The 66,761-nt window shown below is 39.4% G+C and overlaps 1 protein-coding gene across 3 annotated transcripts; it reads right to left on the bottom strand.

Annotated features, from left to right (window-relative positions):
* Positions 1–23,769: 23,769 nt before the first annotated feature.
* On the bottom strand, positions 23,770–52,503 carry SAXO6 (stabilizer of axonemal microtubules 6). 3 transcript variants are annotated; one of them, XM_007463570.1, is made up of 14 exons: positions 52,438–52,455; positions 51,272–51,386; positions 47,356–47,720; positions 46,114–46,248; positions 41,903–42,070; positions 40,519–40,622; positions 40,338–40,437; positions 34,935–35,110; positions 33,566–33,859; positions 32,427–32,539; positions 32,222–32,331; positions 26,792–27,044; positions 25,126–25,185; positions 23,770–23,882 (listed from the first exon to the last, which is right to left on the bottom strand). In XM_007463570.1, exons 1-14 carry the CDS (start codon positions 52,453–52,455, stop codon positions 23,770–23,772), a joined length of 2,124 nt encoding a protein of 707 aa, XP_007463632.1. The 3 variants fall into 3 exon arrangements, with proteins under 3 accessions (XP_007463632.1, XP_007463633.1, XP_007463634.1); XM_007463571.1 differs by lacking the exon at positions 46,114–46,248 and adding an exon at positions 35,445–35,474; XM_007463572.1 differs by lacking the exons at positions 23,770–23,882; positions 25,126–25,185; positions 26,792–27,044; ... (7 more) ...; positions 46,114–46,248; positions 47,356–47,720 and adding an exon at positions 47,874–48,186 and having other exon boundaries at positions 52,438–52,503.
* Between the last annotated feature and the right edge of the window lie 14,258 nt (positions 52,504–66,761).

Here is a 66,761-nt window from a genome sequence, read left to right as displayed (position 1 = left end):
GGGGGGGGGGGGGGTTGTTTTTGTTTTTTCAAAAAAAAAAAAATGCAGCCCCTGATGTGGTCAGAGGAACTAAACAGTTCCTCACATGACTTGTGATTCTGTCCATTGGTCAATTAAATATACACCAACTCATCATGCCCTTCAAAATTGGAAGTTCATTTCTTTACTCAGCAAACAGCTGTACCTCACCTCCTCCATGCTGGCATCTGGGCTGTGTTCTGAGGATGGTACACAGTTCTTGTCTTCAAGGGGTTTAAAATGTACAGTGTACCAAGTCAGAGGTAGAGTTTTCTGAAAGTAGAGGAGGCACTCCAAACTAGAAATCCTCTGAGCTGAGTCATGAAGAAAAATACAATGTACCCAGCCCAAGAGGCATGCATAAAATCATCTTTGAGTAACTGTATGCAAATAGGTGAGGATGAAAGGCTTATGTGAAAGGGAGAACTAGAGAGAGATGAGGCTGGAGAGAAAAGCAAGGGATATTAAGGGATCTTAATTCTTGCAAGTTTGTACTTTATCCTGAGGGCAACTATAACCAAGCAGGACCCTATGGGGCCCTCCTGGGACAGAGACCCCCACACACATACAACCCATGTCCTCCACCTGCCTCTTGTTTGTAGAAAAACTTTAGCCTCCTAGGCTTTCCCCAAGTTCCAAAGAATAAATTTAATCAGAGAAGTGATAAAATGCAGAAACAGTCAAGCAAGACAAAATAATAATAGTTTAACCATCAAGCAAAGTCAAGGACCTTTAGTTCCTCCTCAGGGGCTACAGATAATATTCTGAGTCATATCCTTTGAGCGGTTTTGCAACTACTGAAACCCCCACCAGTGGAAAAAGTTACCTGTATGCTGCTCACAAGCATGTAAACCTCAGACAGATTGGAACCAGAAGGTTGATGAAGCTGACTCCTGATTACCTCACTACCAACCAATCAGAAGAATGTCTACAAGCTGATAACATACCCCGCAGCCCTTTCCCTCACCCTGTCTTTAAAAACCTTTTCCTGAAAGCCATTGGAGAGTTCAGGCCTTTTGAGCATTAGCCACCCACATTCCTTGTTTGGCGCCCTGCAATAAACGCTGCACTTTCCTTCACCAAACCCAATGTCATAGATTGGTTTTACTGTGCTCAGGCGAGCAGACCCAAGTTAGGTTCGGTAACACAATGGCAAGGAATAAAAGGATTGCAGTGCAAGAAGCCAATGAGCTCCCATTTGTTCTTTAGAAGTAGCATTCTGATGAGGGTGAAAAGGATAGTTTTGGCAAGATTGGAGGTAGAGAAGCAAGCTAGGAGGCTGATGCAGAAATGGGAAAATAGTGGGATGAAGTGGCTGATTTAGGTAGAGAGAAAGGTGATGGGTGCAAAACACATTAATAGGATAGACCTAGGATAAATAGAATTTATAGATGGATGGCATATGAAGATAGAGGGAGGAGAAAAAAGTTGATGAAGAGCAGATTGGAGAAAGAAAATGATTAATCAACTTGGTTTGGACCACACTAATACAGAGGTCCAAGTAAGCTATTGGATAGAAGGATAAGGAGCTGAGCAGAGATTAATGATCAGATTATTAGATTATTAATTAGAAACTCATCATCTTATTGATAGTCATTGAGGTCATGGACTTCATGGGATGAACTCACTCAGAGAAAGGATGTAGCATGTGAAGAGTTTCCATAGAGAAATAAAGACATTTAAACAGTAAATGAGGTAAAGTGATGCTGAAATAAAGATTTCTTCAGAGTATTGTGAGAACAGAAACGGTATGGTCAGTTTTACTTGGAAAATTCTGGCAGTTTTATTAGAGGAGGTGATGCTTAAACTGAGTATGGTAAGTCAAGTAATCCCTCATCACACGGACAAGGAAAGAAAGATCACAGCAAGCAGAGGGCATAGCTAAAGAATTGCATGGAAATGTGGAGCAGAGCAGCATAAAATGCTTGGGAAACCATGAGTAGTTTGGAATCACTGGAGAGTATGATGCACAGAGAGGTAAGAAAAAGTTTGTCAAGACATGAAGCTAATTGGGGTAAAACAGACTAAATCATAAAGGGTCTTGTTCTAGTGCTTAGGAGGTAGGATTTCCTCACCTATGGAACTCAGTTTCCTTTGCTGGAAAATGGGCATAACTGTGTATACTGTGAGGATTACAGATAACATGTGTCAAGTCTCTAGCACAGTGCCTGGGACACAGAGGCATGAAATAAATGCTAGCTTTACTCTGATGGAACTCTCACTCTAGCCATAGTATGGAAGATGGATTGAAGTCATGGGAGGAAGTGTATAGTACTGACAGAAGGCAGGAGAATTGAGAAACTGGTGAAACATTGTAGGTAAGCCACAAGGGTCTAGATCTAAGGGGGATCAGAGTGGAGGAGGACAAGCTGAGAGATATCAGTAGACTCAACCACCTGGGGGCTGGAGATAGTGGGTAGGGAATCAGAGAAGCCGAGAAGCACTGGCTTACTTGCCTGGGTGACACCAATTTGTTAAACTGGGGGCCATTCTGGGGAGAAATATCAATGAGGTAGTAAATGCAGTTCAGGATTCTGAACTGGGGAGCCCTATGGAATACACTTAAGCAGTTGGATATACAGGTATGGAGTTTAGGAGAAAAGTCTAGAGAATCTTCTAGCAGAGAAAGGGGTTGTTTTGGAGAATTTATAGAATGGGAAGAGCAGTGGGGCCAAAAGAAGTCCCAAAGAATGACAAAATTTAAGGAGTGATAGAGAAAGAGGAGCTGGATTTAAAAGTACAATTGATTCTCATTATTCACGGTAGCTATGCTCTCTCTCCCGCAAGTTTATTGAGATGTAATTGGCATATAACATATGTAAGTTTCAGGTGTACACATGATAATTTGATACACATATATATACTGTGAAATGATTACTACGATAAGGTTAACACCTCTATCACCTCACATAATGCCTATTTTTGTGTGTGTGGTGATAACATTTAAGATCTACTCTCTTAACAACTTCCAATATATAATACAGTATTATTAACTATAGTCACCATGCTGTACATTAGATCTTCAGAATTTATTCATCTCATAGCTGGAAGTTCGTACCCTTTGACCAAATTTCCCCACTTCCCCCACCCACACCCCAGCCCCTAGCAACCACCATTCTCCTCTCATTTTCTAGGAGTTCAGCTTTTTTAGACTCCACATACAAGTGAGATCATATGGTATTTGTTTTTCTCTGACTTTTTTCACTTAGCATAATGCCTTTAGGTCCATTCATGTTGTCACAAAAGGCAGGATTTCCTTCTTTTTATAGCTGAGCAATATTCCATTGTGTATCTATCTATCATCTATATAACACATTTTCTTTTTTATTTATCAGTTGAAGAATACTTAGGCTGTCTCCATGTCTTGGTTATTGTGAACAATGCTGCGGTGAACATGGGGGTGCGGATATCTCTTCGAGATAGTGATTCCAGTTCCTTCAGATATATACCAGAAGTGAGACTGCTGGATGATATGATAGGTCCATTTTTAATCTTTTGAGGAACCTCCATGCTGTTTTCCGTAATTACTGGTGGTTACATTCCATAAATACAGTCTCCATGAACGCTGAATTAGCAAATACTGAACCATGGCCTCTAGGGAAAATACAGGGTTAGGTTCCTGCAAGCCTCTAGTCACAACATTTTTATCAACTTATCAATTATAACCTTTCTTACATGTGTTTCTGTTTCAAAACACCTTATTTCATATATATACTGTTGATTCATTAGCACTGAACTTCTAACCAACACTACAACTCATGCTTGAATGAAGCTTATCTAACACACGTATTTTATCTGTAGGGCACATCACAGCAGAGGTTTCTTGCCCTTAGGATCCCTAGACAGAACTTCAGCACTATGCTTGGGGGTCATTTTAAACAGAAAAGTCATCAATGAAAAGCACAAATATGCCAAAAAAAAGTGGCACAAAATAAGAAAAGGAAACTAGTTTATAGCATGAGAACTTAAACAAGAAGGCAGAGTGTCACCTAGTTCAGCCTCAGCTGAGAACAAGCACGTGGGGCAACTCGAACTTTTCACTATTCCACACATGTCTGCAAATGAATGGCCACAAAAGCGCCAAGTGTATTGGCTTGGGGGTTACAAATAAATTTTAGAGTAGGCGAATTCGCAGGTATGGAATCTTCGAACAGTGAGGATTGACTGTATCTATATCTATATTCAGAAGATGAAGTAGTCATTCTCAAAAGAAATCGTGCCGTGGAAGACTGTCAGTAAGAGGAGAAAACAAATAATGGTGTTACCTTCCACATAGCACTCAGGTAAAATGAAAACTGAGTAAGAATCCATTGGATGTTGTGAACATGAGGTAATTGCTGGCATTTGTTAGAGCTCTTTCATGGGGTGGTTAAAACAAGAGCATGGTTGCTATGGGTTGGAGAATAATTGGAGGGTGGAGAAATGGAGGGAGCAGAGGGAGAATTGTTTGAGGAAGCTTGGTTGTGCTCTTCACAGGGGGAGCCATTCAAAATTGAAATGTAAGCTCTATGATGGTGGGGATTTTCTTGTGTTCATTGCTGCTTGCTCAGAACCTAGGACAGAGCCTGGGACGCAGGTGTTCAATGCAGCTCTGTTCCAAAAAAACCTGGTCTGATAGAGCTGAGATCATGTGCCCACCCCGCTAACTTTACAAAGAAGAACACTGATGCCAAAGAGGCCTAACAATTTGTCCACAGTACCCCAGGGAGCTAGTGGAAGAATTATGACTAGAAACCCAAGACTCTTCACTCTTACTTCAGCGTACTTTTTTCCCATAGCATGGAGCCAAAAATAAGAGAATGGACACAAGAGGGAGCAAAATAATCTGCATCACCATCACAACAGGGGTTTCAGCATGTGGAGAGGCTGGCAGGGCATCCTAAGTGAAGAAAGCAAACTGCAAAAGAGTGTGCATAGCATGACCCCATTGTTGTAAAATAAGAACAATCTAGCTGGCATACCTTTGAAAAAAATGAGGGATCACTTGACTCTTAAAGTGGTTTTCTCTGCAAGGTGGGGTTACAAGAGAACTTCACTTTTCACAGTACGTATTTCTGCAGTGTTTGGATTTTTCTAAGGGTACATATTACTTTTGTTAAGAGAAAACTAAAAGAAAGACTTTCAACGCCTGTAGAGAAAAGTCCACCACTGCTAACAACTGTTAAATGTTGTCTAAGTAGATGAGCAAATCTTTTGGCCAACACATAGAGCAAGTTTTGTGAGGATGCCAGCCACAGCCTGGAGCAGCCATTGAAGTTTTCCTCAAACACCAGGGGGATCTAGAAGGAAAAAGGGAGAAGATAGAACCACTACTGCAAAGTGGGAGAACGAGAAGGTGGTGGGGAGAACTAGAGAGGTATTCCCACTATGGGGGGGTGAAGGTATGCTAAAAATAAACCACAGATAATCTAGGGATTAATAACATGGGCACCTACTGAGAAAATGACTCAGAGGTTTATAGTATTGAGAACAGAGGGTTTCCTGCCCACTCCCACCTCCTCGGCCAGCTCATATTCATACATGCACGCACAGCAGCTCTGCCTTGCTCCCGCTCCAGCAAATTTTGTGAGTTACTAAACCCCTCAGAGCTAACTACATCTGGGCTACTGGAGGATCCAATGAAGTGATGCATGCAAAGAGTGAAGCACAAGAGCAGACCCATAATAAGCTATTATCACAGTGGCTGAATGAAAAGCAATCCTCATATTGCGTAAACCTTGGGGAAACTCACAGGATTTATTTTATGCTACAAGTACATTTTCTCTTAACTAAATACCGTTCTATAGAATTGTCTGGAAGTGGGAAACGTTGGGTGTACCGATGTCTCGCATGAAGATGATGCCAGAGAGTCTCCCATACGGTGGTTCTGTTTTCTGAGAACATGGTGGACAAGAGATGGTCTAGGGGGCTTGTTAACCAAAGTTCAGGGGAGCACTCCCTTTTCTTTTCCAGGCTCTAAAGTAATAGGATGTTTTTGAAAGTTGGTGAGCAAAAGATTTAGAACTCCAAGAGACAGGCCTCAAGCATAACACTTGCAACCTAGATTCCATTTGGTAGTAATTAGTTATTCCCTGTATTGGTTTCTCAGAACTCCTTCAATGAGTTTCCATTTCTGGAACAGAAGACCACCTCCCCTCTTAACACCAAACCCCTCACACTCCTCATGCCCCTCTGCAAATTAGGAGGTGTCATTAGGAGCATCATCCATCATCCAGCTCTACATATATTACGACCCACTGCTGCTTCCCTTGCCAGGAGATTAGTGATGGAAGCACCCTGGTGCTAATGTATATTGACCTGTAAAAAGGTGAGACTTTCACACTCAATATAATTGATAGGAGCGAATTTCTCATTTGAAGCACTAAGAGAAGGACTTTCTCTCTCCCCTAAAATAAATACCATAAATTAATAAAATATGGTATATATGCACAATGGAATACTACTCAGCCATAAAAAAGAATGAAATAATGTCATTTGAAGCAACATGGATGGCACTAGAGATTGTCATACTAAGTGAAGGAAGTCAGAAAGAGAAAGACAGATACCATACGATATCACTCATATGTGGAATCTAAAATATGATGCAAATGCACTTATTTATGAAATAGAAAGACTCAGAGACATAGAAAACAAACATATGGTTAGCAAAGGGGATGTGGCGGGAGATAAATTAGGAGTTTGGGATTAACATATACACACTACTATATATAAAATAGGTAAACAACAAGGACCTACTGTACAACACAGGGAACTATACTCAATATCTTGTAATAACCTATAATGGAAAAGAATATGAAAAGGAATATATATGTGTGTGTGTGTGTGTGTGTGTATATATATATATATATATATATATATATGAATCACTTTGTTGTACACCTGAAACTAACACATTGTAAATTCAGTATACTTCAATTTAAAAAATAATAATAATGGTGATAATATACAAAGAGCAAAGTCAAAAGATAAGTGACAAACTGGGAAAGATACTGGTAACTCATTTCAGGCAATGTAATCTCCCTACTATATATTTTTCACAGAAAAGGAACATAAATGCCCTTAAACATATGAAAAGATTCTCAACCTCAGTCACAAAAAGACAACGGTAAGTCAAAACTGCATTAGGAAACCATTTCTCACTTTTCAGATTGGCAAAAATCCAAGAGTGTGACAATACACTCTACTGGCAGGGCAATGGAGAAAGAGGCTCTTCTATAATGATGATGGGAGAATCCTTTGAAGGACAATTTGACAATAACCATCAAAAGTGCATTTACCCTTCAACCTAGTAATTCCACTTCTGGGAATTTATCTTACAGACATAGCTGCATAAGAAAAAAAGGTCATTTGTACAGGTTTATTCATTGCAACGTTGTTTGTAATTATAAGATTTCAAACAATCTTAATGTCCATTAAGATAATCTTAATGCCCTAAATGCCCATTAATGGGGACTAGTTAGATAAACTATGGTATAGCCACAAAATGGAACAGTATGCTGATGTAAGGAGTAAAAAGTGAATGGCTTCTACGTGTTAATATGGAAAGATCACCAGATGTGATATTGTTACATAATAAGAAATATGTATTTGGTTCCTGCTTCCTGGTACAGAGCTCCTAAAACCTTTATAATTTCCTGGGTGGTAAGGGTGATAGGAGCATCTTTTGTTATAATATTTGGGCTTTGTCCAACGTTCCTAACACAAGAGCTCTTAAAATCCTTGGGATCTCCAGAGTGATGCGTGTCTTTGTAGGCTAATGAAGTAACACTTGGGGGGCCCCTAGATAGTATCAGGAAAGGGGCTGGTTGCCAGAGAAACCAAATCAAGGCAGGATCTGAGGGTTGGGACTTTCAGCCCCACCCTCTGGAATTCCAGGAAGGGGAGAGGGGCTGGAGATTTAGTCACCAGCGGTCAATGATTTAATCAATCATGCCTATGTAATGATATCTCTATAAAAACCCTAAACAAAGGGGTTCAGAGAACTTCCAGGTTGGTGAATGCACCTACAAGCCAGGAGAGTGGCATATCCCAAACTTCATGCAGACGGAAGCTCCCGTGTTCAGGACCCTTCCAGACCTCACCCTACATAACTCTTCACCTGGATGTTCATTTGCATCTTTTATAATATCCTTTATAAACAATACTAAGTAAAGTGTTTTTCTGGTTTCTGTGAGCCATAAAAGCAAATTATTGAACCTGAGGAGAACATCACAGGAACCCTCAATTTGTAGCCAAATCGGAGAGTGGTGTGGGTAACCTGGGGACCCAGTCCTTGCAATTGGCGTCTGAAGTCAGGGGACAGCCTTGCAGGACTGAGCCCTTAATCCATGGGGGTCTATGCTAACTCTAGGTAGTTGGTATCAAAATTATTTAATATGAGGGGAAAAACCCATACATTTGGTGTCAGAAGTGTTCTGTGGGTATAAACAGAGGACAATTAGTATTGCCAGGGTATACTGTTAAGTAAAAAGAGACGAGAGTGAAGCTCTTGTATATTACGGAGAATACAAACACATTTGCATTTGCCTATATTTGCATTTAAAAAGCACAGGAAACTAATAAAAGGGCTAAACTAATTTGGAAGAGAATTCGAGTGGATGGGGACAAGTGTGGAAATAAAAAGTATATATATGTATACATATTTATAATGTTTTGATTTTGAGCCATATGAATATGACATTAAAAAATAAAATAAAATTTTAATACAACGTTGGCACAGAATAAGATATAAAGGCTGAAAAACACACCCTACTTCTGTCTCCTCGCCTTACGGTAACATGTAATTCACATGCTTGGATAAAACTCTGCACAAGGCCTGCAGAACCTCTTTTTGTCACTGAAGAAAGGGTTATCACACGACAGATGAACAGGAGTCTCTTACTTGCAAGATGGGCTTATTCACCGATCCTCAGGCAAAGGAATGTGACCAGATGAAAACTCCATATTTGAAGAGAAGGCAGGACATGGGGGTATTGCGTGTGTGATTGAGGATAAACAACCATTGTAATTCCTCACTCAAGAGAAGGAATCTAGGCTGTCTTTTACAGAAGAGCTGCACAAAGCAGGACTCTACATGCAAAGGATGCCACTTGTGGATTCAGTCTGGTTACTTATTGGTTACATATTCTTACAGAGGCAATATACTATTGCTCAAGGCTGAGGTCTCCAAAGTCACCATTTTCATGGGATGTTAACTTGGCTAAATTACTTAGTTTCTGTAAACCTCAGTTTCCCCAACTGCAAAATACAGGTGATAATAGAGAAGATTATGCACTTAGGGGCACTTACCACAATGCCTGGTAAATAGAAAGGGCTTAGTCAATAGTGACCCTTAATATTATTCAGCCTGTGCTAAAGCAGACCTGTTGTTCTGTATCTCATCAAGCAAAAGATCACGCAGGGGCTTTGGAGTTTTGAAGGAGGGATACCAAATGTCTTCACTATCTCCTTCTCATTTTATTTTTCATTTCAACTCATTGAAATTAAAGACAGTAAAGCGCTGATTTGCACAGCTCCTATCGGAGCCACGTGTGTGACGATGTGGGTGTGAGCGTGGCGAGTCTTCCAAAGAAACCTACTCTGCCTGCTGCAGCCAGAGAGAGCTACCCCTCATGGCAGGAGGCAGGTCGCTTGTAGAAATTTAATGACCATGTGTGGGAGAAAATCACAACTAAGGTTGGATACCTTTGATGGGACTTTGCAAAGCCTTTAAAAGCAGTTAAATCATTTGGCTTCAGAAAACCAGGTGCAAATACTAGTTTGGCTTCCCTCCCCGCCCCCCACTTTATTGGGATATTATTGACGTAACATGTATGTAAGTTTAAGATGTGCAAGGTAATGCTTTGATAACATGTACATATTGTGAAATGATAAACACCATAAGATCAGGAGGTTAACAACCTCCTTTCCCTCATGTAATTACCATTTCTTTGTGATGAGAAACAACTTTCTTAACAACTTTCATATCATATAGTATTGATAAAAATATAGTCACCATGTGAAACCCTGGGTAATATTCATTTCACTTGCCTTCACTAATCAAGGTCATTTGAAGACTTGCAGATCCGCCAAGCTGCACATAGCCTAAACAGTAAGATGTTTGCCAGAGTTGTTTTCCAGGAACTTGGAGTCAGCTGTGTCTAGTTGGAGCTGAGCTGGCTAAGACTGGATAGGTAGACAGGTGGGATAGGGATGGTGGGAGGGAGACGCAAGAGGAAGGGGATATGGGGATATACGTATACATATAGCTGATTCACTCTGTTATACAGCAGAAACTAACACATCATTGTAAAGCGATTATACTCCAATAAAGATGTTGAAAAAAAAAAGGACTGGGGTTTCCCTGGTGGCGCAGTGGTTGAGAGTCCGCCTGCCGATGCAGGGGACACGGGTTCGTGCCCTGGTCCGGGAAGATCCCACATGCCGCAGAGCGGCTGGGCCCGTGAGCCATGGCCGCTGAGCCTGCGCGTCCGGAGCCTGTGCTCCGCAACGGGAGAGGCCACAGCAGTGAGAGGCCCGCGGACCGCAAAAAAAAAAGAGAGCTTGTGCACAAGGGAGAAGGTGGGGAAAATGTCAACTCCCTGAGTAGAAGGGGTGAGTTGCTTTTCTAACAAAAGGGAGGGTTTGTCTCAGGATCACTGATTTCCAGAAATCATCAGACTTCTTTGATCAGCAGCAGTTGGCTCCCTGGTGGCTATCAGGAACAAGGAGAGTGCTTCTGTGAGGAGAAAGGGATGCATGAAAATTTCCTGCAGGAAAGCACCGGAATAGATAAGGTTAAAATAGTTGAGCATCCTGTCTTGTGGCCGCTAGGGACACTTGTTAGTGTAACAGATCAAGTTAATTGTTTATTCCTGTGAGCCTGGTTTCCCCCCCACCCCCCAACGCTGGGACTCAGGCCCCCAGGGCCTTTTTTAGCTTGCAAGGCCTGTTTTGCCCAAGACTGTTCAGCAGTCCTTTTCCCAGATGGCTGTACTCTTGTCTTCTTGTCTCAGTAGGGTTGCTGGATCATACAGTAATTCTATTTTTCATTTTTTGAGGAAACTCCATACTTTTCCATAACACCTGCACCAATTTGCATTGCCACCAACAGTGCAGGAGGAGTCCCTTTCTCCATAAGCTCACCAACACTTGCAGTCTGTTGTCTTTGATAAGTGCTATTCTGACAGGTGTAAGCAGTTTGACTCCCGCTGCTGTATAATCACCTTGGTTCTTCCATTCTCTCATTCCATTGCTCATGGTAACAGTAATATCTATACCCTAGAGGAGACACAGTATATACTATACGTGGTGACTAAGAACTGAGCCACTACCCAGAGAAATCACTGCACTGGCATCTCAATGCAGGGGCCTTTATCTGTTACCTTCTGAGACATCTCAAGTTGTAAGAGGCTGGTGCTTTTCTGGGAATCTCATTTAGGGAAATCCAGCCTACTTAATTCCAAGGGTGTTTTTATGACTATTTTGCAATTTTTCAAAGGGGAATCAAATTTAGTAAGACCTTTATTGGAATCAATGCCCTTGACTGGCCCACTTTTGCAAGAAGTTTGGCAATGGTGCATTTTCAAAAATCAGCGTTTGCAATCAACGTGCATGCAAGGATGTTTATCAAGTCCTTAGTGACATTGATTGAAGTATCAGAAAATGGGGGGAGCCTCCTTTGATCTGGAGAGGCAGAATGGAAAAGGCAGTGGAATGAAAGAGAGTGGCTTCATTGGTTTTGTGCTGAGGCCCAGTATTGGATCAACCTCACTTTAAAGTCCTCCTCTGCCCCCTGCTAGTTGTGAGGGCCTCAGAAATCTGTTGCAGTCAGATTAACTCTGGCATTTAACTATGAGTTGAAATGCCACTGATTTAAGAGAAGGCTGTAGGTGCCCCTTGTCCATTTCTCCACGGCATGGAGAGGAACACACAGGCTTTAGAGTTAAAAGAGCTGGGTTTGGATTCCAACTTATCTCAGCCTCAATTTTCTTACTGGCAGATGGGAGATAAACTCATAAGATCATTCTGAACATTTAATTGAATAACGTAAGCAAAGGACAAGTCACGTAAAACCCATTGATTACTGTCATTTCGCTTCTAATAATGGCTAGCGTTTACTGCATGTTTGCTGTGTACAGGGCACTGTGTAGGAATCCTCTATGGACCTACTCAGTTAATCCTTGGGGGAGGAACAAGGCTTAGAGAAATTCAGTATCTTGCCTAAGAGATGACATCAATATGTCAATGCAGAAAATCTGAACCCAGTCAGTCAAACTCCACAGCTCAGTTGCTTAACCACTGCACCACCCAAGCTTTTTCAAAAAGAAATCACAAGTTAATTAATACTGTGTTGCTTTTACTTATCAAATGTTTAGAACTTTTACAATGAGAAGACTTGGGGAAGTGGTTCTCAACTAGTGTACGCAGAAACAACCCAGATAGTATTACGACTTTCTTAAGAGTTCAAGTGGTGCGTATAAAGCTCAGGCTAGACGTACATGGTGCTTAGACGTGCAAAAAAGCCTAGACATGCAAAAAACACGGTTTTTCTCTGTAATGGAACTTCACTTTCAGGTGGGTGAAAGAGTGGAGTCAACTCCAGGTGATCAGAATCAATTAATCCCTCCCACTTATCTATTATATCTGGAGTTATCTCCATGTCCCTGCCCACCAGTGGGGGCAGGGAGGAACCTGGTCCTTTGTGGTCAGCTGTCAATCCTGTATCTACTGAGAGATAGATCTTCCTGACTGATCGTTGATCATCAAAGACCACAGGTTCAGCTGCATTTCAATTGCTTGAGTCCCTCTTGAAAATACAGGACAAATTTGAGCATCTCCCCTGCCCCTCTGTGGCCATGGGAAATTCTGGGATGCTGTCTCATAACCTTTCTGCTAAGACAATACACAGGCCACAGAGTCATTTCCATTTTTTGCTAGACATGAGGTGGACATGAGACAGATTTCCAAAGGTTTCCACCTCTCTAGAAGCTACCCAGGAAGTGAGGCAGAAGTCCCCTTTCTTCTCAGTAGATTCCAAACTAGTGGTGTGCCGGTAATTGTTTAACAATCGGTTCTCCATGGGGAAAACCTTGATTTGTCACAGTTGCCAATTCTGCAGTGTAAATACTCCTACTGTGGCCGATTCCAAGCTGTCAACATGAGAGCACTGAACATGGAGTTGGGAAGAGATGCCACCATTAGCTCTCATGAGCAGGTACAGCGGCTCCAGCACACCATTGCCCCAAGCTAACAAATGTCCACAATCCTCACTCACTCATTCAACCCAGGGCTCCATCTAGGAGAGTCTCAAGGAGGGGCTCCTCCTCAGGAAACCCCCAACCTCCGTCCCCTCTCCTTCCCTTTTCCATCCCGAGTCTGGCCACTTTGAGTCTCTCTCAGGGGCTAAAAACATTCAGTTTTATCTTTTGAAAAACCCCAAAATAAAATAACTCTACTACTCCCATTATTCAACGACAATCTTTATAGGTAATACTAGCTTATGGTCTAGTTAGTGCTGAACTGAGAGAAAAACAGTTTAACAGAAAATACCCGGTTGGGGCGGGGGAGTGGGAAGGATCTATATTTACTATATCAAAATAATAGCTCGCTACATTACAGAGAATTTCCTCACCTCCTACACTCCCACCAGCACTGTCTGCCAAGGATTATACCCCTTACCCATTCCCCAGGTGATGCAGGCATGATGTGGGTTTCAGTAGATGCTCAGGCTACAAACTCAGGTATGCAAGAAACACAATTTCATTTTTTTCTCGATTATGAAGATTAAACTTTTTTTTTCAGGATGGCAATAAGACCAATTCAATAAATATAAAATGTATACATTCTTTGACCCCCAAACTTCATGTTTTTTTGATACATATCTGTTATGGGCTGAGCTGTGTTCCTCTCCCCCACCCACCAAAATTTTATATGTTGAAGTCCTAACCCCCAGTGCCTGAGAATGTGACTGTATTTGGAAAGAGGGTGTTTTGAGAGGTAATCAAGTTAAAATGAGATAATCTGGGTGGGTCCTAATCCAACATGACTGGTGTCCTCATAAGAAGAGGAGATTGATACCAAGGGAGATACCATGTGAAGACACGGGAAGAATGTGGCCATCTACAAGCCAAGGAGAGACACCTCAGAAGAAACCAACCTTGCTGCCAACATGATGTCAGACCTCTGGCCTCCAGGAATGTGAGAAAATTAATTCCTGTTGTTTAAGCCCCCTAGTCTGGGGTAATTTGTTATGGCAGCCCAAGCCAACTGAAAAAGACTTGCACTTTTGACAAGGCAGGTATTTGTGGGACTGGACTCAGACTTGTAGAGCTTGACTTCAAGGAATCAGGACAGAGGACAGAAGAACACAGGACTGCAGCAGACACTAGGTGCTTCCCTCTACCTACCCCTCCACCTCTTAAGTGCACACCTTGGCCTGAGGGCTATCTCATCCCTTCCAAGCAGGAGCTGCCAGAGCACTGATGCTACTGATGCTTATTCACTTTCCTCTCCATCCTGCATTCTTCAGTCAGTGACTCCTTGGGAACTCCTTCCACCCTCAGCGCTCAGATGCGAGCTCCCAGAGTTTTCCCAGCTGTGCTGAGCTCCAGTCACCCAGCATGGTAGCTGGTTTAACAATATACCCCTTTACTGGATGTTTCTCTGAATCTCCAGGGTAGGTGCATTGCTGTAGTTGCAGGCTTCCGTGTGAACAACATCCTCTCTTCTCTTTTTTTAAATTTCTCTTTCTAGTCCCGTTTGGGTGGGTGGTAGAAAGGAGTCAGAGGAGACCATGTTCGAGGTCCAGACAAAGAGATGCCAATGAGCTGCTGTGCACCTCTTAAGGTTGACCCTCCTTTGCCCTTAAGGGGCCACTGCCCTGACTTCCTGTCTCACTTGCTAATTAAAAATATTTTAAATGCTAAGTGAGAATAACTTTCATTCCTCCCAGCCTCCCTCATTTCCAATAAAACTGAGCAATTTTAGGAAGTGAGGTAGAAAATAATCATTATAATTTTTGAGTTCTATGTGGCAGCATTAAGTGCTTCAGGTGCGCAGAATTACTTAATTTTCACAATAACAATTTGAAATAACTTATGCTGATTACCCTATTTAACATACTCATCAACTGGAGCTCAGAAATTAGGTAACTTGCCCAGGATCACAGAGCTAACAAGTGGCAGAACCAAGATTCAAACATCCTCTCACCTGACCCAAGAGCATACGCTCTGTTTAAAACAAATATTTGGGAGTGTTTCTTTTTTCCAGCTTCATTGCAGTCTTGTCACAATTGTTAAAGAAAATCTACTGTAGGAAGAATCGTGGGGATTGCACCATTCACCCAGAGAAGAATATGGTAATATACTCCAACACATTTGACCTTGTGTCCTTGCTGCATCTGGATTTGAGATGGCCTGCAAAGGCCAAGGAAAAGGTGAGTTCTAGAGTAACCGGCACCTTGGAGCCCAGGAAAACCAGAAGGCAGAGACAGGGCAAATGTTCTTTAAAGCAGCTTGATTTGACAGAGGAAAAAGGATGCAAGACTTGTTATTTCTATCTTATTTAGTGTGCATAAAGTAACTGAGGTAGTGTGTTGGTATCATCAGTAACATACATGCAAACACATAGGTACACACACAAACCACTCATACCATATTTTACTGTAACTGATGAATTTGTTATTAGCAACTAGGAAAGAGTTTAACAAAGGGAACATGACACAGGAAAAAGGAAGACTCGCTGGCTGGTTACGATGCCCTCCAGAGAAGGAAACGGAAATTAATTGTTACAGAAAATCTGAAATCCATGAATCATGAGTGGAAAATGATTTTTCTCCTTATATGGAATTAATGAAAAAACAATATCTAAATGTCTGGTAGATTATTTTGTAACTTGCAACTGTGACTTGTGTTTAATCTTAAAGAGACACTAAGATTAACATTGTGCATAGCAGAAAATATCTGTGGAATTTTTGCATGCAGTTTTAATGAATGAATAAATGAATATAGTCGCTAAATTTATAAAATAAGGATTGCCAGATTTTTAAGAGCTTCTCTAATCAAAAGTGTTCTGCTTCTAAGGTTTTCTAACATATTATCTAAATAATTAAAGAACTGTATGTGTTGATATTAGTCTTTACTATCTTTTTGTATTCAAATTATAAACACAAACCTAAATTAAAAATTTAAAAAAAATTTTTCTTCTTGGTTCTCACATGTTGATTCTGAATGATGAAAAAAACTGATTATGTTCTTAGAGCCTTGACCTGTGATGTTTTTAAAGTCTTGGTAGCTACAACTCAAAGTAATTAAAGTGATCAGGCTGGAGTGTTTGTTAATGCCAGGTTATACTCTCAAATTAGTATAGTACTTTGGACGTTTCATCTTTGCAAAATTACAAGTTAAACGTTATTACTGGTTTTTTATGGAACAAAAGTGTGAGTATTGTCATACAAACCTATTTTCAATTTTCGTCGGTTTTTTTCCAGAACCTTAACTGTTTTGACCTGAATAATTTTTAACGGGGACATTAACTGCTAAGGTACTCATTGTGGGCAAAATTTTCCTGGGTGACATGTTCAAAGTCTGAACGTAATTGAATTTATGAGTGTAATGTTTCGACATTTTCCCATAGTGTGTGGCATTTAGGTTAGTTTATATTTCCTCCTTGAAGTTACAAAACTCTGGGTTTTTATTTAATTCATCTCCAAAAAAATAATAACTTGTAGCAAAAGTAGGAAATCTTTGATATTGACTGTGCATTCATTCAGGGACCAACCTTGCCTATCTTTCCTTTCACCAGTAATTATCGTGGGTCCTTTATCTCTGCATGTCTGGCTCATACCTGATAACATCTCCAGTTCATGGTTCCTCTAATACAGTTTGCATATATCGAGTAATTGATTCCACCTTCTAAAATCGCTGAGTCACAACACTGTAGTCACAGACTTCTTTGCTTTACCACATAACGGAAATAGACAAATCATTTCAGCACCCCTGCCCCAAACTGCCTCTGTGTGAGCTGAATGTAGGTCATCGCACACAGGGCTGTGATGCGAGATGCCACGATTTCAGGATACACTGCCTCTGGCTTTTTTATTTAAATTCAGCCTCTCTAAAACACACCTTTCCCCTACCATTGTTTTAATGAAAATTTGCCTTCAATATAACAGAACTAACATTTCCAATTGAACTGTAACCGAATCTAGGTTTGGCTGTTCACAGCTCATAAGCCAATAATTGAGAGGCAAATGTCAGTAGAAAGGAAAGATACTTTAATCAGAAAACCCAGCAATCTGGGGAGATGGTGGACTCATGTCCAGAGACAAATTCCAAAGATTCTGCTCAGCGATGACAGTTTTTAAAGGAAAAAATGGGGGGGGGCGGGGAAGAATCTCAGTGATTCATCGAGGCAGGAGGTTAGGTTCTATATCATTCTCCATTGAGTGTAGACTGGCTGACTCTCTCTTCAGAAGTTGTCTTACCTGTGTGCTCTGCCTGCAGGATTGCTTAGGGGGCTGCTGGGGGTAGAGAGCTAATCATTTTTTAACTGCTTATTTCTGCATTCTTACTTCTTTTTATCTAGGAAAAGAATCGATAGTTTAGGCAAGGCATGGTGTACGTTCAGGAGAGCATAAGTCAGGAGTTAGTTTCAACTGCTTAGTGATCTCATTCCTATAATTAGGTTTTTTTAAGGTTAGAGGGGAGTAGAAATGGGCAAACAGGAAAGGGGCAAAGAGGTGCTTTCAATTCCCCACTGTCAAACATCATTCCATTTCCAAGGAATTAAGGGCTAAGGCCTATCTTCTGTAACATCTTCATACTGACATAGGGCACCATATTCTCAAGAGTGGAAGATGTCAACCTGGGTCTGTAGCATCTCTTTGCTGACAATTTTAGTTGCCCGCTTACATATATGGGCAGAGCAAGCTACAATTATTTTGATGCCCACGAAGGTATAGATTATTATGAGCAATAATGTTAATCCCATTCTCTTGAGGCCAGTTTCTTGGAACTGTGCTAGCCATAGATTCAGAACTACTCAAGATGAAGCAGCTTATATCATGACTACAGTCTGGTCATCAGGCAGTTTTTTTTTTTTTTTTTCTTTCCCTTGGTGGCAGTTATAGTATCTGTAAAATAGCTCAGGAATGTGCATCAGACACTGAGTCTGTGACTCTCTTGTCCTAATCATTAACTGCTCGGTTTTGTACTTGGTGGGGAGTGAGGTTCTGCTTGGTTCCAGAATGACATTTGGGTAACATACATGAAACGTCTTTACAGACCTTAATCATAAGTTTTGTAGATGAGAAACAAACTCAAAGGGATTTAACCAGCTTGCTCCAGGTTGAGTTGGGATTCAACCATAGCTTTTTATAACCCCAAAGCCAGTGGTTCCCAAACTACCTGAATATCAGAATCACCTGAGGATGACACATACAGATTCCCAGGCTCCATTTCTGGATAATTCTGTGGGTGGATCATGGGTAGTGTCCCTGTATAGTCTAGTATCTGCTATTTGTGGCTTATTTTTATTTTCTAGGTAGACTTCAGCCAAGAAAGGAAATTAAACCAAAGTACTTTATTTTTATAAGCCAAGAAAGATGTGAATGGCTTAATAAATCTCATAGCTTATCTTGAGCTGCTCTTTTCTTCTTCCTGAAATTGATCATTTTCTCTATCAGGCAAATGATATGGAAAGAAAAACAGAGACTGATGTAGTGGCTACCATGGTGAGCTTGTATACTGCCTCTGGAGGTAATGGGGAGGAAACCCTAGTCTATAGCATTTGCCAATTTCTGTGGTGTAAATACTCCCACCATTTTCAAAATTGTCAATTTCAAACTACTGATGGTTTAACAACCTGCTCACAAAAGTTCTGAATATTTAACAATTGGCCCAAAAGCCAGCTTCAGGATAGGATACTACTGGGTATAAAATACATAGGGGGGAACTGAACAATTTCCCAACATTATCGATATTGCCCACTACATGGCTCGAATTAGTTGCATGGTCTGAGTTGGTTGTGACCTCCCCAAACATCAGTCTATCTGTTGTTCTCCTGCTCTGACTTCCAAAGGGACCTCGGTGGCCCCGCTCCTCATCTCTCACTCAGTTTCCAAGGACATGCTCTGATATGGGCCTGAGGAGTAATGAAGCCACGGAAGGGACTAGTGGGTAGGGAGCATTTACTGGAAGAGAAGTGGATGCCGTCTTTAGGAAGACTACTCTTACCTGCCTCATAGCAGGGGCAGTACAGCAGGCGAGCTGCCCTCTGCTTGAGAAAGGCTGCTATCCTTAGCAGACCTTGCAGGACAAGGTGGGAATGACACATGAAACAGGGTTTAAGGGAGCTTGGCTCTGAATCTGAGAGGACCAAAAAGGGCTGGGTGTTTCTGTGCCTCCACAGGAGAAACACGCATAAAGTCAAGTCAGAGTGCAGGATCAACATTAGCGAAGATACCACTGGCTTGATTTTAATCCATGAGTTAGGCTAGAGGGGCAGGCTGCTTTCTCAGGCAGGGCACAACCCTAGCTCATCCAATGACAGAGTTCTTTTGCCTGGAGTAGCCTTTGTGCTACTGACTCGTCTTAGGAAACAGCGACGCTGGCAGTTTGACAAAGACTGGGCCCTGAGCACGCTATCATGACTAATGCCACCACATGGAAAAGGACCAAAAACATATTCCCAAACCAAATGCAAATGATTCTAAGATCACTTACCATTTTAGATTATTTGTTCCTTTGGTAAACTTCCAGAAGTTGTGATATTTTGGGGGTGTCTACAACTGCAACAAAGGTACTTAATCCATCCTTGAGCTCCCTGAGTAGCCAACTGCAACACTACTTATATGAGAACAAACTTTTTTTGAACGTTAACTGACTTTTATTCTGGTTCAGTCCATTCGTACAATAACTCATTGCCCATATACTCTTTTTCCCGACTAGACATAAAGATGTTTAATTTATCTTCTAAGATGACAAAGTTAAATTAACTCCCAAATGAATCAACCAGACAGAAATGAATCACAGTAGGACTCACAATTTTAGTATAAACACTCCAGAGCAGGCAGCGTGGGTAGATTTCAAGTAAAAGGACCTAGATTTACTCCACCAGCTATCAAGTCTTGGTCCAGTCATTTAACCTAAGAGGGTTTTCCCATCGGTAAAACCAGGATATTTATACTTAAATCTCATGGTAACATTTCCTGCCATGTACTAAGTATGTTTATCATGTTCTTTGCCCTTAATCCTCAAAATCATCCTTTAAAAGTGCTTAACTTGGAGTTCAGACTCCCACACAGAGATCGAGATGAGATCCAACATGAACATGCCTTCCCATACACGTGTATGAAATTGAATTGAACAAAGTCTCCCATATATGTGTGTTTGTGCATTTTTATCTGGGTTCTCAGCCAGGGACACATGAGAATCTCAGGAGCTGGGGTGAAGATGGGGGTAAAGGAAGAACAGAGGCAGCAGGTGTGCTACTTCCATTGTGATCCTGACATTTGCTCCCCTGTCTAGTTTGTGACAAAACGACCAAACCACCAGTTTATAATAGTGATTTGGGTGTGTACCATATACGTAAAGTAGAAGTTATATTAAAGATGAATAAAAATGGAATTACCTAGGATTTTCCAGAGAAATTAAAGCACATGTCTACAAAGATTTGCACACAGATATCAAATATTCATTATAATCCGAAACTGCAAATAACCCAAAAGTCCACTCTGAATGAGTGGATTAAAAGGAAACATATGTGCCCAACACATAGATGACTCTCAAAAACATTCTGAGTGAAAGCCATATATAAAAGATAGTTCCATTTATATAAAATTCTGTGGAAGTTCCCTGGTGGCACAGTGGTTAAGAATCCGCCTGCCAATGCAGGGGACATGGGTTCAATCCCTCGTCTGGGAAGATCCCACATGCTGCGGAGCAACTAAGCCCGTGCACCACAACTACTGAGCCAGCGCTCTAGAGCCCGGGAGCCACAACTACTGAGCCCACGTGCCACAACTACTGAAGCTCGTGAGCCTAGAGCCCACGCTCCACAACAAGAGAAGCCACCACAGTGAGAAGCCCGCACACCGCAATGAAGAGTAGCCCCTGCTCTCTGCAACTAGAGAAAGCCCACGCAGCAACGAAGAGCCAAAACGGTCAAAAATAAATAAATAATAAAATTCTTGTAAACTAATTTATACTGACAGAAAACAGATTAGTGATTGCCTTGGGGACCAGGGGTGGGTGGAGGGATGGACTGAACTGCAAAGGGAAATGAGGAAACTTTTTCCATGATGGAAATACAATGTATCTTGGTTGTGGTGTTGGTTTCACGATGTATACATTTTTTCCAAACTCATTGAGCTGCAAAATTTTTAATAACTGCAGATTATACATAAGTATGCCTTAATAAAATTGATAAAAAATTGAATTAACAACTCCAACTCCTAGATGCCAGCAAATCTCATGGAGCATTTCTCGTGTAGTTAAAACCACTCACCAACTCAAATCCATGTCCTTTGAGTTGCTCTTTTAGGGAGAATGATGAAATAGTACTGATCCCTCAACACTATTCTCTCCCTTGGGCCTCTGAATAGGGCTTTTAAGAGGCAGTCAGAAGTACACTGCAAAGCTAAAGTGTCATGCGGAGACTGGGGTAATGACCTCAGCCTCATGAGAACCATACCCTAATCCATCTTAACACCTGATAGACCAAGTTCATGTGGTCTGACTTATCCAAAGGGTATATCCAGATTCTACACTCTGTGGCTTAGATAAAACAGACTGTGTGTTATGCACAGTTCCCTGCAAGCAAGCTATAATTCCTCTCTTTACTGTAGATCACTGGTCAGCCATTGAAAACTCTACGCTAACCAACTAAACTAACAAACTTTTTAGAAAGAAGACAATGATACGTCTAAGGTTCCAGAGAAATAATGTTTCAAATTTATTTTACAACTAATATGCCTCAGTACACATTTGTATAGAAGCCAAGATGATCTGTGTTGTGTGTTCTAAAATCCAATTATACACTAATTTCTAGTTTTTATTTCCATTTTTAGTGCCTTAGTTTTTAAATCAACAAACGTTTTTAAAAGGTCTGTGAAATGTAAGCAAATACTTTGCAATGACCACAGTTCTTTATAACCTCATGGTAACATAAGATCTTTAAGACTCTTATTGTGAATCAGTGATTTGCAAAAGCACTCGACCAAATTAAGCACTTTAGAACAGACTGTTCACTTGCTTTCTAACCAACAGGCATGAATATTGTGTATCATCTTCGGTACCTTCTATTGTAAATATTTTATGAAATCCATACTTTTTAGAAAATTAAGTTCATCATGACCTGCAAGATAAAGAGTAAGACCACAGAACATGTCCTAAGAGTAAAGAAGTATAGTCAAAAAGTTTGTGTTAGGGACTTCCCTCGTGGCACAGTGGTTAAAGAATCTGCCTGCCAATGCAGGGTACGTGGGTTCCAGCCCTGCTCTGGGAAGATGCCACATGCCACGGAGCAACTAAGCCCGTGCGCCACAACTACTGAGCCTGCGCTCTAGAGCCCACGAGCCACAACTACTGAGCCCCTGAGCCACAACTACTGAAGCCTGCGCACCTAGAGCCCGTGCCCTGCAACAAGAGAAGTTACCGGAGAAGCCCGTGCACCGCATCGAAGAGTAGCCCCCGCTCACTGCAACTAGAGAAAGCCCATGTGCAGCAATGAAGACCCAATGCAGCCAAAAATAAATAAATTAAAAACAAAAAAAATTTTCTTAAAAAGAAAAAAGAAAAAATAGTTTGTGTTAAATTTTTAAAAAATGAGTTTGCCTTGGAAATTCTACATTTTTCCTACAGTTGTGCAAAAACATTGTGGACTCAGTTTTGCTGCATTTGGACTAAGCTGCAAAAGAAGTATGATGTGTTTAAGTTGTTGTGAGTAGAATGTTTTTAAAAAATAATTATTTGTTCCAGATAATAACTTTCTAGAGAAGCCAAACCCTTGAAACCCTTGAAACAAACAGAACTGAAACACTTGATCAATTTTTATTTCAAAATGTCTACAAAGTTATAATTCTCCATTATACAAATAATTTTTCAAAATTCAGACATTATTTAAATGTAAGCCAAAGTCCTTATACAAACAGAATACACACAAAGATCAAAAATATACATATTCTCTCAGCAAACTTTGTTACATAAATAAGAAAAGTATATACAAAAGCTGGTATTTTCAATCTAAAGAACAATTATTTTAACACTGTAACCATATACAGAAGGTACTAAAATAAAAACAAACACCACAGAAAAAGTTAAAGGAATAACAAATTCATTTTATGACATCTACAACTGTAAACATACATAAAGCCAATCTTGGGGGGGAAATGTATACTTCACACTTATATCTTAATTTTTACTTCACTTTATTAATTTTTAAGAATATTCTCTGGATAGGTGAAGTTCACAATTCTACCAGCTACCCCTGACACCTAATACAAGTTAGAACATGTGAAGAACTATATACTCTATGTCTTTGTACTTTGGGACAGATGCAAAATGAATTCTTCAAAAGTTAAATTTTTATGAACCTATGTTAAAAATTTTCCAAGTAAATTGAATTGGCTATTGAAAAATCAAACAATTCTTTTTAGGTAGGAAATGTTAGAAAAAAATCCAAACACTTGCAGTCTTAACATAGTAAAGCCATAAAGAAGATTATGACAGTGGTTCCCCTAGATAAAAGCAACTTAACTAGGTGTATGTCTAATTATGTTTTGCCCCAGAAATTCTCCTTCCTTCTCTGAGCTCGTGCCAGAGTTTGAAAAGCCCGGAGACTAGAAGCTGCAGAGCGAGCAGAAATCTCAGATAATCTGTCCTCATCTGCAACGAAAGAATTATATTCAGTGCAAAAAATATGTCTTATAAAAATACTATGTTTCAAAACATTAACAGCAAATTAAAAGCATCAAGCTTTGTAATGTCAATATTGACTCTGTCAGAAATCAGTAATCTATTAAAATATAAGATATCAACATTTTTAGGATAGTTCACAGTAATTTTCGGAGATTATCATATTTAGAAATCAAACATGTTAATGTTAAATGAGCATTCTGTTTCCTTCCTGAAATCCCACTATGTCATTAACTAAACACTTGAACTGTGATTTCAGTAGTACTCGGAAACAGTTCATCATCATATTGTCTTGTCCTACTTTAAAAAGCACAGCTGTTTGAGCAGAAGAACTTTAATGTTTTAAAAATGAAAGGCCATACCTTAACATGGTACTCACATCACATTTCTAAAATAATTTCACTTAATGTAGAAATAATGTCTGACTTTAATACACTACCCTTCATTATTAGTGAAATTCCACAATCTGAGCAAGCAAATCTCTTATCAAGTTATTTGTAAACACTGTTCTTCCATTAAAAAGAAAACAGAACTGGACTCAAAGTGTCCAGATATTGGCATTTCAAAACATAGCAACTGGATTTCCAGCTCACTGAATTCTGAAAATAGTCTCAAACTTGCTAAGAGAAAACCTTTAATGTGTGTGAAGCTATAATACATAAAGTATTAATTCAAATTTACTTTCAAATTCAAAATTTATAAATTTAATAATTTCATACTTCTTAGGGTGAATTTAAAATAGTAATTTCAATTGTTCAACACTGAGAATTCAAAATTCCTCCTGCCACTATTAGAAGCAAATGAATTTGTCAAAACGAAAGAAAAAAAATTCATTTTCCCTAATTATATATATTTTAAGAATATACAGACATATGAAAAAAATGATGGATATAATGCTAGGCCGAATTCCTGAGCCACCAAGCTACCTAGGGTGTAAAACAGAGTACTGACCTTAGGTGTGATGCTAGGCACAATCTCTTGCCAACTGTTTGTTTTAAAAAAGATTCTTCAAGGCTTATTTCCCAGTTTACTCGTTTATAAAATGGGGATAATTTCACCCTCTTCACAGGGTTTCAAGGTTCTAATGAAATGACATCTGTGGAAGTACTTTGTAAACTATAAAGTGCTAACCAAATGTAAAATCATACTATTATGAACTACTATATAATAAAACATTATACTTTTATCTTGTGTTCTTTGACTATTAAAATACCTTCATCATTAAAGGCTTCTTGCTGAGGTAACTGGAAATTGTTCATCCTTGATTTTCCCACTTAAAAAAAAAAAAGCCAGAAAAAATTATCCTTCAAAGCCACCCAACAGTGTATCTTATTTATAGTCAACTCTAAGTGAAGGTAGGCTGTCAGAAAATTTATTAATTTTATAACTTTAATAGAAATTAGTGCCAAAGGGCCATTCATTAATTCATAATGTACTTAGAAAATATGTAAACAAACAATGGATAATCTCCTGGGATTCTTTTCAATGATAATACTGATCTTTTCTAACTTTAAAGAAATACAGTAAGCTTCTCTTTAAAGATGGCAGTTGGACTACACACTTCTACAAAAGTGATATAAACCCACAGGACAGCGAAAATGGGAAACAAGAAAACAGCAACAAAATTTTGGAAAGTGGAAAGCAAATGCAAGGGCAGTGAGTATGTGGTCATCATAGCCAAGTGAGCTGAATCCTAAGGCAGCAGAGGAGGGAAACCAAGAAGCAACCAATTTGCTCCCCTGATGGCTGGGGTTTTGGGAGTTCTGAGTACCACTGAGAGTTAGAGCAAAGGTAAAACTGAATCAGGAATCTAGTTGAAAGTCTTTCTACAAAAGTCTGCCAGATCCTTCTTCAAATTTGTACAGCAGGGTAACTCTCCCAAAAGAGGAATGGAGGTCTCATTGCTAGAGAAGGTTTATCAGAGCTACTTTGACTGAAGGACACCAGATTCAACCGGGGGCACATATTCAAAATAGGGGTATTATATATATCATTTATCTCCTCAAACAGATAAAACATGCCATCTTGGATACTGTATAAAAGAAGTATGTAGTGTTTAAAAAATCTTAGAAATTAAAAATATAGCAAAATATCATTTAAAAACTCAAGTAGAAGATAAAAATTAGTGACCCTTTAAAATTGAAACAAAAAGACAGAGATGGAAAATAGGAGAGGTAAGATAAGAAAATATCATGTTCAACATGTCCAACATCTGAAAAATAGTAGTGCTGGAAGGAAGAAATAGAAAGTGGAGAGGAAGAAATTACTGACTAAATAACTTAAGAAAATTTCCCAGAATTGAGGAACATGACTTTTCAGATTGAAAAGGTCTAGTGAGTACTAGCAAAATGAATGAAAAGGGACCCACTATAAAATTTCAGAGCACTGGGTATAAAGAGAAGATGCCAAGAGCTGCCAGGAAAAAAAAGAAAGCCACATACAAAAGATCAAAAATAAAAAGAGCTTCAGACTTCTCAGTAATAATAGTGGACGTTAGAAAACAGCAGAGCAACACCTAATAAAACCAAAGGAAAATATTTTATGACCTTGAATTCTACATCCAGGCAACATTTGGTAATGTCTGGAGACATCTTTGGTTGTCACGCCTGGGGAAGAGGTGCTATGGCACCTAGTGGGCTGCCTGTACGTTTACGGGAAAGAACATGAGAGACACCTCACACTTAGACCAAAGTGAACTTGGGTACAGCACAACTGAGTGTTCCAGAGATGAGATTTTTTCTATTTAAAGAAATCTATTACATTAACTAAAAAACTAAATAACACAATTTATTAATATATAGTACATACTCAGAACCTTTGTATCCATCAGTATAACACTTTCATTTTAATAGACAAAAAACTAAAGTCCAAGTAATTACCATTATGCTGAAATTCTGGATCTCTCAGGGAGCCCTGAATTCGACGAGAAGGATGCCAGTAGGATGGGGCACAGGGTGGAGATGGAGACTGCCCAGGTGTGTTAGTTGGATTTTCTGGAATTTTTGAAACTGGAAGAGTTGTCTCAGCAAATTTGGGGATATTGGGCTCAGAATCTTCCCTCAAAGGCAAGGGATCAATTGTTTTTAGACCAGCAGCTGGAGAAGTCAGGAGGGGTATAGCACGACTTTCTTTCTAAATGACAAAAACAAAACAAAATACATATATGTGTGTGTACATATATAAACAAAACAAACATTCAAACACACAAAAGTATATAACCATAAAAGCAGTAGGAAAAAATATGGGGAAAATTTATGTAACCTCCATGTGGGGAAGGTTTTATAAGCCTAACAACCAATATAGATAAAGATATTTAGCTAAGTAAAAACAAAAAATATATAAATATTTAAAAAATAAAAGAAAAATGACAAACTTGGGGAAAATATACAACTTACTGGACTGACAATGAATTATTATCACTGTTACATAAATATTTCTTTACAAGTAGTAAGATAAACCTAATTTAAAGGTAGAAAAAGGATACATATCAGCAATTCATATACATACAAATTACAAATAGCAAACATATTCCACACCTCACTGATAATCAAATAATTTCAAAATAAAAGCAAGGACGTAGTAATTTTTCACTTACCAAATTACAAAGATAAATTAAAACAAACAAACAAACTATAATACCCTGAGCTGACAAGGATGTAGAAAAACTGGCACTCTTAACCAGTGTTACTGGTAGGACAACCTTCCAGGGGAGCTGGCAAAATATAGCAAAAACCTTAATACTGTGGCTCTTTGACCACACAATTAATACTTACGGAGTATTTACATAAAAATAGGTAACAACAATATGAACAAAAATGCAGGTAAAGAATGGATTTCTTGGGCTTCCCTGGTGGCGCAGTGCTTGAGGGTCCGCCTGCCGATGCAGGAGACGCGGGTTCGTGCCCCGTTTCGGGAAGATCCCACGTGCCGCGGAGCGGCTGGGCCCGTGGGCCATGGCCGCTGAGCCTGCGCGTCCGGAGCCTGTGCTCCGCAAATGGGAGAGGCCACAACAGTGAGAGGCCCGCATAACGCAAGGAAAAAAAAAAAAAAAAAAGAATGGATTTCTTTAGACCATTTTTTCAAAATAAAGTAAAACTAAAAAATAACAATAGGCATCTAGTTTTAAAAAATACATTTCAACAATAAGCATCTAGTGAAAAACAAAACTATAGTATAACTACAGTTCGTACATCATGTCACAATTAAAAATCAGATTATAAATTAATGGTATGGAAGTATGTTCACAATACATTGCTAGGTGAGAAAAATATATTATGAAAACTTACCTACAGTATAATAAACAAATACACTATATATTTAAACTCAAATTCAACAACGGATGTTTCTGAACAGTAGGTATGAATTACCTTCTTTTTTGGTTTTGTCAGTATTTTCTATTTTTCCACAATGATAATATATCATGAATAGAAAAGTCCCTGTATAATTTTACTTTTTAGGAGAATGTAAACAAGTAAAATCAAATATAGCTTCAAACTTTCCTGATCATTCCTTGTAATTGTTGCCTTTAGTTATTAACTTTGAGTTTATCAATGTAATGTTCAAAACATTGCTTTCTGACCTTAGGCATCATTTTCTGCAATTAGAGGGCTTATTGCTTCAAAGGGGATATAGCCTGGGGTCTCATCCAAAAAACAAATATTTTTAAATCAAGATCTAAGATAAAACCACAAATTTTCCACTTGCTTCCCTTTTTTTTTTTTTTTTTTTTTTTTTTTGCGGTACGGGGGCCTCTCCCTGTTGTGGCCTCTCCCTGTTGTGGCCTCTCCCGTTGCGGAGCACAGGCTCTGGACGCACAGGCTCAGCAGCCATGGCTCACAGGCCCAGCCGCTCCACGGCATGTGGGATCTTCCCGGACCGGGGCACGAACCCGCATCCCCTGCATCGGCAGGCGGACTCTCAACCACTGCGCCACCAGGGAAGCCCCTGCTTCCCTTTTTAATTACAAAGATCTCTTATGAAAATCGTTCTTTTGGTTTTTTTCTTTTTGTACACATATATGTAGAATTTGGAATTTCTGTCAAATTGGTTTCATTATTGTTAAAACCTGAATTAAATCTATAGAATATTTGTAATACATGGGGTTCCCAGGTTTAATTTAACGGACTTCATGATCTGTTCTTGAACCTAAAAGCCTCCTTATTGGCCTCACTGCTTCTACTCTCCCCCAGTATAGCCCATTCTCCACAGAGTAGCCAGAGTGATTTTAGTTATCAAATGTATCAGAGATCTATATTTGCTTTACTGCTTAAAATCCTCCAAGAGCTTCCCAGTGCCATCAGAACATCCCACTCCTTACCCAGCTCCCTTGCCCACTCCCTTTCCACCCTCATTCCCCTGCTTTCTCCAAGCTCCAGTCACACAGACCTTTTCACTCTCGATGAAACGCTCACTGTTGTTCACCTGCACTTGCTGTTCCTTCTACCTGGAAAACAATCTCCAGCCCAGATCTCTGCATGGGCACCTCCCTCATCAGCCAGGTCTTGCTAAAATGTCACCTCCTCAGAGGTGCCTGTCCTGATGACCCAAACTAAAGCAGTCTCACCCACCCCTTGGAGGTCATTTTCAGTTTTATTTCATTGATAGCACTTACTACTATCTGAAATTCTTTTTTAAAAAATCATTTGTCTACTTCTCCCAATGAAAATGTAAGTTCCACGATCACAGGAATTTTATCTTGATTACCAATGAATCCCCAGATCCCAGAACAGTGTTTGATACATAGTAAGAGCACAGTAAATTCTGAACTGAGTGAATGAAAATGAAACTCCTGATATTCCCCTCCAAAGATGGCTTTCGTGCAGCGTTCTCTTAATCAGTGCGGGGCACTCTCCATCAATCCTGCTGGGCAAGTCAGAAACCTAGAAGTCATTATCCAACCCAGCTCCAGGCCTTGACATTGTTCCCCTTACACAATTCTTCAGTTTCACTCACGTCTATGCCCACCCTCTTTAGTCCAAGCTATCACAGCTCCTATCTGGATTACTGCAATGGGCTCTCAAAGGTATCCACAGTCCACTCTTGCCTTCCACGGCAGCCAGAGAGATCTTGCAAAACATAAATCAATCACAACACTCCCATATTTAAAATATTTCAGTCGTTTTCCATTTTACTTGAGATGAAAGAAATTCTCAATATTGCTGTCTCTTCCAGTCTCATCTTGCACCTGCTCCCTGCCACACACTGTACTGGTCTTTGTTTCCTAAAACTCTGTGTCCATGGGACTTCCCTGGCAGTCCAGTGGTTAAGACTTCACCTTCCAATGCAGGGGGTGCGGGTTCGATCTCTGGTCAGGCAGCTAAGATCCCACATGCCTCGTGGCCAGAAAACCAAAACATAAAACAGAAGCAATATTGTAACAAATTCAATAAAGACTTAAAAAAAATGGTCCACATCAAAAAAAAAAATTAAAAACAAAAAAACTCTATGCCCTTTCTCTCCACAGGACTGCGGCATACGCTACACTTCCCCTCCCCTCCCTTTTTACCTGGTTAACTCTTCTTCCTCTATATCTCAACTCAATTATGACTTCTTCAAAGAAGCATCCTTGACTTTCAAGAAGCTCCCTGATCTCCATGACTAGGTCAATTCCTTCCAGGACAGCACTATATACTTCTTTGAAAGTATATAGTGGGGGTGTGATTCTCACAAGACTGTAGGTTCAACAAAATCATGTACCATGTCTATTTTTGCTCATTATCACAACCACAGCATCTAGCATGTAAGTAAATGGATAAGAAACATCTGCTGAATGAATGAAGTGAGCTAACATACACTTGGGTTTTTAATATCATTTTTTAAATGTACAGATGGTACTTGACTATCAAACCAATATCATGAGAATTCTACTCTCAAGTCTTGTGAGTCAATGTTGTTTAGGGGTTAAAAATGTGGGCTCTGAGAACAGACTGCCTGGGGATAAATCCTACTCTACCATTATGAAGACTGAACAAATTAACACATGTAAAGTACTTAGCACAGAGCCTAGAACATAGTAAGTGCTCAGTAAATGCTAGCTATTATGATCATCCCCACAGAAGTTCCCCAAATTGCTGCTGCCCCACAACACTCCCACAATTCAAGGTGAAAATATTTCTGGATAATATAATATAGTCTTCCTAATTCCTATGGTAAAAAAAAAAGAGATACAGAATGATATTAACCAAGGGCAACTGAGTGACAGGGATAATTCACTGCAAACTGAATGACTTACAGATTTAATGTTATTATAATAGTAGCTTCTGTAAGAAAACAAAGGAAAAAATGACTGTGTTCAGTGAGTTTAATGACCCCTCTGCCTACCAGCAACCAAGGGGTAGACAATGGAAAATAACCAAATCTAGCTCCTGGTACAGCTACTGCTATGATCCAAATGACCATCACCTCTTGCCTGGATATTGTAACTGACTAACCAGTTTCAAGCCCTTGCTCTTGCACCCCTACTGTCTATTCCCAATACAGTTGCCAGAGTGACCTTGGAAAAACCCAAGTCAAATCATATCACTCCTCTGCCCCTCTAAAGGCTTTCCATTTCATTCAGAATAAAATTCAAAGTTTTTGCTATGACCTATAAGGCCCTACACAATTTAGTTCCTCATTATGCCTCTGACCTCATTGCCCATCCTGTTCTCCCTTTCTTGCTCTCAGCTCCACTCCTGCCTGTTCCTCAAAGAATCAGGTACCTTCTCACCTGGAGGACTTTGCACTTGCTATTCTTTTTGCCTGGAATGCCTTCCTAGATATGCATATGGGTCAGTCTTTCACCTGCTTCAGATTCTGCTCAAATGTTACCCTCTCAGTGAGAACTTCCCTCGCCACCTCCTACTCACTTCCCCCGCTTTATTTTTCTCCTTAGTTCTTATCACTGTCTAAAATACTATGCATTTTACCTAGTTATCCTGTTTATTGTCTCTCTCCTCCACTAGAATGTAAGTTCAGTGAGGGCCAGGATTTTTACCTGCTCCTTTCACTGCTACATCTCTAGTGTTAAATCAGCACCTGGAACATAGCTGGAACAAAACTGTCACAGAAGATGCTCAATCATAGTATTGTTTTTCTTCTCTCTCTTCCTGTTGTCACTACTGACAAAAATTGAAAGTATAGCAGAAATACAGTGCCACTACCCAAAAAAATAATTCAATGCCTTTGCCTTCTGAAAGTAAGTTAAGAGCATCATCTCCATATATGATAGGCAGAATTTTCTAAAATCTGAACCTCTCATTCACTTATTGCATGTGACTAAAATAATCACTTCCTGAAGAGATGTTTTTCTCCAAAATATAAATATTTACCTTCCTAAAATCATTCTTCAAAGTTTCTAAGCCATCCTGAGAGGACATTCTTTTTCTCTGTTCTGCAACTGAAGGCTTCATTTTAGATGGAGACACTAAAACAGCACCACCTGGAAAAATGCAAAAGATGTTATATTTTGATTAAACTAAATTATCATGTAGAGAAAGCAGGTGAAATAAGAACTGCACAGTGTTTGCCTGTTACCAACAGCTGGAGTGGTAAGATCGTGATGAGTCCTCTGGATTCCACCAAGTTCTCTTAGCTTCGGAGTAGGAAGCCTGCCTCCTTTTCCTGAGGACACAGAAGACGACTCCGACCTACAAATTAAAACAATTACGAAGCATGTCCTCCAGAAAATATAATAAAAAAATACTTTGCCATCATTATTCAATTAAACTATAAACATATAAGAGAAGGCCATTTAGTTTCTGAAAAAAATAAACAAATCTACACACAGTTAAGAGTAACTGAATATTGGAAGAGGTGAGATCACTGCAAGTCAGCAACACACCAGAGAATTCTTCCATTAAATCAGAACCTAAGTTCCATATTAGCTGCAAAACTCACGAATGAATGATAAGGGCGTTGGACTATGGACAAAAAAATACCATAACCAATGGCAGAGAACCACTCCACAAAGCATTCTGCATATAAATCAATGGAAATTAGCTATTTGCAGAAATCACTTATTTTATTAAAAAAAATTTTTTAACATCTTTATTGGAGTATAATTGCTTTACAATGGTGTGTTAGTTTCTGCTGTATAACAAAGTGAATCAGCTATACATATACGTATGTTCCCATATCTCTTCCCTCCTGCATCTCCTTCCCACCCTCCCTATCCCACCCCTCTAGGTGGAAACAAAGCACCAAGCTGATCTCCCTGTGCTATGCAGCTGCTTCCCACTAGCTATCTATTTTACATTTGGTAGGAAATCACTTATTTTAATATTACAAAACATCTTTTCTTTCTTTTTGGTAGTATAACCATCTGAGAGTAAAGAATATCAGTTATTTTCTTCAAGTCACAAAGTCATACTTCCAGAGATATCTAGCAAATCATAATTAGGAGGATATAAATGAAAATAACCCTAACTACTTCCTCCCCAAGTAGCTCAATGTTCAAGTCTTCAATTACCAAGTAGTGGTGACTCAAATACCTGAGTGAATCAAATTATATAAACCATAAAGAAATGCCTATTTCATGACATTAAAGTAAAATCTGCTCTTTATTAGTCATAAAACCAAAGTATAAACCACTATAATTAATTAGTGACAAAATGAAATACATATTAACTGTGAACAATAATGCGTCTATATACTGATTAATTTAAAACGCTCACCCTTCTTTTATCTTGTCTGCTTTAGATTTTTCCTGTACTTCCAACTTCCCTAGCTCTCCCACATTAACCTGCTTGTCCCTTTCCTCCTCTTCCTCCTCCTCTCTTGGCTGTTTCTGTGTGTCTTCAGTGGTGTTCTCTGCATCCCAAGCCAGACGCCTTCTAACAGGTATGGGAGCATCTGACACACCCAATTTCTCTGTGGTAGTTTTCTGGGGCTGTTCTTCCAAGATAGGTCTTTTTTCTTCTAGTTTTGTAGAAGGACATTTCTGCAAAGTCTTATGGCTTGTAGGATCTCTGCATAACAAAAATAAGTTTTATTTTAAATTGAGTAGTTTGAGGTTTCTAATTGATACTTATTTTAATAAGTCTGTCATTGCCTTCCATGGTTCACAACTCTGTTTCCCACTGATATTGCCTTGCCCAGATACTGAAGAAAAAAATCGAATTAAGAGTTCATTTTACAATAGAAGTTAAAGTTACAATCTATTAAAATATTCCAAAATAAATTATATTTATCTCCTTCTACTCCTCCCATCACACATACATGCCTGCACCACTGCTGATAAAACTCACATGTATCTCTCGAGTGGCCTGTGCATACATAAACTAGGACCCCCTCACATGGTCTAACTTGTTCAGTTACTCAGTTAGGGTTTGTGCACAAACTCATGTGTACTTATGGATCAAATAAGCTGATTCCAATTTTATATTTTAGATATATTAATCTTTTCAAGTCATTGTTAAAAAACAGATTTTGTGATGAACTTTTAAAATCAGATGTCACATAAGTAGAATTTATAGTTAATCTGGTACGTATGGCTACACTAATACACTATAAAAACCAAAAACTATTTCATTTGCTACAAATCGATGTGCTATTCCTCTTAGAAACAGTTTAATTGTGTTCACTTTAAAACCCAAAATAGCAGAGAATTCTTCCGTAGAATCAGGGTGGAAGTTCCATATTAACCACAAAAATCCATTAATGAATGATAATGGAAATGTACTAATAGATAATATTCTCTAAGTTTTTATTATTGTTACCTTTTTCTTTTTGTTTTACTTTTTAAAGTTTTTTACGTCTACTGTATAGTCATCCCTAGTCTACTCTTAATTGCTAAGAAGGAATTTTATAAAATCCAATCTTCCAGATTTAAATTATGTATTATTTCTACCCAAGTGTGTAAAGCAAGTATGTATAGCTTTACTTTTCACAGAGAATAAACTAAAAATAATGAAATGTAATAAGTGGCTGGTATATTTCCATTAGACTAGACAACTTTTGAGTCTTCATATCATTTTCCTATGTAATTCCATGATCTACATAATCTATAACATACTTTTCCACCATCCACAAATAACATCTCACCCAGCAAGATCTAGTGCTCTAATGTTGCTACTAATGGTTCCTTCTGAGCTCGTGGTCGAGGAGACATCCCAACAGCGGTTGTTTTCAGACAGAATCTGATTCAGATGGTCCCGAGAAAAATGAGTTCCCTGAACTCGTTTCCTATAAAACTCAGCCTTCTCTCGGAGTTCTTTAACCTATGCAGGAGAGTTGAGATATCATGTATCATTGTAAATGCTCCTTTGCAAATATCACCAAGTAGCATATCCAAGACATTGTACAAATACAGCCAGAGACCAAGGAGAAAGAAAGGCAAAAGTAGCCACATACATTCATCAGACTATGTGCATTTTTAAGCAGAAATTAAAACAGTCAAGCTGATGCACAGTGCAGTTATTTTACTTCAGGCCAGCAGGCAGGGAGAAATTTGCAGCAGCTAAGAAAAATATTGACACCTACTTCTTACTTCAACTGAAATTACACAAGTACTCTATGCATTATTACAGATTTAAAAACTCAAAAGCAACCAACCTCCGCATACCACATGGCATTTAGAGAACCCTAGGGGAGGAATACAGAAACATACTTAATGACAGGTTAATGCCATAATTGAATATTAATGGGAATCACTGAAATACCTTATTATTTTTCCTTCTAAATATATACCAAACTTGTCAGTCAATTTTTTTTTAGTATTTTCAGTAGCATTTAATTCAGTAACCAAGATACTTTAACATTGCCTTGAAAATCAACCACATTCTTGCATGGGTGGAATGCTGTCTGCAACAAGGTAACCTAATTACTATTTCCCCACCTCTGGAAGAGTACTGACATGCCAGAAACCCCTAGCCCCAGTCTTTACTTCTAGGCTTATATACACCTGCTGTTACTACTACAGAAGCTCCACTGAGAGAGTCATGAGGCTTTCCTCTCCACATTCCTCAACATTCCCTTGTAATCAGCAAAACCAGTATTAAATACATAATTTAAAAGAATACCCCACAAAATAATAACTGTAATATATTCGACAAAGCAACAGGATACCAAAAAAAGGTTCTGATGAACTACTGATATAAGGTGACTTGAATTCCCTAATATGCAAATAACATATTTTCACACGAAAAGGAGTCTTTTATACTCATTGAAACCCTTTCATTTTATACATCATACTGCCACCTTCTGGCTTCCCTGAATACAATTCCACAATGTAAAAAAATTAAGTTGCAGCTTAAAAGTTTTGAATAATCTGCTTAAAATAATTTATTCTCAAAAAACTGTATAATTGTTCCTATCATAAATACAAATATTAGCCTTAAAAGGATACCTGGATACTGTCTGCTAAAATCGCTTTTCTCATATTATATAACAACCTAAATGGGAAAAGAATAGATACATGTGTATGTATAACTGAATCACTTTGCTGTACAACTGAAATTATCACAAAATTGTTAATCAACTATACTCCAATATAAAATAAAAAGTTAAAAAAATAAAAGCAAAAAAAAAACTGCTTTTCTCTCACTTAAAGGCAAAAAAGCAAATAATGAAAATTGGCATTGCAAAAGCAACTGGAGAAACATATCCTCAGCTCCTTAAGGAAATACTACTGATGCAGAGGGATGCAAGTGCTACATCTCTAGGGAATCAGACAAAGCAAAGGACAGCGCCTGCCAGGGCAAAAGAAAACACATAATCCCAACAGAGTCCTACTGCTCTAATGAACCAAACCTGAAACATTCCTAAAAGATAATTCAAAATATTGTTTTCTTCACTGTTAAAAAAATTAAGCCATGTTCATTTATCATTTTTTCAACTCTTATACTTTAAAGAAAATTACTAATAATGGTTTTTGCATTTAATAGGTATCGAGTCTGTTGAACTCTTAACCAGTATATTCTGAATGCATGGGAAGCTTGTAATAAGTGCCTTGATATAATCCGGATTTTATTTCTAATAAGTACCCCCATGCTTCAAATGTGTCATGGTCACTCCATCACCTACATGATAAAATCTTCATGCCTTAGGATCACTTCCTCCCCCCCTGGGTTCTCAAAGCCCTTGGTGCATATCCCCACTAGTACTTACTTCATTCTTCTGGAATTATTGCTTGTGTCATTCTTCCCCATTAACCTATGAACTCCTTGAGGTGAGGGAGAGTGTAGCCTTTCAACATTGATTCCACAACCTGTCCTGAGTATGGACTAAGCGCTAGGCCTGAGCTAGACGGCTGGTAGCAAAGATAAGCAAGAAAGTTCCTGCACTCAATGTGCTCACAATCTGGTAGAGCAGGCCGACCTCCTCCTATATGATAAATCATTATCATAATATTGGTACGATCTATGCCATAATAAACAAATGAGATATAAACTGAAGGAGTGGTTTCAAAAGGGGGTCCTACCAGTCCTGCACTGTGTGTAAGGTGGAGCGGGAAGGAGCTGCAGAGAAGGCTGCATTCTATCCATACAGGAGGACCTCACTGATTGATGAATGAGAGGATGGACGAACATCCCCTCCATGTACACAGTGACCTAGTTTTATCTGACATCAACTTTTTTTAAAGAAGGGAGGGGAGATACAGAAATTCTGTAAAACTTTATTTAGTTCTATTTGTTACTGACATTCAAAACTCAATGTTTTAAATTGACTTTATCAGCAATCTTTGTTAATAATCTTAGTACTAATGTTATATTTTACAAATACATGATTTTAAACTTCTGTAGTCCTAAACTCAGATGAAAAAATAGGACGCTGATATTTCCAAAGTAAGGTGTTCTACTAGAAAGAGAAAAAAAATCAATGGTGTGAACTCAGTATTAAAAACAATCCCTACAGGCAAAAAAAGGAGCCACTAAAAATGATATGAATAAACCATGCCTAACTCAGTTAAAGCCACACACACACCCCTTTTCAGGTCAAGTAACACCATCAGGTTACATAATATTAAATGCTATAAGTAGAACGTTTTCCTTTCTGGATTTCTTTTCCCAAATTAAGAATTCAACTAAGTTGTTTAAAATTTATATGTGAAAAATTCAAACTCAGAAAACTGGGGAATAAAATACTCCTTTTCCCAAAATCATCCCCTGAAAATGAAGAGTCATCTTATACCTAAAAGTCCTTACAATGTCTGTCAAATTACAGAATGTCTCAATGTGGCACTTCATCTTGAAACAAAGTCCTATTTCTGGAAGACACATTAGAAAAAAAATTATCTCAACCAATGCAGTTGGGAGGATTAGAAGACTACCTAACAATCAGGAAAAAAAGACATTTAACACAGATCTAGTAGTTATTCTGAGGATTGGACTTAACAGTTGCAGTTGCTGATTATTATTAAAAAACAGCCTTCAAGCAAGCATTTTAAAGAGGAATAGAGCCACTGGTTATAGTATAGAGATAATAAATATACAACCACTGGACAAAAAAAACCAACTACCCTAATGTTATGTGAATAGGAACTTGGGACACAGGATAAAATATCTAGTGACTAGACTATAAATAGATTAAAAAAGAACAATATCTCAAAGAAGAAAGAGGGAAATGAAGATGATACATGGACTAGAAAACCGTAACATGATTCAAAGTGTGTTAATATTCTAATGATAAAAAAGTCGTTGATGTCCAAATGCATTTGACGAGTGTGAATAATATTCCATGAAATGTTAGGAGTAGGAAAATGAGGGAGTACCTTATACGTAGGTACCTCAAAATCAGCCACATACAGTAAGTATCTTCCAGGGAAAAAAATGTAAGATATAAGAAAATATGGCCCATATTAAATGTCTATGACCTGATCGACTAAAACTATTATCACTATCAGTGATCGCTAACCTCATAACTAAAAATTCTTATTCTTTTCTAACTCCAATTTGTTTTTTTGAATGATTTTCACCATGAAGTTAAGGCAAACTATTCTACTAATTTAAACATTTTCAACCACCTATAGCAATTAATAAAACAAACCTTCAGAAAAGTCACATTACCAAGATATTATAATAGGAAATCTTAAAGACCAATCTTAAATTAACAACAAAACCAAAAATGTTCTCTTCCACAAGGGCAGGATAAGGACTGTCACATTACCACGACTCCAGACATAACAGTCCTCTGAGTCCATTAAACGTTTACATCTGAGGCCTAAATACCAACTCATCTTAGTTCAAAGAAGCCTCAGACTAAGGGATAATCTTTCCAAAACAAGGAGCTTCTCATGAACCCAACCTAGTGAAGTACCGGAACACGACAGGGCAGTGGCTGACACCTATCAACTGGCCACACACGCCCTCTATGGCCACACTCTGTTCCTGCCTTTGCCTGGGGTTTTCCCCCATTCCCCATCAGACTCCTCAGGCACAGAGATCCTCACGGAGGTCTGGCATGGTCAGAAACTGCTCAAGAATTCAAAACTGACTCAATTCCTTTCTTCTGTCATGGCTGCTTTCAATGCTCTCATTTTTAACTTGATTTCACCAAGGTGAGTATAGGAATTTTGCCCCCAGTAATATTCAGTTGGCCGAAAAGTTCGTTCGGGTTTTCTGTAACATCGTATGGAAAAACCTGAACGAACTTTTTGGCCAACCCAATCGTCACCAGGACATAGGGCTGGGAGCTGCCAGAGCCAAGAGCCAGAAGCTCAAAGTGTCAGAGGCTGATTACACATAATTGTTAGCCATGGTTTAAAGTATGGAGCTAAATAAGATTCATTCCCCATCCAAATTATCCCTCTCTTTATAATGTCTAATCCAAAATGTTCTCATTTAGCTTATTCACACAGAAAGGGGAGCAAACCATCAAGATGTAGTTTAAAAGATGCTAACTACACAATAACCAAAAAAGTTCCACCGTTTATCCTTTGGCTATAAGAAGCTAGTACTAAACTAGCACTCACCAATTCTAGAACTACCCTTTTCTTCCAACCTTTCTTTAGGATCCTCAGAATTTCTCCCATATGTCAGAGTATCCCAACACTAGAACTCAAACCTCTATCAACACAGGCCACTCCTTCCTTGTGCTTGCAGACTGCACTATTAGTACATGCTAACAGGGCACGTCAGTCAGATAAACTAATCTTGAAAAACTAATCAATCTTGAATTGAGAGAGTAGAGGTCTGAAGGTTATAAAATAATCAAATCTATAATGCTACAATTCTATAAACTGACTTCATTAACATAAATATTTGATTTTAAAAACATTTTTAACTTTAAAGACCTTATAATAAACTAATCTCTAAGCTAGTATTTTTTAAAAAAGTAAACACACTGATAAACTATACCCTCATACATACAATTTAAGTTCCTGATACTTTTAGTGCTATTACCGCATCATACATTTTCATACTGTCGTCTCTATTACTAGGTGAAACTATTGTGAAATCAAACTGATATAGTGCCAAAGAACATGGCTTCCTGAGTTTATGTACTCACCTGATTTGGTATGTTTTCCTTCACACGTGTCCAAGTCCCAGCTTTATATAAATATTGGGCTGGGCTCAGAAATTTTGCTCTATATTCAGAATTCACCTTCCTAACAGAAATGAAATGAGAGTAAATATTTCACCATATTGATCATCTAAATACCATGATATTTTTCTTACAAAATACATACCCAAGCCTTTGATGTCTCCAAGGAGTAAGTTTCTTTTTAGGCTGGTTTGAGTCTTTTGATTCCATCTCTGCTTCTAATTTTAAAGGATCATCTGTTTTATTATACTAAAATGAAAATTTTTAAACTTTTTATGCTCAATTTATGTTATACATTAAAGTGAAAACACAGATGTTATAAAGTATAGCTGGATACTGAATTACAATTCTGTTTTTAAAAGTAAGCTTTAACTACTAAAGATAACATAGAAATCATAAAAAATCAACAAGCAAGTTTTGAAACTAGTGTATCTGGTTAGTTTCTTGAAGTATATAGCTCAGGATATGGTTTCATTTTCTAGCAATAAAAATTTTAGATACCTGGCTAGGAAAAAATTTTAATTAACAAACATCTAAATAAATAAACTTTATGTTAACGACCTATTGAACACTGGTCTTACATTCTCCCTTGATATTCTAAGTTTACATTTAATTGCTCCTCACTGGGACCTTCCACTTAATTACTGTAAGTTAGCACACAGCTTTACTGAATAACTTAATTCTTTTTTTTCAAGAACATCATAGGTCCAAAAAGTATATATATTATTAAATATATGATATAAAATATATATCATATATAATATATATGTATGACTTATATATATACATATATAATTTTTATATATGTATATTTATATATATATATAAATTATTTTACTTTTAGTCATATAATTTTTATTCTTAGAACCCATAACATTTCAGGTATGACATTCCAGGAGATCAAAAAATAGGACTTACCCCTGATTTACCTATAATTTACAATAATTTTAACCTGATGCTGTAACTGAAACAGCTGTAATTTCACACAGAGAAGTACGTGTTTGTATATACCAAGGTAAATCGTGTGAATTATACTGGCTATAATTTGGCATACTAAAGCTATGGTTTAAAATACATGTGTGTATGTGTGTTTCTATCTGATTTCCACTATTATTTTAAAGTATGTGTTTCTATCACCACTGTAACCCCTGGAGCTCACATTACTATAAGGACAATCATTTGATATTAGACATAGCAGACTTACCTGCTGTATTGCTAAGCATTTGCTGCACTGTATTACACTTAATTATTTAGATCTGTCTCCCCACTGACCCAAGAACTGCTTAGGGCTTAGTGTAGTTATCATTGTATTCTCAGTACCTACCTGGTGCCTGGTTTCTACCAGATGCTAGATGAACATTTGACATTTAGTGAATAAATAAACAAATTAGTGAACTAGCTAAAAACAAAATCTCAAATGGTGATAAGTAAAAGGAAATTTGTAAAGTTCCAAATGGTGGTAAGTAAAAGAAAACGTGGACAGTTTCAAATCATGAGGATTTTATTTTGTTGAAATAACTGACAAATACCTTCTTTTCAGGAGATATTGTTTCAAAATTTCCGTTCTCCTTCAAATGATTTCTTCGTTTTGGTTCTTTCACTGGAGATAAACCCTTAAAATTTCTTTTGTATTCAGTTTCATGGATGACTGAGTTACCTTTGAATTGTGGAACAAATTTGCTTTTATTGTGGAAAACCTTAAAAAAAGATTACTTTAGTTTAGTTTTTTGTTAAATACACAGAACTTCAATTGCTTAAAAAATTTCACATATAAAGTTGAATCATAGGATACAAAAAATGGAAAATTATATACGACTGTAATTTCATTTCACATGTCTAATTAACATCCATTGCAACAAAAGCAAAAACAAATGGGATTGCATCAAACTAAAAATCTTCTGTACAGAAAACAATCAACAGAGTGAAGAGACAACATATTAAGTGGGAGAAAATATCTGCATTCATCTCATAAGGGGTCAATATTTAAAATATTTAAGAAACTCAACTCAATAGCAAGAAAACAACCCAATTAAAAAATGGGCAAAGAGGCATAAAAACAGACATATAGATCAATGGAACAGAATAAGGAGTCCAGAAATAAGCTCACGTGTATATGGTCAATTAACCTATGACAAAGGAGCCAAGAACATACAATGGTGAAAGGGTCTCTTCAATAAATGGTGTTGAGAAAATTGGACAGCTACACACAAAAGAATGAAAATGGACCACTGTCTTGTGCCATACATAAAAATTAACTCAAAATGGATTAAAGACTTGAACGTAAACCCTGAAACCATAAAACTTCTGGAAGAAAACATAGGCTAAGCTCCTTGACATGGGTCTCAATGATGGTTTTTTGGATTTGATGCCAAAAACAAAGGCAACCGAAGCAAAAATAAACAAGTGGGACTGGGCTTCCCTGGTGGCGCAGTGGTTGAGAGTCCGCCTGCAGATGCAGGGGACACGGGTTCGTGCCCCGGTCCGGGAAGATCCCACATGACGCGGAGCGGCTGGGCCCGTGAGCCATGGCCACTGGGCCTGCGCGTCCGGAGCCTGTGCTCCGCGAAGGGAGAGGCCACAACGGTGAGAGACCCACGTACCACAAAAAAAAACAAACAAAAAAAAAACAAAACAAAAAAAAACAAGTGGGACTATATCAAACCAAGACACAATATTTTCAAATCATATATCTGATAAAGAGTTAATATTCAAAATAATAAAGAACTCATAAAACTCAATAGAAAAAAGCAATCTGATTAAGAATGGGCAAAGGAACTTTTTTCCAAAGAAGACATACAAATGGCCAACGGGTACATGAACAGGTGCTCAACATCACTAATCATCAAGAAATAAACCAACATCAGTGAGATTTCACCTCACATGTTAGAATGGCTATTATCAAAAATACAAATGGTAACAAGTGTTGGCAAGGATGCAGAGAAAAGGGAACCCCTGTCCACTGCTGGTGGGAATGTAAATTGATATGGCCATTATGGAAAGCAGTATAGAGGTTCCTCAAAAAATTTAAAATAGATCCAGCAACCCCACTTCTAGGTATATATCCAAGGGAAATGAAATCAGTATCTCAAAAGATATCTACACTCCCATGTTCATTATAGCATTATTCACAGTAGCCAAGATATGGAATCAGTCTAAGTGTCCATGGACAGATGAATGGATAAAGAAAATGTATTATTATTCAGCCTTAAAAAAAAAATCCTCTCACCTGCAACAACATGGATGAACCTGGAGAACATATGCTAAGTGAAATGAGCCAGGCACAGAAAGACAAATACTGCATTATATGATCCCACTTATATGTGGAATCTAAAGGAACTCATAGAAGCAGCAAATAGAATGGTGGTTGCCAGGGACCAGGGGGTGGGAGAAATGGGGAGATGTTGGTCAAAGGGTACAAAGTTTCAATTATGCAGGATAAATAAGTTATGGAGATCTGAAGTACAGCATGAATGTAGTTAACAATACTGTATTATATACTTAAAATTTGCTAAAAGGATAGATCTTAAGCGTTCTCACCACACACACAAAAAATGGTAACTATGTGAGGTGATAGATGTGTTAATTAGCTTGATTGTGGTAATCATTTCAGAATGAATACATACGTCAAAACTTCACATCGTACATCATAAATATATCATTTTTGTCAATTAGACCTCGGTAAAGCTGGAGAGAAAATCCAAAGGTCAACTTTCTCTACTCATTACTATGTTTTGAATAATAGTTATTGTAATCAAATAATGCTTAAGCCAAAAGAAATAATGAACCATATCTTTTCTCCCCCAAGTTCCCTACCCCCCATTAGTTTGGTAATGAGAATAGTAAAATAGGCAGATTTTAGTAATATGAAAATACACATTAGCTTTACAAAGCAACTCTGTTGTCAGCTCTGCAGGGTTTTTTTCCTCGACATGAATTTTTTTTCCTCCTAAAACAATAAAAAAGTCTTAACGTTTTGAATATCTGACATATGCATTTGCTCAGGTTTTTTCCTTTGCTTATTTTTAGCTTAAAGCAAGGAAAAAAACAGGCAATTATCATGTTTCTATTTTTAAATGTTTTCTTTTATCCTTAATATTTCATAATATGGTTTCCATTTCATGGTCTATTACCACTGATTACAAAGAAAGCAAATAGAAAAGATATGGAGTTCAAATAAGGTATATTATTGCTTCACAACGCTGAATAATACACCTTCATACAGATCACAACCAAAGAGTATATCTTTTTAAGTACAGTATAACCTCAAGGACTCTTCTGCCAAAAATTGTTCTGACTCTTTTACATATTAATATAAGACATCCTTTCAGAAAACAGGTGCCTGATAAAACAGAACGGAACAGCTCCTTTAGAGGTTCCCTATCAACAAGCTTTGAAAGTTTCTGTCACAGAGCTCTTCAATCCACAGACCCAAAAACTGATATGCTTTCAACTAACAAAGAGCATTTGCTTCCAAAAAAAATTCTCTGAAACCCTCACTAATGAAAGCAATAAAGCTAGTAGTGAAGGTATTGCTAGTGATTTATTTTATATTATACTTCTGATACTATCAAAAGAACATTTCTACATAATGCTTTCACTGAAGTATGCAGAAGTTGTCAATAGGGCTTTGATTTGAATCACCTCTATCTTAAAGGTAAGATATTCTACAAAAATTGAACAGTCACAATTTTTAGGCTGTAAGTAATTTTGTAGGTACACTTTCTATCCAACAACACTTGTGAGCCAGCAAAAGAAGTACTGATTCTATTCACTAGGTTTATAAAGGGTATGTATTGATTTATGTTATTTTATGTGTCCCTAAAATGTTATCTAAATTTCAGTTTTTTAAAAACTGAATAACAAGTAAGCAAGCCTAAAGCTGCTACAATTTGTAGGATAACACTGGTACTATCTTAGTGTAAGATGACATGTTATTGTCTTGCTGAATCTAATTATCCTCTTGGTCCTTATGGGTGTATAAAGTATATAGGTGAGTGAGAAAGAAAAGACTAAGCTGTCATGAGCCTCTGGGGATATTCTAAATGGAAGTATTTCCTACCTAAGCCTAGGAGTATGGTTAAGAACATAAATGAGCTAAGAACTGTCTAGAGAATTATAGTAGTAAAACAACAGAGTATATATTAGTAATGGTAGTCTAATACTAAAATTGTGTGAGGATACAATGAAACCTAATATCACATTTAGTTACCATTATAGCTTTTGAATTTATAAATATAGTTAAACTGACAATTCCTATCACTGCTCATTTGATATAAGGACAAAATTATATATCTTGCATCACTTTCAACCTATTTTGTACTTATTAAAATAAATATCCAACGCAGTTACACCTTTCTTAGAAGACAGAAAACATGCAATATATTAGTCAACAAAATTCAACATTTCAGAATAAAATCAATTTAACAATTTTTTAATAAATAAAAAAAATTCACAGCATGCAAAAACTTACCAGTCCTCAAGTTTTCATTACCCTGTCTCATATTTAGTATATGTGATGGATCTGGCAACAATGATCATCAGTAGCCTAGGACAGTATAATATTACTACTATAAATCAGAAGTAATAGGATGATTTTAGCAAAACTCTCATTTTCACGTTTCTAGAACACACCTTCAGGCCTTCTTAAGTATCTAATTTCTTTCAGTTCTTAGTTCTATGTAAATCTGCAACACTAGATTAGATGATATTCCTCAAAAATGTATTGCATCCATTAAACTACCTGATTGGCTGCAAAAGCTGAAGCAGTTTCTTTAGGGGTCTTCCAAACAAACTGCCTTTGATATTCAGAATTTCTCAAGACATTATGTGAAGGAACAACAGTCAGTCCAGCTTTTTTCTGTAGAAGTCTATCCAACTGTTAGGGAAAAAAAAAATCCCAAAGTTATTAAAAATTTCTATTCAAACTTTTTTTATTTTTTTAACTGTGGTAAAAAACGTAGAACATAAAACTCTACCCTCTTAACAAATTTTTAAGTGTACAGTAAGGTATCATTAACTATACGCACATCGTCATACAGAAACCTTTCTTTAATTGTTAATCTTCCTTTAAATTGTGAAACTCTTTAAAATTCCCTTAATACCGTCAAGGAATTATTGTGCATCCCAACAAAAGATAACATTTCTCTCATTGCTTCTCGGCCTTTTGGCTAAGATCAAGTGTAGATAACGTTTCTCAGTCCCTTCCTACCAATTATGCATAATTGAATATATTACTAAGAAACAACAGCACATTACCTTGTCCACAGCTTGCTTTGGGGACACCCCTTCCCCTGCCCACCAGACTTACATGTCACCTTCCTTGATTCCCATGCCCCCTGGTCTTCCAACACTTCTAAATGCCTCTCCGTGGTTCCAGTCAGCGGTGGACATGAGATGGGGAGGAAGCAGTAGAGTGGAGAAAAATGGGGAAGCAGTGAGGTGTCTGCACGGGTCCCTGCAGCCTCTGCTTATGTGCTCACAGGGACCTGCCGCAGGGCAGCTGGGACATAAGAGAGCAGAACTGCAAGATCTTTTGAGATCTAGCCAGACCTCACCTTTCTTTTGCATTTTGTCAATTGAGACTCTGTTTTTTCTGCTAGTACACAATAAGAAATTGAAAAGGGCCTAGGTATAAGTCAGCTCACCATTGCTGCCAGAGGTAATGGCCTACTCCCTTTCTATGTCTCAACTTGATCTGTCCCTTAGGACTCAGGCGCTGATATATGATAAATAAAATCCAGAGGCAGGCTGTGCACCCAACGAAGGGATATCTTAGTAAAACCAGTACAAAATGGCAACTATTAAGAAGAGATCTAAGTCATACTAACTAAAGTCAACAGCCTCTTATCAACTCTTCTACAGACACTGGACAAGAAAACAAATAATGGAAAAATTTAAGCACAAAATGTAATATTACTGAAATGATGATGAAATTTACAAAGAATTCTATGCTTCTGAAAGGAAATACAGTGAATATACCTACCCCACCATCTATGTTTTCTGAAAGAAGCTTGGTAGAATGTTCCAGCTCCACATTTTCATTAACTGGTACATGATTTGCTACTATATCCTCCTTATTTTCCACAATTTCTGAAGCCCCTTCAGCTCTGGAGTCTGCAGAGTGAGATCTGGTTCTCTTGGGAACCCTGGAGGCGTCAAGTGCAAGAACCCTTTCTTGGTTAACATCTTCTTTTTGTTCTGGTTCTGGTGTTCTGGGGGCTTCGGGTTCTGGTGATACAACCGCAGCGTTCTCTGAGGTAGCTCCATTCCACTCAAGAGATTTTGAAATCTGTGGGTCATGGTGAGGGACTCTTCTTTTGGAAATAAAACTTGGCTCTTTTGTGATTCCTAAAAAATATAATATACAAAAATAGCAGATACCAAAGCATCAAGCTACAAAGACAACTTTTAATCACATGTATGAGAAGAGAAATGGAATTTAAAATTCAGTTGAGATACACAATATCTTTCCAGTTACAGATTTAAAAAAAAGTACAGGTTTTCAACATAATATCTTTAATTTTGCTTTAAAGAAATATTAAAAGTTTGACCATAATTTTTAAATTGAGGTCACAATGTTCGAGTTATCCTAACACAAGTTGCTAGAATCACAACGTGATGGACCTGGCAAGCCAGGTGGAATGTGTTGCCTCCGTTTCTAATTACTTTCCTGTGCTACTTTACAGAACAAAGGGCCCTGGTGCTGTCAAAATTTGGAACTTTTCACAAAGCTTCTCTTATGTACAGCAGACCAAGATGAGAAGGGGTGAGATGTCATTATGCTGGATCTTAGTTCTACATTTGCCTTGAGTTCCTGAGAAGTAAAGAGAATGAACCCTTTTGACAAGAGCTAAGATACTATTTCTCTATATTTCTGTCTGGCAAGCAAATGTCCAAAAACTTAACCTTCTACCCAGGTAAGAGGAGCTCTGTGGAATGACAGTCACTGAGATACTGCCCTAGTTTGGAGCCATTCTTTAAAAAGAAAGAAGACAGTGCAGGGTGGGGTAGAGAAGAAATATTAAGAATGGAAGAGAAGGGAAGGTAGACAGACAACCTGGCATTAGGTAAAACCAGAGCCCTTTAGCCTCTATCATGGATGTTCTGGCCATCAAACCCAGGGTCCCCACCCTTTCAAGTCTCCCCTAGACCATGGTCTTCAAACTGGGTGCATATATATCTGGAGGCACAGAAAGACATTCTATGGGGAGGCGAGAGCAGAAATGGGCAGCTTAAGGGAATCACTTTCCAGATCCTAACTTCCATATGTGCTACTTCCTGACAGCCTAAGGGCTGCATCTGCCATCTGTAGTTTCCTTCCTCACCACTCCCTTCATAATCACCCTCTTCCCACTTCATACAAGAAAGACACGCCTCTCAACCACCCTATGGAATAAAAAAATTGTCATAGGTGGGGAGGACAAAGGAACAATTCAAGAAAGCACAACTCCTGAGGAAGAGTATCTGACAGCAAAGCAACAAAGGCAGAGATTAGAAATAACAAAAGAACAGTGCCTTATTTTATCCAGCACAACACCTTTTCCATCTACCTATCTTAGAATTAAAATTCAGGCATAAGACAGTCATTATGTGAAATGCATATATGCGTATTTATGTGGACCAAAAAATAAAGTCAGACTTTTTTCTCACAGAAAATAATTCTAACTTACATGATTAGTTTTCTAGTGAGGACTGACTTTACCAATTAAATGATGAACATTTAGAGCTCAATCGCTAGCTCCAAAATGATGAACATTTGGAGCTCAATCGCCAGCTCCAAAATTTTAACAAAAGACATGTAAAACATATACACAATACTCAATATGCTAGAAATCATAACCTTTGAAACTATTCATTACACTTTTGATAAAAAAGAACTTAAATATCAACTTTAAAATGTGGAGAGAGATAAGACTTTCTAAATTCTTTTAGTGGTTATGAAAGCACAAAAGCTTGAAGACCACTGCCCCAGACTTCTCTCTTTAACACAGAGCAGGGCTGGTGGAGGAAGAGCAAAATGAAAAGGGAAGATTCTCAAGTGGTCCACCCTTGTCTCCTAGCACCGTGGAAAATACACTATGAGGAATAATAAGCACAGAACGCCCAGCCAGCCTTCAGTAACACCGCTGCTGTTCTTTCCTGGACCCCACCTCCCTTTCTGAGCAACCTGGAGTTCTCACTCTGCCCCTCCCCGTTACCTCCCTGTTAACAGGCCTCCTCCTACCTTCCTCACAAGGTACCATACTCCAAAGCGACTCTGCTCCCGCAGTCCCATTTCATCACCCCTACCCTCACATGTAGCTGATCTAAGCTAAAATGTTACATGGGGGCAGCTATGTGGTTAACCAATGCCCCGTGTCATAACATCCCTCAAGGCCCTCAGTGAGCTAGCTACATTTTGAGAGATTTATGTTGGGATTCTTAATCTAATGGAGCCTCGAATCTGTGGAATTTCTGGTCATTCAGAGAGGATTATGAGCACTACCCTGCCCAAGATGCAGTGACACCCAGTCTTTGAAGCCAGGCTCTGGGCAAAGGATCCTGACAATTCAGAGGAATCCTAAAAGAACCACCCACTCTCATCCACTTTTCCCTTTGTTCTCCAAACCTAATCCTGGAAACACTCTCACCTTACTAATTTCCCAGGCTTGCCACCCCATGTATAATTCTTTCTTCTCCTGGCTTCAAACATCTAAGTTGGAGGAACTTATATACTACACATCTGGCACTCTCACACATGTCACAGGTTGGGCACCAAGCACTCATCTGTATATATGCACCTAGCCCTTAAGAGGAACATCTCATTTCATCCCTCCTAGGAATCCTGTGCAATGGGCTTCCCAACTCCCACTTGGTGAAACAGGCCCAATTTGCCCAAAGTCACACAGCAAATGTGGATTCAAACCCAGGTTTATTCATTCATTCAAAAATGAAGTTTAATAAACTCCAGAGTATGCCAAGGCCCTATGTCATGTACTAAGCAGGAACAAGGTGGTGAAGACAGACAGACAGAGCCCTGCTCTCAGAGATCTTATGTTCTAGTGAGGGAGAATTAAGCAAGCAGGTTGAATGGAATCAGTCTGTCTCTTTCCCCCTCCACCACACTCTGGGAAACCTTGGGAGGAAGCATGTGTGATGACAAGAACATGGCCTCTGAACTCACAGGCTTTGAACAACAGACTTGATTTCAAATCATGGTTCTATCACTTATGAGCTGTGAACCTTGGGCAAACTGCTTTATCTATCTAAGCTTCCATTCCTCTAGACCTTGGGAGTACCCCTCCCCACACTTGTCCACTCTCAGCTTTCATGTCTCAGCTCCAATATCACTTCAAATAAGCCTTTCCTGACCACTGATTCTAAAGTGTATTCCCTCCAACCCACCCCTCCTTCCAGTTATCTATCACGCCAGCCTACAATTTTATATAACAACCTGAAATCCCCTGGTTTATTTATTGAGTTACTTGTTTACTGTTTTCCCCACAGTTAAGGGTTAAGTTATATCCCTAGAAGAGGGGAATAGTCATGGCCTACAGTAAACCCTCAATAAATATTTGTTAAACAAACAAGTAAATCAACCAGGCCAACTGAACAATGCTTCACAAATTTTTTTTTTTTTTCTTCAGTACGCGGGCCTCTCACTGTTGTGGCCTCTCCCGTTGCGGAGCACAGGCTCCGGACGCGCAGGCTCAGCGGCCATAGCTCACGGGCCCAGCCGCTCCGTGGCATGTGGGATCCTCCCGGACTGGGGCACAAACCCGTGTCCCCTGCATCAGCAGGCGGACCCCCAACCACTGCACCACCAGGGAAGCCCACTTCACAAATTTTTAATAAATCATTGTGCAAACTTAACCCCAAAGTTTATTCAACTTATAATGACTACTAGCTGTTCAACTTACCTAATTGATCTGATCTAAGTCCAGCCCATGGGTACTTTCTCCCCAATGAGGAATTACAGGACTCTGACAAATATGACTTTTTCCACAGAAAGTTTCTCTGGTATTCACTCAACCCCTGTAATGCAAAGTACAATTTGAGTAAAACGTAATTAATGAAAGTTGTTTTAAGGTAGACATCCGTAAAAATCATTTCTGAACCTCTAAAAAGAGTTGAAAGACTTAAGACTGATAATTAACCATAGAAGAGGTCCTTAATAATAGCTCCCAACATTGACCCAGCCCTGTGCTACCAGTTCATGGTGTTATATCCTTTAATCCTCACAACCACTTGAGACAGATGTTACAAGGATTCTGAGGCTCAGAGTGGCTACCCTTTTGCTGGTTGTCTAATTCCAAAGCCTGAGGTCTTGTCTGATAATGGGTGGCAATCTAAATCCTCATCACTATAATTATCCTAACTAACGAAGTTCTCACCGAGTACACAATATAATATAGTATGCCTAATCCCTTTTGAAGTTTTGTAAAGTCAACCAAGAAAAGCCAAATTCCCTCCCATTCTGGATGCAAACCCTCAAGATAAAAGAAGACAGTCAGGGCTTGTGGAACACTGTGGTCAACTGTTATGTTGAAGGGTGCTTGACCATGACAGCTACCAGCTACCTGTAACTATTAGCAAACCTTAAACAAATGCACAATTGTGAAGAATGTGTATTTCTTATACCCTGTCTTTATCTTGTCAGGGTCCCATTTCTCAAGCCTTTAAAAGACATAACACACTTTAAAGTTTTAAAGGGAAGGGGTCTTAAAAGCTAAGCTGTGATGTGGTCCACAGATGTCCCAATCTGAAGCCACCGTAGTTCCCATTATAAAGTGCCCTCCATCTACACGTCTCTGAGCTCTCCCCGCCCCCACCCACCCAAATAAATCCACCTCAAACCATCTAACTATTCCACTCGGCAACTCAGAAGTGAGTGTGAGCGGAGAGGGGGCTAGGTAAGAGGACAAGAGCAGCATCCTCTAGGATGGTTACAGGCAGGATCGGGAGCTGACAGGCTCAGCAGGGCCGAGGGGCGCGGCCCAGAAAGCCAGTGAGGCTCCGGCGCCCTGCACCCGCCCTGTCCCAGCTACCCCCATCAGGCTTCGGCCCCCGGGGACCCCGGCCTCACCTTGAAGCGCACCGGCATGTCGCCCGGCGCTGGAGCCCCAGCCACTCCGACAGTTAATGGGACAAAAAGCCCGGAGGGGGCGGGGCGACAACAGGAGGTTCCCTAGCAAAAGCCTCGGCCCAGCGTCCCCGACTACGCGCCGGCGCACTCCGCGCTTGTCTCCTTGAGCCGTGTCGCTCTGCCTTTCCCCGCCCATTCTGAAGACTGAAAACCAGCAGAGACTCGGAGAGCCCCGCACCGTCATTAAGATTCGACCAATCAGTGCTGGAAAGGAGACCCCCCGCCTCCCCAGCCAAATCCCGGGGATTGATAGAGATGGCGGGCGGAAGGCCGGCCAATGAGGCTCCCGGGCCCGGAGTGGGCGGGGCCCCGCGGGAGCTTCGTCCTGAGGAGAGCTCGACGGCGTTTGCTTTGTCGCGTCCTGCGCAACAATGGGTCGGCGTGCCGCTGGGATTCGTGAGTCGCCGGCCTCGCTGGACCCAGGTTCTTGACGTCCTAAAACAGGAAGGTGTGTTTTTAGTTTCAACATGTATGACAGAACGGAATGTTTCTTTGTATGAAATGAAAATATTCAGGTCTGTTCTTTAGAATATCAATTCTTGCCACCGACAACCGTGCTACACTATTTACCGTCACGTCAAAAGAAAGAGGCCAGAAAATAAATATGGCTTACAGGCCAAAAAACTTTTTTACTTAATCTTGAAAGACAAAGTGCTGACTTCCCAGTGATGTTCTTGCCTCCCACAACCGCACCCCCACCCCGCCTCCGCCCAAAAAGATGTACATGTAGCTCCTAGATTAGGAAACATTCGTTAATGATGCTTGGGAGTCTCAGCTTCCAAAGCTTCAGCCTTGTCTCTCCTCTCACCCTTTTTAAAAATAAAATTCCACTTGAATTTTACAGATTTTTGCCATCATCAGTATATCTTGAGATTCTACCATTGACAGAACACTGTGCTGACCCTGGCGATGGAAAAGTCATAAGTTGTCCAGATAGTTCTCTAATATGCTTGGAGAGAATGAACATATATTTATTCAGTACTATTGTACAATGTATCATGTGCTAAATTTCTAAATGAGAGGTATAAATGATAAACGAATTGGAGGAAGGAGTCATCCCCAAGGTCAGAGATGGTTAGAAAAAGCCTCAGGAAGAAATATTCAGACTTAGCCTTGAAGTTTAGAAGAACTGAAATAAGTAAAGAGGAAAATGGGACAATCAAAGGGCAGATGTCTGAATGGAATGCTGCCAGGCTTTTTCCAGGACAATGAATGCAGTTTCATTTTACTTTTGTCATTTGTTGACTGAAGAAAAGGATACCCTCTTTTAAACTTTCAAATATTATTAATCCTTTCTGCAGAGGCTTGTCTTCTGAATCCTAATTGATGTCTCTGTTCTTCTTCATCATTACTGAGATACTTAAAATTTCATTTGAAGGAGCCATCTGATATATGAAACAAAGAGAATATTAAATTAGTCCCTATGCAGCCATGCATCCAGAGGGCCCTTGATAAATGTTAATTGGTGATGACAGCATCTCTGTCGTGTAAATTAAGAATGGCACAAACACACAGTGGAACATAAAACAAAAGTCCTCTGCAGGAAAGCAGCCCAGATCTTACAGGATAGGAAAGACACAGATCTGGTTGTACACAAAGCTTTGTTACCACATAATGCTAAGGTGAAATCAGTAAAAGTAAGTATATAGAATGTAGCCTGTCTGCCAAACAAGGGCAATCAATGATAACTATAGTCGAGCTCTGCTGAGCAGGGAACAAATGTCAAGAAAACCAAACAGCAGATGGTAAAAAATGACTTAGTCACAACCTGAGTTTGCTGAGATGTGTTATAAGGACTCAAGGAAGACAAATAGTTTACTTTGTTATTTTTAAGAAAAGCCTATTTCAGTTTATGAGCAAAAGATGTAGAAATGAAAAAAGCGACAGTGTTGCTAAAGGAGAGTTTCGTGGCCTGTGTTTTACCAGCTCCTAACACTCTCCACTACTGTAGGCAGCAGACCCGGTACCCCACAAAGTTCCACCCAAGTGTTCTGGAGAGTGCCTAGGAAGTGTCTCACATGTGCTTACAGATACCACATATAGTTTGCCCAGCAGCACTGCCACTTCTTCCAATAGCCATACATCTCTAGGTGTCACTCTTCTTGCTGGCCACCAACATTTCCTGTGGCCTGAGTTACCACAGGCACAGCATGGAACCTCCTTGGGCTATTCAACCCTGGCGGGAATCTGTGGCAAAGCGCCTCTGTACATTTTTTGTGTTACCCTCTATCGAATGAGTACCAAAGTGTCTTACAGAGCTTTTCCACTTGTATTTTAGCCTTCCTTCTCTCCAAAGGACTCAAGGTGAAGTCCATTGGGTCTAGGCCAGAAAGTAATTCCTCAAATGATGGATTGGATTCCATGAGATGAGGGTGTCACAACTGGCTCCCTCTTCTCTTTCTTGATTTCTCTGTTTCTCATGCAAATAGATTTCTGTTTATTGCCTGTGAGAGACAAACTGATACAACCTCTATAAAAGACAATTTGGCAGTGCTTTTCACCCAGCAATTCCACTTTTGTAAGTTATCTTACAGATATACGTGCCCAAATGTGAAAAACCAATTCATTTAATGTTGTTGACTGCATTGTTTATAGTAACAGAAGTTGGAAGCAACTTAAATGTCCATCTGCAGGGTACTAGTTAAATACATGATGGTTCCTCCAGGGACCAGAGCAGGAACAGGCAGTGCAGCAGGTCCAGACGGCAGTGCAGGCTGCTCTGTTCCTTCGGGCTTTCTGACCCAGCAGATGTCAAGTACACACTATATCCGTCAGGGTGCGGTAGGGAAAACAGAAACTACCAGAAGCATTTCAACAGAGAAAACTTAATATGAGCTATTGGTTAGCTGTTGGAGAACTTTAAAAAGCTAAATGGAGAAAGAGCATAGTAATTCCAAGAAGCGGCTCATACCCTGGGTCTGGAAGAACAGAGGGAAAATGTTGAGGTTACTCGAGCACAGCTCCAGGCTGGCTGGAGATACCTCATGGGAGTTGGTCAGACCTCTGAGAAGGAGTCACTGCCTAGTGGTGCTGGTGCCTCTGAGGGGACAAAATGAGGCTGCCCAAAAAAAAGAAAAGGGAGGCAGAAGGGAAGGGAATGAGGAGACTGCAACCAACTGGCACCATGGAGGTAAAGGTCATTGCTAAGGGGCTGCAGAGAGGAAAAGCTAGTAAAAGAGAGCATTCCTGTCTGTCTTAGCACACCTAACAGGGAGCTAGCAGGATCCAAGGGGTCTGCAGATTCCGAAGGGTGAGACTAGAATTGAGATAATAGCTTATTAACTTGAACGCCCCCATGCAACCCTTAAGAAGAAAGAAGCATTTCCTTGAGCTAACATGGAATGAATCCCCCCTCTCCCCCTGCCAAAAAAAAAGGCAAGTTGTAGAAGAGCTTGTGTAGTATACCGTCAGCTGGGATAAAAGACAGACAAAAAAAAGAAAAATGTCATGATGGCATCATTCACAGACATTTTTACCCTCATGAGTCTAACTACATTAGCAGCAGCTATGATGATGAGCATTTTATTCAGTTTCTAATACATGGAAATTTTGTGGTATTGATAGTTATCATTAGGCTGTCCTATTTAAAATGACGCTTTCCATTGACCCTTTCTAGAGTCACTTTGATTTATATATATCTCAATAGGGCTGTTGCTTCTTTTAGAGACAAAAACATATCAAAATCGTTTAAAGCAACTTTTATTTGTACTTGAAGTGTAAATGTACTACTCACTCTATTAAAAACAGGAAGTCGATCACTTCACAAATCTAACAATCTCCCATCATTTTCTTGGTAAGAATTGAAAGATTGGAGAATTTGTATTTGCCTCTAACTATATTTTCGTTTAACAAACAAAAATATGTTATCTATAAGCAAAACACTTATACAGATAACAAAGTTGAAGAAAGAAGATACAGTGAGTAAGACACAGCCTCTGCCTTCAAATGTGATTGCAATCAGATGAGGGAACAGACGCGTACACAAAGAACACAGGAAATGATAGAGAGAAGGAAGCAAAGAAGGGGCTAAATGTGAGCACCCTGGTATTCTGAATTTGCTTTTAAATCTAGAGCCAGCAAGTTTGATCTAAGCCTGGGGACTAAAGAGCAGACAGGATAAGGCAGCTGCTTTTAAATTCCATCCTGGGAAACACCTGACCTAGGTGACCTTTCACTTTCTCTTTTGTTATGCCCCCAGGTAGCTGAATCCAGGCCAGAGATCTGGAAGATTTTAACGAACACTTGCTCAAGATTCTTTCCCCCAAAGGTAAATTACTTGCTGTCTGTTGTCTCTCTTTTTTTCCCTTACTGCTTCAGAAATAAGAGTAAAGCTGGTTTAGAAATCACCGTTTTAGCAACATGGTGATACGTCATCCTTGCGTTTGCATGTGTATAATTTACTCTGAAATACTTTACAAGGTAACTGAAATTCCAGTTTCCCGGCTCAGCAATGCTCTGGCACTTGTAACTTCCCCTCAGGTCACACTTATATGGGCTTCCCTTGGTAAATCTTGAGTTCAGCCTTTGCCAAAAAGCAATCAGTCTGACCACTGCTTTCTTTGGCATTTTCCCATAGGTAATAACTGCCTTTTCCTCATATGAATGAATTTCTGATTGCACAACTGAAAAAAAAAGTGAAAACATTAAGTCAATGGATTCTGTCTTGGAAGCAAAATTTCTGGTATTTCACATTAATGTCAGTAAGAAACAAATAAACAGGGTCTGTGATTAAGACTTGCCAATGAGCCAAGTGCAGTTTGCCCTCCAGACTTTTAGCAAACCCCATGCCTTTGTTGACAAAGAAGTGTCTGGCTTTTGAATCAGTGGGGCACCTTTTGGAGGGACTCCAGCTTCTCCTGACAGCACAGACTTTTGTGTGTGTGTGAGGCTGTGGGACTCCTTGCCATACAAGGCTATAGTGAATAAAGTAATTCTCAGTAAGGCATAAACCACTGCAAGCCTTACATACCATAATAATGTTGTGCCTCCATGGAACAAGATATAGAACAATATTGGGGGCACAAAATTCCTTTCATTTTAAGGCCTTCACTGTTGAAGATTCTGTTATCTAAGAATTACCTTCCCTTTTCTTCACTGAATATTCATTGTCTTAAATCACCACCCCTACAGATTTTTCTAGAGTTGCTAACTCGGCAGATTTGGAAGCTTTAATTCTCTCACCACTTAAAACCAGATGTCATGTCTTAAGGTCAGATCAGAGGACACTACCCACCTGCCTTCCTAAGAACCTTGTAAATATCTACTCTATGCCAAAATAAATTTTGAAATGTTCTTTTATCACATAGTTGTGTATATACACCTTAAGAGCTGCAGATCAAGACCAAATAGCTCTTATTATTCCTTCTGAAATCAGTTTTTTCCATTAGCATTGCTATATCAAATATCATAAGGGACCAAGAATTTTTCAGAACATAAATCAGTTTTCCTCTCCTTAGTTGACTTATAATTGTTGGTTCCCTTAAGATATTTTTATTTGAATTTTGCTGAAGCAATGAGTTCATAAAATCTTAGTACTACGTTGTTCATCCTTTACTCTCAACTTCTGTTAATTGAATTAATGATGTTTGACAGTGTAGAGAGTGATATGCCCAATTGTGAAATACACTGAATGTATGAATTTAAAGAAGTTGTTTTCAGTATCATTGAGCAAATGCCTATGAAATAAGTTTTAGGGATAATGCTTGTTTTAGTTAATCATAGCTGTGGCAGGTACTGAGGCTGACTCATTCCAAATCCATTCCAACCTCCTTCTCATGTCCTGCAGAAGCTAGAAAGCTAAAAATCCCTTTGACCCTAGATGCCTTTGCAGCTGAAGTTCAGGTGTAACCTACATTCTCATGACAAGAAGCACTTACATAAAATGAATTAGATGGAAGAAAATGAATTAGAAGAAAGGCAAAGCACAGGCATCTACCATGATGGTGTAAATCATGGCAATAACAGCAACAGCCTGGTTCTGAGTTAGCAGCTTCCTAATTACAGGAGAAGTGACAGGGTTCTGGAACCAGAGCTTGTAACAGTGGCTTGTCAATTTAGCAGGGAGTTTCCTGGTTCTACAACTTCATGACTTTAGTGACTCTGTCATGTGACATGGCCCCAGAGTCTACTTCTTCAGACTTCCCAGTGATTCTGTAAGCTACTCATATCAATCATCTATTGCCACAATAATGCTCTATAACAAACATTCCTAAATGCAGCAGCTTAAAACAGTAACCATTATTATTGCATGAATCTCTTGGTTAGCTGGCCAGTTCTACTGGTCCAGGTTGAGTTTGGCTGATCTTACTGAGCTTGATCATGTTTTTGTGGTGTGAGAGCTGATGGGCTAACTAGAGGCGGACTGGTCTCAGATGGCCTCAGCTAGGACAACTCATCAGTGTTCCATGTGGGCCCTCATCTTCCAGCAAGCTAGCCTGGATAGAGATCCAAGAGGAAGAGCAAGGTGTGCAAGGCCTCTTGAAGATTAGGTTTACAAACAGCACACCATTTCTACCACATTCCATAGGCCAAAGCAAGAGTCAAGGGGTAAGGAAATAGACTCAATCCCTTGATGTGAGGAGTTACAAAGTCACATGGTAAAGGAGGAATGAATAATTGGAGCCATTAATGCAATAAATCTGTGTCAACACTGAATACTCTGAAAATACCCTTTCTGTTTTGAATTGCTAGAGTAAATTATGTTCTCTGCAGTTTAACTCTGACTTGCACAGTGGTGGGTTAGATGCTCTCGTTTATCTCCAGTCCCTCTTAAAACTCTAAAAACCGACAATAAATGAGGAAAACAGGTACAAACTGGTAAGGTCAAAGAGAAAGGCAGAGGCAACAATGGCAAAATAGAGATAGCAACACATACTGGCCATATGGAGAGCAGTCTGTGGCAGACTGGGTTCTCTGGGAAGCAGACCCCGGGATGTAGTTGCATGTGCTGAATGTTTGTTAGTAAGGGCCCTGGGGGTCCATAGCTGTGGAGGGAGAGCAAGGGAGCAGGAGTGAGCAGAAGTCAAGTTGCAAGGCAGGCCTGACCACAGCCTCAGGCAACCCCCTGGGGAGTCCAGAACTAACATGGCCTGTCAGAGTTGTCCTGCGTTGGGCCATAATAGGCTTTCCCTAGGAAGGGCATGGCCTTGGGCAAGGTGGCTGTCTGCAGTGAAGGTGATCCCTAAGGGGGATGATAGCAGAGAGCACAGCCAGTAGCAGCAGGATTTGGACAGCGCATCATTGTAATCATCTTCCTACTACACAGTCAGTGTTCCCAACTAGTAGCATATATTTGAAGCCATAGACCAAAAAACCTCTGTTCCCATTGGGAGCTAGTCTCAGTGCAACCACTAGAGTCTTAGGCCCCAAACCTTCAGGAGTGAAGATGGGTACCTGTCAGCACTAGTACCCTTCATTTCAGGCACTAGGCCTGAATTTTGCTGTGCCCTTTCATTCCCTCTGCTGCTCTCCTCAACGTTACCATGTGGCATGGTATTATAATGGGCCTCTGCGGAAGACCATCCATGGCCTTGTATTTCCAGAGATTCTGGTAGAGTTGTTGCCAAGCAAACAATTAGAGCTGGATCCAAGGGCCAGCAGGACATCCTGCTGATGGGAATTGGACAAAAGGCAAAAGAAGGATGGGAATCGGAGCTGAGAGGAGCACAGGAACCCCTACTCTAGAAGGGAGCAAGGAAAACAGAAACTGGACCTGAGCATCTGGGCCCAGAACTTGTCTTTCTACCTATAGGTGTCTAAAACACAGTATTAAGGAAAATTATCAATATTGGTGAGCCAAAAAGAGAAAAAATACTGGCTCCCTAAAATTAATTCCAATTAAAGTCATTTATAAATTGGCTACTACCATACATGTCATCAAGTGTGTGCTTAGTAAATTAATTGGAAAGCTAAACTCTGCAGTTATTGAAATATGGATGGTCATTAGGGTTTGTTACTACTTCCCTTGTGATCCAAGGCTCACACCATAGCACGAGAGAACACATGAGCCAGAGGGCAGCTTCATTCTCTTCTGATGAGAGAAAACTCTGTGGAACAAATCCATGTTTCAAACAAATGTGCTTTTTACAATATAAGCCACTTCGTTATTATAGTTGTGCTGTTCTCTTGATCATGGGCTTTTATTGTTAAGAAAGTAAGTGTCTGTTTCCAAAATGTGTTTCATCTTAGCCAAATGCAGTAAGGTATGTGCAAACACTTTGTGAATTGAAAAGTGTTATAGAAGCGTGAGCAGTTCTTGTTATTAGGTATTGAGAATGGTCTCCTTTTATACGACTCCTCGTATTTGCTGTTCCTAAACAGTGGAACTCACATGGTTTAACAATCTTTCTTTTTTCTTTTCTTATTGAGGTATAATTGACATAAAACATTATATTAGTTTCAAGTGCACAACATAATGATTTGATATTTGTATATACTGCAAGACGATCACCACAATAAGTTAACGTCTATTCTCATACATACTTACAAAAATTATTTTCTTTTGATGAGGACTTTTAAGGTCTACTCTTATCAGCTTTCAAATTGCAATATAGTATTATCAATTATAGTTGCCATTACTGTACATTACATCCCCATGACTTACTTATTTTATAACTGGAAGTTTGTACCTTTGCCCCCCTTCACCCATTTCTTTCTTTTTCTTTTAATTAGTTAATTTATTTATTTATTATTTTTGGCTGTGTTGGGTCTTTGTTGCTGCACGCGGGCTTCTCTAGTTGCAGCAAGCGGGGGCTACTCTTTATTGTGGTGCATGGGCTTCTCATTGCAGTGGCTTCTCTTGTTGCGGAGCACAGGCTCTAGGTGCGCGGGCTTCAGTAGTTGTGGCACGTGGGCTCAGTAGTTGTGGCTCGCAGGCTCTAGAGTGCAGGTTCAGTAGTCATGGCACACAGGCTTAGTTGTTCTGTGGCATGTGGAATCTTCCTGGACCAGGGCTCAAACCCGTGTCCCCTGCATTGGCAGGTGGATTCTTAACCACTGTGCCACCAGGGAAGTCCCACCCATGTCTAACATCATTAATCTGTTAGTCTCAAATTTATTATGAACATACGTTTTCTGATTAGTATTATTATTGTCTAATATTTATTGAGTGCTTGCTACATCTCTTAGGACTGTATATACTATATCAGAATGGTTCTGTTAGGAAAACAGAGCCACTGTAAGTGGTATAGGAAGTGTAAGTGGTATATGCAATGTGGCAAAGGAAGGGAATACATATGGGGAAGAAAAGATTCTGTAGGAATTTTAAAAGGAGAGAATCAATAGCTTTTACTTTAGTTGTGAAGAGAGGGCTATTGGATTGTCAAGTCTCAGGGTTGGAAATGGTCTTTAAAATCTGGTCACTAGTCTGGCCCTTGAGATAGATACATTGTATTGATGAGAATGAACTTGATCATGCAATTTCGCCCCCCTAAATTTATTTAGCAAAGAAATACATGTGATATCTCCAATTGTATATCTTTAAGGCATCTTAATATTAGTCAATCCAAATGACCCCTAATTTCTCACCCTTGCATCTAAGAGTTTCCCCCTCCATCCTTTTAGTTGTTTAGGCTGAAAACCTTGGCTTCATCCTTAACTTTTCTGTTTCTCTTACATTTGGCATCCAGTTCATCTGCAAGTCTTGTCCGATATGTATTCAAGGTTTATCAATAATCGGATCATTTCTCACTATCTCCACTGATACTGTACTAACTCTAAGCCACCGATAATGTTTGCCTGAACTGGTATGGTCTCCTGGCTCCCACCCTTGGCCCCGTACAGTCTGTTTGCCCTCACTGGGGCTCTGCACATTCCCTGTGCTCGACTTCTCAGGGTGGGCCTCCCCCAGGATGCATTCTTGGCCATCTGCTCTCCTATCTGCCTGCCTTCTTCAGAAAGCTAATCCATGTCCATAACTGCAATTAACACCTCTGTGCTGATGACTCCCAACTGTTGTTTTCAGTCTTCACTTCCTGTCAGAGTTTGGACTTCCTGAGAGTACTAAGCACAGTGGTGGTCTAGCACAAGCACTGGAATCGGACAGCTTGGATTTAAATCCCAGTCAACTCTATAAACTGCATTAACTGCTTAACCTCTTGTCCTTCATAAAATGGGAATAATAATAGTAGCTATCTCAAACAGTTTCCATGAGGATTAAATGAGTTTACATGTGTAAAACACATAGTGCCTGGCACATAGTAAATAATAAGCATTAGCTATCATTATTGGAGGTCATACTGTCACGGCCAGCTATATTTATACAACACCAGACTCCTCATTTGCTTCTCTCCCCCTTTAATCAGTCCTCCTCCAGTTTTCTATGGGGTCTCTAATTCTCAGACCCACCGATTTGAATATTGGAAATAATTTTTGACTTACCTGCTACTTAATTTCCTTTATCCAGTCAGTGACAGACAGGCCTTGCTAACTTGCCTGACTTTTCCTCAAAATGCCACTTACTCTTTTTCTTTCCTCTTCCTCCCTCTGCTGTGCCCCGTACTGGCCCCCATTGGCCCCCATGTCCTCGTACTGCCACAGCCAGAGCAGCCACCTCCTCAGTAGTCTCCACGGGCTCAGCCTCCAACCCCCAAGCCCTGGAAATCTTCTAAGAGTCTCTGTCTGTTGTTCTGTCCTTCACTCAGAAGCTTGCTGTTCTCCTCTCTTTCCACTTCCATAAGGTGGAGAGTCCTCTAAGTAGAGAGAACTGTCTAGAACTTCCATAATGAGGCTCCATTCTGTGCAGTCTTATTTCCTTCCACTCTTCTGCTTTGCCAGCTCTTTCGCCCACTGCCCCAAGACCATCTCACCCTCTTTCTGGCCTCTGCTTTCTTGCATGTTGTCCTCATCTGGAATGCCCTTCTCACTTTTCTTCATCCAACTCAGTTCTACCTGCTCTTCAGCCCAGCTCAAACTCAACCCTCTCCCTGAAGAGCATAAACCCACTTAATCTAATTCTTTGTGTTACTGCAGCACCTAAAACCAGCATTTGATTCGGATTACATATTGTAGCATATTACTCCATGTAGTTTTAAATATATGTCATATTTTGTGTATATTAGATAAGATCCTGGAAGGTTGTAATGTTTCCTAAACTTCAGCGTTCCTGCTCCACCTGTTCCCTACTATACACATAGGGAAGACATAAGTAAACGGTAAAGATTCAGAAAGCCTTGATGAGAATATAAAATAATAGTAATAATAATAATACACATTATATGCCAAGTACTCATCTAAGGAGTTTTACATTTATTAATTTGTTTAATCCTCACAATAATTTTATAAGGTAGAAATATTATTATCCCCATTTTACAACCAAGTTAACTGAGGCACAGAGAGATTAAGTAACTCGCCCATGATTGATTGCTGACCCAGAGTAATCTTTACATATGGAGATATGTGAAGGAATGCAAAATATAATCTACAAAGACTATATTGTAGAAAATACATTGAATACCCAAGGAAAAGAAATCCTAGGATTCATCCTTACTTGTTATACAAAATATAATAACTGCATTTCTGGGTTGTGAAGGGAAAGTAATAAATAGGGATCACTTAAAAAAAAAGATGCAATTTGTCTTCTCTTTATTTTTCTGATTCTAAATGAATCACAGAGATGACCTGAAAAAACATCTCATCCCACCTTCCACCTCCCCACTCCCATTTTATAAGTGAGGTCACTAGGATTGCTTTGAGAGCTCACCCAACCCAAACCATCAGTTGTTATGAAATAACAACTGTGTAAATTAGCAATTGCCCTGCCCTAGAAGGAGGCTCATGTTCCGTGGCATGCTCTGAAAGTCACGTACTCTCTTCTTTATCTTGCCACAAGGAACAGTTTGTATATATACAAATGATGAAGGGCTGTATTAACTTGTGTCTGAAAATCAGTTAAGTATTCCCCGCAAATAACAACTCGCCCACACCTACCTGAACTCTAGGTCTTCACTCTTTAGAAGAGAGTGCAATAGGGCCAAGTGGTCCCTCCATGGCTGGCCGAACAGCCTGCCCTCTTAACACTGAAAGCACCATCCTCAAAAGCTGGGATTTCCCCTCCCCGCAACACTCGTCACCTCCTGTGTATGAAGGAAAGACTGTAGCTTGTCTCCAGCACACAACTAAGGTGGTGAGTTGAAGAGTTGAACAAATCAGTCATTTTCTGTGGCCTGAACAGGAATCTGTACCTCTTGGCTTTTTGTTAGAGGAGGGAAAAACAGTGGCCTGTTACCTCAGAAAACTCTGCCCAGTAAGAGGCTGGCCCTTCAGAGGATCTGCCCTGGTTGCCACACAGGTTTTGCAGACCTGGTTAAAAAGTTCTTGAAATGGTTATCTTTGCTTACAGTAGTAAGTTAAAAAATGAAATGAGAATTAAGAAGCCTTGTAATATAATTAATATTTCATACCACCTCATTAGTATTTGAATATGTTTTTGCTAAGCTCAGATGATTTCCATACAGGTGGGAAACTTCACATTTCATTTTATTACAAACAATTAACAGCACTTTGAAACAGTAGTTAGTTATATGTCATCCTACCTCCAGAAAAATATTTTGCGTGTGAGGAGGTTTGAGCTGCCACAGGCATTTCTGACTGGCGTTCAAGTGGATTATTCGCTGTCTTGCCTCTAGCATCTATTCTGCCTTAATGGCTTCTATCCTCCAACACTGCTGAAAGTGACTTGAGGCATTACAGATTCCAAAGGCAACCTGCCAGATGAAGCAGAGACGCTGCAGGAAGCATACATTGTGACAGAAAAGTGAATGCAGTTCCCCTGAGACAGGCATGCATTAATATAACCATGGTTTTCAATCTCCTCAGATACTCTCTCTGTAACTATACATGCCTTGTATAGTATGTTCAAAGGAAACATGATAATATCTAACAGCTGGACTCTTTCTAGTACTTTCTTATCAAGTCCTAGTTTGCAGCTTTCTGGAACAAAGAGTGTCCCTAATGCTTAAGCCCAAACGCTTGACTTATAAACTTAGTGTAATGAACCCTGTCAAAATTTTATTACCAATTGGTTTGTACCATAATATATGTATGGAGCAGCTATTGTACACAAGGATGAGTTATTGTAATGAACTTTCCATTTGTTAGCTTTCTCTTAACCTGGAAATTGTAAGGTCTCCTTTGTTTTTATTTTAGCCAGCTGCCATAAAGATAGCCATCTCCATCTGATTTCTTTTGCAGCTACAATTCACATATTAAAGTGGAATCCATATCTTTCATCCTTCTTGGGTGATGTACAGAAAAGATCCTGTCCACAACTGGTCTGACACCTGTGTGTTCTCTCTCATAAAAGCCAATGCCAAGCTAAATCTTGGACTAGGTTTAATCATTACAGTCCTTCTGGACCCCACAAATGCCAAGGCATTTGCTCCACAAGACAGCCTGGAACCAAGGTGTAATCAAGCCTTCCACTGGTCCCACTGGACTGGGCTATGAATCATCTTCCTTTCTTACCCAGCTGGCACAAATAAAGAGCAATTGGACAGCATTTTGTCTCCTGAAGAGTATAATTTCCTTAAATTACCATAGGTACTAGTTGTTGTATTCACTTGCAGCTTTTATAAGGCCAGACAGATCTCAGGAAGGCCAAACTAATCTCAGGAAGCAACCCACATGTGGAGAAAGCCCATTGCAGAGTTCAAAACCTCTTAGGGAGATGGAATATGCAGAATCGTCCTCACAGTCACCTGCCTGGGAAACTTGAGCTGATGGGGCCTGAAGAGCATTGCTGCTCCAAGCAATGACACCACCTTTTGTTCTCAGTCTCATTTCACTGCCAAAGTCATTCTGTCACCTGCCTCTTCCCTAGGGGCTGAGCTAATAGGAGATTGTTACACCTATCAGTAAGTCCATCTGGTTCACTGAAATTTATCTCACAAATAGTAACTAGTCAAAATAGATGGGAAGAGTGGCACAAAGTGGTCTTATTTCTGTAAATCACCACCACCACCACCCTGCCCCGTGAAAAAAAGCACTAGCTTACCCTTCACTAGAGCAGCAAACCTGTAAGGTAATGGACCCTTTCAGAGCATTCAGGTATGACCTGAATTGGGGCTGATATTTATTTGGTTTGTTCCTGGTATTTTATTCAGATTACATTTGTAATGCTTCAGTCTTCCACCGAAAGTGACTTTCTTCTTAATCTTCATAACCTGGAGGGAATGCAGATTGTCTAGGTATATACAAAAGGAAATAATGTATTCACAGTATCAGCAAAGAGCAGGAAAATCGTTTTTTTTCCCCTTGTAGGTTCCTGC

This window comes from Lipotes vexillifer, unplaced genomic scaffold (genome assembly GCF_000442215.2).
Source record: "Lipotes vexillifer unplaced genomic scaffold, Lipotes_vexillifer_v1.1 scaffold602, whole genome shotgun sequence".
NCBI classification, from domain to species: domain Eukaryota; kingdom Metazoa; phylum Chordata; class Mammalia; order Artiodactyla; family Lipotidae; genus Lipotes; species Lipotes vexillifer.
The sequence above is the reverse complement of the archived record's forward strand: the minus strand, read 5'-3'. Positions and strand labels throughout refer to the sequence as shown.

Bases quoted from the DNA above. Each gene is read 5' to 3' on its own strand.
- SAXO6 (XM_007463570.1), bottom strand. The intron at 32,332-32,426 runs GTAACAGGCAAA...GCATTTTTCCAG, and splicing joins TCTTACCACTCCAGCTGTTG to GTGGTGCTGTTTTAGTGTCT. The intron at 23,883-25,125 runs GTATTTTAATAG...CTTTCGTTGCAG, and splicing joins AGAAGCCTTTAATGATGAAG to ATGAGGACAGATTATCTGAG.